At 37.4% G+C, this 72,089-nt stretch overlaps 1 protein-coding gene and 1 pseudogene across 2 annotated transcripts; both read left to right on the top strand.

Annotated features, from left to right (window-relative positions):
* Positions 1-1,530: 1,530 nt before the first annotated feature.
* On the top strand, positions 1,531-5,631 carry LOC109050529. 2 transcript variants are annotated; one of them, XM_019068081.2, is made up of 4 exons: positions 1,531-1,719; positions 1,849-2,049; positions 2,127-2,242; positions 4,662-5,631. In XM_019068081.2, the coding sequence occupies exons 3-4, from the start codon at positions 2,192-2,194 to the stop codon at positions 5,466-5,468; spliced, it is 858 nt and encodes a 285-aa protein (XP_018923626.2). In that variant the 5' UTR covers positions 1,531-1,719; positions 1,849-2,049; positions 2,127-2,191; the 3' UTR covers positions 5,469-5,631. The 2 variants fall into 2 exon arrangements, with proteins under 2 accessions (XP_018923626.2, XP_018923625.2); XM_019068080.2 differs by having other exon boundaries at positions 1,884-2,049.
* Positions 5,632-11,022: 5,391 nt separating this feature from the next.
* On the top strand, positions 11,023-39,855 carry LOC122148894 (annotated as a pseudogene).
* Positions 39,856-72,089: the final 32,234 nt, after the last annotated feature.

Consider the following 72,089-nt stretch of genomic DNA (forward strand, 5'->3'; position numbering starts at 1 on the left):
TGGCCAATGCATCTGATCACTCTACACAATAATCTAGAAACAATGTAAATGAACACCACAACAGCTTAAGCAGCAAACTTTGCAAAACACTAAATTTATTTTACTGCCCAAACTTTTGGCCATGAGTGTAAAACTCCAGCCTTAATGTAGTGGAGATACTTAGTATTGTTTCAAGTGCTCAGCAGGTCTAGTTTAAGACCGTTTTATATATATATATATATATATAATCTTTAAGCTCTTAAACAGTTTTTTTTGCACATTTTGCACATCCGCTTGAAATAAACTTCCTTTTTGGGTGCCAACATTGCTTTCCATGATTTTGATCCTTGTGACTGTTCAGGTCGTTATCACACATACTTTACATGATTTTACATAAATTTGAAGTAATAAATATTAGTCTGTAACTAGTGGGTTTAGTTGGATCCTTACCAGATTTTCTTACTGCCTATTTTCAGGTGTTTGGTAATTTTCCCTACAATTTTATTATATACCTCCAGCAGCTTCACCGGTGATTTTTTCCGCCAGTTGATATTAGCACTGTATAACAAACTTCCTTTCTTGAAGATGTAGGTTTTGCTCTTTTATTGCTCTTACCTGCCAGGGTTAAATGGTTCATCCAATCCTAATTTTTTTTTTTTTTTTGTTTTGATCCCTTGTATTGAAAGCTACAGCAGTGTAAAGTATTTTGTCTTTGAAGGCATTTGTTGTGGTTGCGTTGGTTCATTTTAATCTGGCTCAGGCTCAAGCAGTGCTGGCCATCCTGAGCCATGCATCACATGCTGTGGAGGAGGGTGCGGACAGAGAGTGAAAATGAGGATGGAAAATTATTTTTATTATTACAGTAATGAATATTACAGATTCTGCAAGGTAAACATTTGACCTCAACTGTAATTGTGTGTGTGTGTGTGTGTGTGTGTTTTTGTTAATTAAAATAGGCTAAGAAGTGTCTTTTTAAGACATATTATGACCAAGCATTTAAAGAAAGAAAAAAAAGTTAATGCATTTTATTCAAGTCTGATAAAATTCCATTAAGATTTGAAGTGAATAATTCTGAATTAAAAAATAATAATAATAATAATCTGACCAACCATTGTCCACTAAGGGCAGAAACAAATAATTTCAATTAATGTACTGTCATGCTCTATTTTTATACCTTAATAAAATAATTTAATGTTGGTATTTCAATGTCACAGAAAAATATCTGTGGCAATAACATCAGTCCGCAGTGTTCTATATTCTATGTTTTATTTTTACTTTCCACCGTAACAATATGCAAAAGACAACTGAGTGCGCTCCTGTGATCTGCTCTCCGATATTCAATGAATAATTCATAATTCAGTCATTCAGTACTTCATGTGAATGACCACAGAAAGAATTTCATGGTTTTTCACCTTTTCGCAAATACTCACTTAAGCAAGTCTGTCTGTTGGTCTGGTCTTCAGTACAAACAACGTTTCACAACAAAACGCACGCGAGAAGCGAAACAGGAAATGATGCAAGAGGACGCGTGAGACAGGAGTTCTCGCGCGAGACTGGAATTCTCAGTCAAAAACAATGAACCCCGAGGCGGTGGTCAGCAAGCAGCTTGCCTTTCAAGTTGTATGTGCACTGATCTGCAGCGAAAAACAGAAAAAGAGAAACAGACGAATATGGAAGAGAAATTGCGTGGGACGACGACGCGAGCAGCCCGGATCGTCTGTTCTGCAGCAGCAGCTGGAGGTAAAGAATACATTTCCGATGGACGCAAGTTATAGCATAGCTGCCCACGGGTGCCGCGGCTCGTCAAGGAAATGTTCCTGCTTTGTTTTTTGTTTCGAATAATTGAAAAGCCTGTGTGAATTTATTCAGGTAGAAACTACGTGTTTGTGCTTTCCATACAATAGATGACTGATGAGAATGGGTTCAAGGAGCTGCTGCGGATGACAGCAGAGGAATTTGAGTTCCTGCTGCGGATGGTCGGACCCCTCATAACCAAGCAGCACACAAAAATGAGACGGGCAATATCCCCAAGAGATCGCCTATCTGTGACCTTGCGGTTTTTGGCAACAGGTGGGTCTGCCAGGGCAACAGAAACATAGCTGTTGTCTGTTACTGTATATTGTGTAGTTACTTTGTTTCTTATGCAGGTGAAACATTCAGTTCCCTCAGTTCACAGCACGGGATTGGGGCCAGCACTATTTAACAGATCGTTATGGAGACTTGTGCCGCTCTGTACCAGCTCATGAAAAAAGACTACCTGAACGTAAGCTCTGATTAACATTATTTACGCAAGTAGTTTACATTTATTACTTGGTAATTTAGAAAAAAAATATTCAGTAAAATTAATTCCACCATAAACATCTGCTGCAAAACACGACAAAATAATTTTTGTAGTGACTGGGAAGGGACATGCTTGGTTCATTTAGTTTTGTTGACATTTGAACTTGTGGGGACATGATAATGAATCGTGACCCTGCGATGCGAAGCCATGGCTTCAAGATCATATGTTGAGGGAACAAATTTTAATGTGTAAACAATCATAGAACCTGGGATTATCAGAAATGGGGATTATTAATAAATAACATTTTACTTTTAATTAAGGATGACAGTGTGGCATTAAGATATGGCTATATTACATTGCACATGCACAGCATTCAAATGAGGTTTGAATATTTTTGTATTATAAATATATGGTAAAAGAATATGTTTAAACGTCAAATAATGCTATAATATTTAAATCCGCATAAATACTGTAAATGCTGGACAGTCATGCCAGTAAATCTTTGCCTGACTATTTCTGTAGGCTTACAATGACAATCTGTTTTATGTGTTATTAGTGACTCATTAAATCCTTCACTCAAATGATTTGTTAAAAATAGTAAATCTTTCACAGAATGAAACCATAGGCATGAATGAAACTACATGTTCACAAATGCTGATTACAGTAGTTTCTCAATAAATTACAACTAACTATATCTTTATATGAATCCTTGGTAAAATAGCCTATTAATGTTTAGTGTGAAGTGAAATATTAAAGCCTAAAATAAATGTTATATTACTGTAAAGAGAAGTTGTGATCATTTATTTCCACTCACTGTCATAGGCCTACAGAAATAGTCAAAATCAAAGCTTTTTGGCATGATTGTCAGACATTTACAGTATTTACAAAAACATACGTGCGTATTCAAATATGTAATGTAGAACATTAATTAGGTGAAAAGAAACATGAATTGAGGGGGGAAATATAAAGATATAACTAGTGTCTTAGTCTAGTCTTTGTGTGAAGCTGTCATTTTAGTTTTTATTAGTTTTAGTCATGTTCATACTCTTTTTAGTCTACTCTAGTTTTAGTCGACGAAAACTGACAACATTTTAGTCTAGTTTTAGTCACGTTCATACTCTTTTTAGTGTAGTCTAGTTTTAGTCAACGAAACGTCTCTTTTTGGTCAATGAAAAATGAAGAGACATTTTAGCATAGTTTTTATTTTTGTAAAACCACATTTAGTCTCGTTTTTATTCGTCAACGATATTGCATTATACATTTAATTGTAGTCATCGTCACATGACCAGCATTTACGTTGCGTCTCGTCTCGTTTTCGTCACATGATAAAGGTTCGTTGACGACGATATTTAGTCATAATTTTTGTTGACAAAAGCAACACTAGATATAACAAATATTAAACCATTTATTAAATATAAAAAAAAACATTATTTCTTAATTGGTACAGATGCTAAGCCCTGCCTACAAGCACTTGAGTCTTTGAAAACTGAACACCCTACAATTATTAGTACGCTAGAAAAAGTTCACTTTTTAAAGAAACAAGATTTCCGCATTGTTTTTTGTTGGATACCAGCCATATGGGATTGATCAGCAATGAAAAAGCAGATAAAGTGGCTAAGGAAGCTCTTCAGTTGGAAATAACAGAATGCAATATTCCAGGATCTGATGTAAAACCTATACTGAATCTGTACATTAATAATAAATGGCGAATGGAATGATAGCAAATATACTGAAAGACATTTTTTAAAAAGTCTCTTTTATCACTGATTAAACAAAGATTGTATATGATTTTTATCAGTACTATTGTTGTTTTTTGTATAATGAGCGTTTCTTAAGAAAATGTTATATTCTTGTAAATGATGTATTGAAATTATATTGTTAATGTTGCCATAAATACAGCCATTATTGTAATTGATGTATTGAAATTATATTGTTAATGTTGCCATAAATACAGCCATTAGCCACTGACATGGCGTTAATTGATTTATTAGAATTTTAAAGTATAAAAAAATCATATGCATTGTTTAACATATTAACAAATTCAAACTCTAAAATGCTGTCACAGAGACAAGGTATCTATAGATTGTGCACAATATAACACACATAATATTATGTCAATATTATGTCTTAACTGACTTTGTCATTCTTAATTCAAAATAAAATGGGTGTCATTACCTCAACAAAATAACAGGTACTGAGAAGTTTAATTTGATGTGGCCACAAAACACTGAACATGTCCCTTCCTGGTCACCGTATTTTAGATGAGGATCTGAATACGTCTTTCACTATATAAGTCATGAATTCATATTTACAGTAATTATTATTATTTTTTTTTTTAACCATGTGTGAGAAATACAAGATTTAGTGTACAAACTTAACTGTTTTCCTGTTCTGTTGCTAGACACCATCAACAGAGGCAGAATGGCGGGCAATAGCCAAGGACTTCGAATCGAAATGGCAGTTTCCACATTGCCTAGGTGCGCTTGGTGGGAAACAGATTCATATACAGCCTCCAGCAAAAAGTGGCTGCCTTGACCATAATAACAAGGGCAGATTCTCTGTGACAATAATGGCTGCAGTGGATGCAAATTACAAGTTCATTTATACCAGCGTGGGAACCCGAGATAAGGTCTCTGATGCTGGACTATTCACTCACTCTGACTTGTGTAAAGCAATGGATCAGGGTCTGCTGAACTTTCCTCCACCTGAACCATTGCCCAACAGTGACATAACAATGCCGTACATGTTTGTGGGTGATGAGGATTGTCCTTTAAGGCCTGATCTCATGAAGCCATATCCAAATGAGCAGATGGACCGCAGTCAGCGGGTACTGAACTATCGTCTTTCAAGGGCACAGAGAGTTGCAGAAAATGCATTCAGCATTCTAGCAAACAGGTTAAGGGTTCTCAGAAGGACTATATTCTTGGAGCCTGAAAAAGTGGTGAAGATTACTATGGCCTCTCTATGCATCTATAACTTCCTCCACGAGAGCAGGTCTGTGGCACATAAACCTCCAGCCTTTGCAGATGGTGACCAAAGCATAGTTGAGGAAACCTGCAGGAATTACGGGAATGGGTCTTTTCAGCCAGTGGAGCAAAGAAGGAAACACAATGCATCGGTTTCGGCAGAAATGCAACGAAACCTTCTGTGTGACTATTTTGTCTCGCCAGCAGGTTGTATTCCTTCACAAGAAGAGGAACACATTTAGCATTTTAGGACTGTTAGAGTATATTTTTTTTTGTAGTGGATAACACTATCAAATATCAAGAATGAAATGTATTTGTAAAGCTCTCTTCACAATACACATCGTTTCAAAGTTGCTTTACAGAAATGTGTGCGTGCATGATGCTCACATTTTTTACTGCATTAACTGCATTTTTGTTCTTTTTCCCTTTTACAGAAAAGTGTATTTACTAAAAAAAAAAGTTTTTATAAGGTACTTTTGGTACAGAATGTCTTGTATATACTATATCTTCAGACCATGCAAATTGCTAATATTTGCATGTAACTACAAAGACTATTTTTGTAACCTTAACACTGTAAAATAATTTAAAGAGTGCATAAATAATTGTGTCAAGTATTATATTAGTGTACAGATTCAATAAAAAGTGATACAACTTCACTGTTTTTTAACACTGTAAGGTCAACATTGTTCATGTGTTTTACATCTGTGAAATAAATACAACCCTGTTTACACAATCAAACCAACAGTGTAACCATTTCTCTACTAACAATCCATACAAGTATTAACAGTACATCTTTACCTGGCTTTCTTTAAGACCGCAGTGTTTGCAAAATGCTTTGAGGTGGAGAACCCTGAGGTGCGGTGTGGTGTGGGGGGGACTGTACTGGTGCTTCTGTGGAGGAGGATCTGTTTTTTTCAGCATCTTGAATATCATTAATAATGCTTGTGATGTTCATTTTCAGTCTGGTTATATTGTCTTTTAATAGCCTTAATTCAGATCTTACTAGATGCTTCAGGTGTTGGATCTGCCTCAACTTTCACTGCATTTTTTCTTCCAAATACACTAGGCAGCTCTACATCATATACTTGCAGTGGGTATAGAAAAAAATCACCTTCTTTAGAATAATCACATTTTGTTGCATTGCAGCCTGAAATTAAGATGGACACAGTTTTATCCAGCTGTATTTACTCAGTGCAACCTATAACATCCAAGTGAAAGATATAACACCAGCATGTCAGAAAACTTGCCCCCCTACATCACCCCCCTACTAAAAATAAATTGTAAACTCAATCAGGCGTAGCTAATTACCTCAATGGCACACAAAGCCATCTGACTTTCAACTGTGATCAGCTGTGGTCATTTTGATTAGCTTTCCTGGAGCATTTCAGGCCTTAGTAGTGCAACTGAAAAACAATTATCTATGGGTGGCAAGGCACTGTCAAAAAATCTAGGCCTTTGTTCACCCCCCGGAGCTGTGCGAGACATGAACATCCAGTTTTTTATGGAAGGATGCTTTTTATTTAAGTTCTTTTGGACTGAAGCAATGCAACACCCGCTGACTGTAATGATAGAGCTTGATGATAAAAAAATGATAGGACCATAAGCCTACATGGCATGTCCAGTATGTCCTATATAGGAAGTGGCATTAATACTTGCTTCTTGTTTTAAAACTTGCCCGTTGGCAAACTAAAATATTATTTGGAGAAGAACCATATAGCAAATACCAAAAAGGAGACTGAAGATCAGAAGGTCACAATCTCATCTAAAGTTTGTTTAATGTTTAAACTGTTTATTTATTTACAGATCATGTTCTGTTTATTTGGAATTACAAAAGATGTCCAACCCGATAAGAAAACAAATTTTGCAACTAATTTTGTTGCTTAAGCTTGATATTAAATTATATTTTCATATTAACTTGAGTATTAATTGAGTTTAAAAGACTAAGAAAATCATAAATTAGCATTGTATAGTGCTTCTCATACAATTTAATTAAATCCACAGGCGAACATAACTCTTTAATGAAATGCCTAAAGAGGCCCGAAAAAAGTCTGGAGGTCTTGAATATATTACTTATAAAACTTGCCGTCGCAAAGATGAACCACGTGCATGCAACTACTTAGTGCGTGAGATCATGACCGACCATCTCTGAAATGTTACTGTCATCTAGTGGTATCTTAATGCATAGTTACGTGTGGTATGCTTGAAGATGAATTTGTGCACAACACCAAAAACAGTGAAGAGAAAGTCTAAAAAACACAAAAAATCCACGAGACCATCAAACCATTTTGGTGTCACTTTAAAAAGTCATTAAAAAGGCCATGACTGTAAAAGAAGCCATGTGTGTCATTTTATCCACGATTGTAGACACAGTTCACAAAACCATTTTGTGCTTGACTTGCAACATCTTCCTTTGATTGCATGCATATACATAGACACTGTTTGCCCCTTGTCTTCCAGGCCAGCCCATACCACCCCTTCCGCCCCTTAGTTAACTGATGTTCTCTGTGAACATCGTTCTAAGCTTACAGCTGCTGAAAGGGTGTGGCGCAAATCCAAAAATACTACTGACCTTAATGTGTATCAGTCAATCTTCTCTTCCTTCTCTGCTAATGTCTCCACTGCTAAAAGGACATACTAAAAAACAAAAATAAGAATTCGTCTAACTCTCGAATGCTCTTAAAAACGTTCTACTTGCTCCTTTGTCCTCCTCCTCCCCCTCCTGCATCAACTCTAATAGCTGATGACTTTGCCACATTTTTTCATTAATAAAATTAAAAACATCAGTTCACAGTTTTCCACACCACAATCCGTCAAGCACATCTTACCAGCAAACATACACTCATTCACATCGTTCTCTTCACTCTCTGAGGCATAAGTCTCCAAACTCATCCTTTCTAATCATCCTACTACTTGTCCTTTTGATCCTATTCCATCTCATTTTCTTCAGACCATTTCTCCTGCAGTTGTACCTTCACTCACTCACATCATTAACATATCCCTTCACACTGGTGTTTTTCCCTCAGCATTTAGACAGACTCGTATAACCCCACTACTTAAGAAACCCACCCTCAACCCATATCTTTTAGAGAACTACAGACCAGTTTCCCTTCTTCCTTTCATTGCAAAAACACTTGAACAAGCTGTGTTTAACCAGTCTCTGCCTTTTTCACACAGAACAATCTCCTTGACGGCAACCAATCTGGCTTCAGAAGTGGACATTCAACCGAGACTGCCTTGCTCTAAGTTATTGAAGCCCTAAGACTGGCAAGAGCGGATTCCAAATCATCAGTACTTATCTTGCTTGATCTGTCTGCTGCTTTTGACACTTTTAACCACCAGATCCTCCTGTCAACCCTATTGCCAAAGGGCATCTCAGGAACTGCACTCCAGTGGTTTGAGTCTTACCTATCAGACAGGTCCTTCAAAGTATCTTGGAGAGGTGAGGTGTCCAAGTCACAATATCTAACTACTGGGGTGCCTCAGGGTTCAGTTCTTGGACCACTTCTCTTCTCTGTCTACATGGCATCGTTAGGTTCTGTCATTCAGAACCGTATGATGTAGGATGAATGTGAAGGTGTTGAATGCAATTTATCTTACAACGTTTTGTTTTTCCTAATGTATGTTCTCTCTTTAATATGAGGGAAAGAATCGAAATATGCTCCAGTGATCTTTATATCTAACTATATAGATTTATTAATTGTGTTTTGGTTATAAAATGTTTAATCGTTCAAGTTAATGTGTAAAATAGAGTGTTGAACGTCTCTGGGAAGCTCATTCTGTTGTCTCGTTTGGCGCGCTTGGTGGTCACGTGACGGGCACTGAGGGAAGATTAGAAAAGCACACTGTATGTGTTCTTCCATTATAGATACTCGCCTGTGAGGGGAAAAAATAGTAAATTGTGTTATTATTTACAATATATAATATTGTAAAGAAGACATTGGTTTAAAATATATACTTTTACACTATATATACATATTGAGTAAATCTAATTCTAAGTTATATTGTCTTTATAAATATTAGTATTGATGGTGTATAAAATGTCTATGGAGTATTTAGGTGTCAACAAAAGAGTAAATTGAAGACAAGAAAAATGGTAAAAGGATTTATTGTAATACAGTGACATTAAAGTGATGAAAAAGAAAGAAAGAGACACAACAGAATGTGAAGCAAAGCTTTAAAAACAATTGTATGTACCTGAAATTGATTTCTGAAATTGATTGTACACTGAATAAATATACCAACAGAGGAGCTGTGAAGGAGCAGACGTGACTCTCCCGGTCTTTTCATTTTATCCTGTTTTTACAGGTACAGTAATCTGTCTGATGGGTCTCCGGAGGCGGGGCCTGCAACACATGGCTTTTCATACCACTGCTATGCTGATGACACTCAACTCTACCTCTCATTCCATCCTGATGATCCGACGATAGCTGCTCGCATCTCATCTTTTCTAACAGACATTTCTTGCTGGATGAAGGACCGTCACCTTCAACTCAACCTGGCCAAGACAGAAATGCTTGTGGTTTCAGCAAACCCATCATTTTTCACATTTCACCATCCAATTTTCACATCAACCATAACTCCTTCAAAAACAACCAGAAACCTTGGAGTTATGATTGATGATCAGCTAACTTTCTCAGACCACATTGCTAAAACTGTCCGGTCTTGCAGATTTGCTTTATTCAACATCAAGATGATCAATCTCTTTCTTTCAGAACATGCTGCACAGCTCCTTGTTCAAGCTCTTGTTCTGTCCAGGCTAGACTATTGCAATGCTCTCTTGACAGGTCTTCCAGCCAGTTCTATCAAGATTAATTTTTAATGAGCCGAAAAGAATGCATGTCACACCTCTGTTTATCAGTTTGCACTGGCTACCAATAGCTGCTCGCATAAAATTCAAGGCATTGATGTTTGCCTACAAAACCACCACTGGCTCTGCTCCCATCTACCTAAATTCATTACTTCAGACTTACATGCCCTCTAGAAGCTTGCGTTCTGCAAGTGAACATCGCTTGAGTGTGCGATCCCGAAGAAGCACAAAGCCACTTTTATGGACTTTTAAATTAAATGTTCCCTCCTGGTGGAATGACCTGCCCAACTCTTCAAGAATCAGCTAAAAACACATCTCTTTCAACTTTATTTGACCCTCTAACTGTAGCACTCTCTATTCTAATTATATTCTAAATAAATAAATAAATAAAAAACTTGTCCCTTAGACTTGCACTCTATTCATTTGTTGCTTGTTTTCTTAATAATAAAACTAACTTTGTAATCGTTTTGTATTCTCGGCTAACAGTTATGTTTTCTTTTCATTTATTACACAATTAACAAAAGCAAAAAAGACCTCTAACACTAGCTTGCTCTATTCTTTTTCTATTCTATCTGTTTTCTTTTTATTTATTATATTATTTAAAAAGCACTTGCTATGTGTATTGCGTTACGCTAACTGAGACTTGTTATAGCACTTTGTATATCATTTGCTTTTTTTTAAAATTTGATTTCTTCCATTGTCCTCATTTATAAGTCTCTTTGAATAAAAGCGTCTGCTAAATGACTACATGTAATATACACGGTAACAACATTACAATATTACAAACAATAAAGTGTTACGAGTAGTAGTTTAGGCATACGTGACGTTTTGACTTGATTACTTTTTGATACATATTTTATTTAATATAATTATTACCTTCCCGAAATAAATTCTGAGATTCGGGGCGTGGATATTCTACGTGCATGTTGGGGAAGCTCATAAATATTCATATATGCTCCACCCATTTAAGTTACATCGAAAATCTCAGAAACCTCAGAACTCGGACCATCGGTGCGGACTACCGTTAAGTGCTGATGATGGAGTGTGAGGGCATCGCGGGCATTGAGCGTTTTAGCAGCCCGGGGAAGGGCAGAGGGACTGCGGGTGACCAGAGCCGTATGAAGTCGGCGAATTGCTCTTTTCGTGTCCGCTTATTCATACGTACTGTCCGTGAACGAGAGAGGATTTATCTGTGAACAGTGCTTTACAAGGTCTGAATGTATTTATTTATGCACTTATTTTTGTTGGTTTATCTTATTGGCTACTGTGTTACTTATATGCTTATGATCGCTATTTTCTAACAAATAACTTTCTAATGGATATATAATATATACAGCTAAATTTAAAAAATAAAGATGTGTACGTTCTCATTTGTTAGCATTAATGCATTTCTACAGCTTCATTAGAAAATGTTTTTTTTTTTTGATTTTGAAGTTTTTGTTGGATGTGTGTGTGTGGGGATTTAACAGCATGAGTAGAAGTGCAAACAAGCTCTGAGATTTACATATCTTTGAGAGAGAGAGAGAGAGAGAGAGAGCGTAAAGCCGAAAAAACAAGCCCTTCTCTACTTTTAGATTTATCTCTCTTTTCTGTCATGACCAGCAGATAAGCTCTAAAAGGGCACATCTAAAAATACAGCAGAATGTCCTGAAGCAGCTGCCCAAACTCTGGCCCTGTATGGTGACAGCACATTCATTGTGACAGCTGCTGAAGAGAGATTGCTGCTCTAATACCTTTCTCTATCACATTCTGTTCCAGTCTCTATTAGTTGTAAATGTAACGCGTTACTTTGAAAATATAGTTAATCAATGCATACTAAAAAAAAAAAAAAAAAAGCTTAAAAAAAATCTTTAAAAAAAAAAGCTTAAAAAAAAGCTTTTTTTATGCACTAAAAATCTTTTTATCTGCACTGTTTGTTCACTGGTTTGCACTCTATCTGCCATGTGCCTTGCGCTGCTTTTATTTAACCTTATTTTTATTTTTATTTTTTTATATTATGTCTTTTTTACATTCCCTTATTGTATAGTTTTATCTTATATTTTATATTTGATCTAGATTTTTAGGCTCTACTGTTAGTGTTATCTGTATGCACCGGGGGTCTGAGAGTCAAGTCTTTTTAGGTTGTGTGTGTGTATGTACTGTAAGTGTGGGTGGTTTTTTTATGTTGCAGACTTGACTTGACTTGACTTGACTTGATACTTACTGTTACATGGAAATAGTGCTTGTTCTTTCAAACACGAACACATTCATTATTTTATCATTAGGTGTTTTAATAAACATTGTTGTTGTTTTTGTTGTTTGTTTTTTCTCTGTCATGTACAGGAAAAAGGGTCTTGCAAAATGTGGAAAGTGCAAAAAAGCATTCTACTGCAATGTGAACTGTCAGGTAAAACACACATACACAATAATATGCATACTAACAGTGATAAAAAGGTCTAATAAGAAAATTGGAAAAAAAGACATACTGTACATGACTTAAGTAAAAGGGTATCTGACAGCTTTGGAAGCTTTTTTTTGACACGGGATACAATATATATATATATATATATATATATATATATATACATATATATACAGGTGCTGGTCATATAATTAGAATAACATCAAAAAGTTGATTTCACTAATTCCATTCAAAAAGTGTATATTATATTGTATATTATATTCATTCATTACACACAGACTGATATATTTCAAATGTTTATTTCTTTTAATTTTGATGATTATAACTGGACAACTAAGAAAAATCCCAAATTCAGTAAATTCAGGTCCAATAATTGTGACCAACGAGTATTGAGAAAAAACATTCATTTCATAATGATATTTCCCCTCTGTTTTATATTCTTACAGAAGAATTTTCACAGCCTTTTTTGATCATATTTACCAAGGGTGCCAATATTTTTGGCCACGACTGTATATTTTTAAATGCATTTTTTGATCATATTTACCAAGGGTGCCAATATTTTTGGCCACGACTGTATATGGTCTAATTCCAATTGCAAAAAAAATAGCATATTGTGAAAAAGTTCATTATTTTCCATAATGTAATGATAAAAATTCAACTTTCATATATTTTAGATTCATTGCACACCAACTGAAAATATTTCAGGTCTTTTATTGTTTTAATACTGATGATTTTGGCATACAGCTCATGAAAACCCAAAATTTCTATCTCAAAAAATTAGCATATTTTTATCCGACCAATAAAAGAAAAGTTGGTTTTAATACAAAAAAAGTCAACCTTCAAATAATTATGTCAGTTATGCACTCAATACTTGGTCGGGAATCCTTTTGCAGAAATGACTGCTTCAATGCGGCGTGGCATGGAGGCAATCAGCCTGTGGCACTGCTGAGGTGTTATGGAGGCCCAGGATGCTTCGATAGCGGCCTTAAGCTCATCCAGAGTGTTGGGTCTTGCGTCTCTCAACTTTCTCTTCACAATATCCCACAGATTCTCTATGGGGTTCAGGTCAGGAGAGTTGGCAGGCCAATTGAGCACAGTAATACCATTGTTCAGTAAACCATTTACCAGTGGTTTTGGCACTGTGAGCAGGTGCCAGGTCGTGCTGAAAAACGAAATCTTCATCTCCATAAAGCTTTTCAGCAGATGGAAGCATGAAGTGCTCCAAAATCTCCTGATAGCTAGCTGCATTGACCCTGCCCTTGATTAATAAAACACAGTGGACCAACACCAGCAGCTGACATGCACCCCAGACCATCACTCACTGTGGGTACTTGACACTGGACTTCAGGCATTTTGGCATTTCCTTCTCTTCAGTCTTCCTCCAGACTCTGGCACCTTGATTTCCGAATGACATGCAAAATTAGCTTTCATCCGATAAAAGTACTTTGGACCACTGAGCAACAGTCCAGTGCTGCTTCTCTGTAGCCCAGGTCAGGCGCTTCTGCCGCTGTTTCTGGTTCATAAGCACACGCCTGTGCACGGTGGCTCTGGATGGTTTCTACTCCAGACTCAGTCAACTGCTTCCGCAGGTCCCCCAAGGTCTGGAATCGGTCCTTCTCCACAATCTTCCTCAGGGTCCGGTCATCTCTTCTCGTTGTGCAGCTTTTTTTTGCCACACTTTTTCCTTCCCACAGACTTCCCACTGAGGTGCCTTGATACAGCACTCTGGGAACAGCCTATTCGTTCAGAAATTTCTTTCTGTGTCTTACCCTCTCGCTTGAGGGTGTCAAATGATGGCCTTCTGGACAGCAGTCCAGGTCGGCAGTCTTACCCATGATTGCAGTTTTGAGTAATGAACAAGGCTGGGAGTTTTTAAAAGCCTCAGGAATCTTTTGCAGGTGTGTAGAGTTAATTAGTTGATTCAGATGATTAGGTTAATAGCTCGTTTAGAGAACCTTTTAATGATATGCTAATTTTTCGAGAATTTTGGGTTTTCATGAGCTGCATGCCAAAATCATCAGTTTTAAAACAATAAAAGACCTGAAATATTTCAGTTGGTGTGCAATGAATCTAAAATATATGAAAGTTTAATTTTTATCATTATATTATGGAAAATAATGAACTTTTTCACAATATGCTAATTTTTTGAGAAGGACCTGTATATATATATATATGTACACATACACACACACACAGACATATATATATATATGTTTATATATATATATATATATATATATACATACATATATGTATACATATATATATATACACATATATACATATATACATACATATACATACATATATATATACATACACATATACATATACATATATATATATATATATACATATATATATATATATATATATACACACATATACATATATATATATAATATATATATATATATATATATTATATAATTTTGTTTGGAATTTAATTTGTTTGGACTTCTAGAAGTGGTGTTTATTTGATGTTTTTTTTGTGTCATGTTTATAATGACTCAAACCGTTTGAGGAAACCGATTGCCTTAAACCATTTAAGTTTTAAAACGTAACAGTTATGAGTACTCTGAACTTAATTCAGTTGAGTTCACTGAAAGAAGATATACATTGCAATTAAGTAATTAAGTGATTAATTGAGTGATAATTGAGCATTAGTGATGAACAGCTGCTGTTAACAAACAGAATTACTGAAGAAAAGAGAGAAAGGAACTACAACTGACTTCAGACACAGCCTCACTAAAACCTGACAAAGTTATGTTAACTCAAACCGTTTGAGGAAACCGATTGCCTTAAACCATTTAAGTTTTAAAACTAATAGTTGTGAGTACTCTGAACTTAATTCAGTTGAGTTCACTGAAAGAAGATATACATTGCAATTAAATAATTAAGTGATTAATTGAGTGATAATTGTGAATTAGTGATGAACAGCTGCTGTTAACAAACAGAATTACTGAAGAAAAAGAGAAACACAAGAACTACAACTGACTTCAGACACAGCCTTAGATAAAATAAACTGAAATAAAATACATTAAATCTCTCAAGATCTGATTAAACAACCCCACAAACAGCATCGCCAGCTCCACTTATTAATAACCAGACTCACTTTATTTCTGTCAGACGTCTACAGAAGATCTGATTGAGAATTAATTAAGGTTGAGATGTTGATTTATGTTTTCATTTAAAGTAACCATGTTAGAGATCAGTGTTTGCTTTAGTTGGGCTCTTAACCCTTGATTTCTGTCTTAGTTTTTTCTTTGGCTGTTGTAACTATTTGTTTTAATTTAAAGTAACAGTGTTAGTGTTATGAGGTGTTATACACACACTCACACTCTTAGAAGCTGCTTTTATCCAAAGCAACTTACAGTGCATTCAGGTTTGAATTTTTTTTGTAATTTGTAAGTAGATGTTGGTTGTTATACTGTATATTGGTGATGATAATCATTGATTATTGAACTGTTCGGAGTCTAATCTCTGATGAAATAGGTGTTGTGTAATTAGTTGGATTGATTACAGTAAAAGTGATTTTAAGAGCCAGTGGTTCTGTGATAATCAGTTAATATAAAGAACTTTTCAAACAGTTTGGTTTTCTGTGGTGTCACTTAGTCACACACAGACATCAATAATCAGCATCTGAACCTCAACAATGGTGACCATAATAAAAAAAAAAAAAAAAAAAACAATTCAGCAGAGCATGCTGGGAGCCATGCATGAGTTTTGTACTACAATAGTACCCAGCATGCATTGCAGCATGTTTTTTTTTTTCTTTTTTCGTAACCATTGTTGAGGTTCATATTCTGATTATTGATGTCTGTGTGTGACTAATTGACACCATAGAAAACCAAACTGTTTTGAAAGTCTTTTATATTAACTGATTATGAAAGAACCACTGACTTTTTGAATGGCTTTCATTGTAATCAACTGAACTAACTATAGAACACCTACTTAGTCAGATTTTGAACTCTGAACAGCTTCATAATTGATGATTATCATCACCAATATGCTGTATTAACAACCAATACCTGATCATATTTTCTCTGGGTTTTTTGAGTTATAATAAACATGTTAAAAAACACATGGTTACAAAAAACAGAAAGAAATAAATATTATATGAGAGAGATATAGGGTATCGAGAGCCCAACTAAAGCAAACACTGATCTCTAACATGGTTACTTCAAATGAAACAATAAATCAACATCTAAACCTTAGTTAATTCTCAGTAATCTTCTGTAGACGTCTGACAGAAATAAAGTCAGTCTGGTTATTAATAAGTGGAGCTGGTGATGCTGTTTGTTAACAGCAGCTGTTCATCACTAAAGCTCAATCAGCACTTAATTAATTACTTGATTACATAATTGCAAAGTTTTAAAACTTTCATGGTTTAAGTAAAGGCAATCTGTTTACTCAAATGGTTTGAGTTACTGTGACTTGTCAGGTTTTACAGTGTGGCAATCTGTTTACTCAAATGATATATATATATATATATATATATATATATATATATATATATATCTATATATATAAAAGTAACTGTAACATAATCCCACAATCCAGACCTATTTTCTCAAAAAAGACTTTATTTCTCACAGTTATGAGTTTACATCCTGCAGTTGGAGCCCTGATAAAAAGTAAAACAAATCTACTTAAATTATTAATTATCATATAATAAAGACTGTACTTCACTATTTTTTATTAATTTATATCATGTTTTAAAAATGTCTGTGAAACAATGGGCCAGAGCAAAAATTAGGCAATGCATGTACTGTGCTGATAATGAAATTCACATCACAGGTCTTTTGTTAAAACTATAGATCGAACTTCCACATTTTAGTATTCCTGCACAGCTGGACCAACAGAGGGATGGTGCCCAAAAATCAAAAGTTAATTATGAGTGTCAAAAGGTGGTCACAGTTCTTTCTATGTTTTCTCTAGTCATGTACAAAATGCAATTTCAGAATAGTTTTATTCAACATTCTACAGTGAAGAAAGCCAAGTTGTTAAAAGTCCATCATGTCAGCACTGAAGTACCCTTGTTCAAGTTCAGAAACAATCAGACGATTCAGCGACTCCTCATGCATGGCAGCAAGTCATTGATATGTTTTTCCCCCATATTTTTTTACATCTGCAAAGCACATTAGGATTTAAATTTAGCATCTCAACTCCCTCTGAATTTTATGTGTACAGTTGTCCACAACAATCACATCTCAACTTTTGTACCAAACTATCTGGTTGTCCCACACAAATCAATTTTATTAGTTTATCCATATTATTCATCAGGGCCTGGGGGACATATAGCTACATTTTTTCCATTAAAATATTTTCCAAAATTTTGACAATATTTTTAGATTTGCTCTTGATTTATTTATTTATTTATTAAATAAAATTAAGTGAAATACAATTTTGGAATGTAGTAAATAAAAATGTAAATTTAGATTTACATTTTTTTTTCTTGTTTTAGAAAGGGGTAGGGCAGGGGTATTTTACACTACAAGACTTTAAAACCTGTGTTTTACATGACTGAATGCACAGATCGATCCTGACTAGGGATGTAACGATTCACCCAATTCATGATGCAATACGATTCACAATGCTGATTTCATAATACACTTTTCTCATGTTTTTTTAAAACTTGATTTATTGGGGATTGAGCTAAAGTCTGCAGGACAGTGGTCCACAGTACTGGAGTTGCCCATTCCTGGTATACACTATAAAGCATTCTATTCCACAAAATCTACAGTTATCTGAAAATCAATAACCATTCTTTCATTTAAAAAAATCTTTTAATGATTTTCATAATCTGCAATCGCGCAAGACATAAAATAAGCATCTTATCTCTCTGTGTCTTTATACCTTATATACATTCATGATGTGTATAGTGTATATGCATTAATGAGTGTTTCATGTGTAATTTTTTTGTGTATTTGACAGAAAAAGAACTGGCCCATGCACAAGCTGGAGTGTCATGCTATGTGTGTGTATGGAGAGAACTGGTGCCCCTCAGAGACAGTGCGACTGGTGGCCAGAATCATCGCCAGGCTGGTCAGATACAAACACCATTTTATTACTCTCTATGTTGATGCGGAATCAATGAGTGTTTGACGTGTATTTACTGATGCAGAGACACCAGAGAGAGAGAAGCCCATCAGAAAAACTGCTCTTACTGAAGGATATGGAAGCCCGTAAGTACCAGAAATCATTCAACACATCTGACAGAGAGGGCATGCTGTGTTTTGTATTTTTAAATTTATTTTGTCAAATGGATTTCACATATCAAGTCTTTTTATCTAGAAGTGCCCTTTTGTGATGCTATGTGCAATGGTTTTATTTTATTATTATTATTTTTTTTATTGTATTTAAGCTCATAAAAAGTCATTTAAATGGTATAACACAAGTCCTAACTACCACTCTTTAGGTCTTAAATTTGGGGATGGTAAACAAGAATCATGATACGGGGTGATAGTTGCCTAATCTGATTATTAAGCTTTAAAAGGATTATTTAATTTAAATAAATGTATGCCCACAAGTTCAAAGTAAAAATGTGGCACTGTTGCGCATTCATACAATGCTTGTGGTTTCAAAGCAGTTTGCAATTAATATGTAATGGGGACTCTTTAGATCCAAGTGCAAGCTTTATTAATACAAAGGCAAGGCAAGGTCAAGATCCAACAAACAATGTTATCCAAGGCAAATTTGCAAAAGAGTAAACCAAAGGAACAGGGGCAATGGTCAAAATCCAAGTGAGCAGTCCAAAATACAAAATAAACAAAACAATGAAAGGCCAATGCAATGGTAAATGAAAATGCTTGGTAGAGTCTGCAACAGCAAAACATGACTTAGCCATGTGGCGTAATAGTAAATAGAAATAGTCCTCCTATAATGGAACCAGCTGTGCATGTAAATCAGTTCCTTATCATGGGTGTTATAGGAGATGTAGTCCATGAAACAATGGTACAAGTAACATGATGGAAGTGTCCTCTAGAGCAGTGTGGCTTCCCCCCTGTTCCTGCACCTTTTGTATGTCTCCCTTATCTAACACACCTGATTCCACTCATCAAGCTCATTAGGAGAGACTGCAAGAACTAAATTGGGTGTGTCTGATTAGGAGACATAGAAAAGTGCAGTGCAGGGCAGGGGGTCCTCCAGGACAGGTTTGGGAGCACTGCTCTACAGATCTCATGGGCACTCAGCTGGAGATCCTGACACAACGAGTACGCATTTAGACAAGCGCGTTTGCTTATGATCTACTGTTGAGACTAATTATTGCAATGTTTACTTTATTGTTTTCTCTAAGAGTGCATTTATATTCTACTTCATATTTTTTAAATGGTACCCTGTCAGCTCTAGTAGCTTTTCACATTATCATATCAGCAAATATACATTTTATATTAGTGGTGTCAAAATTAGCGCGTTAACGTAGGGGATTAATTTTTCCAGTTTAACGCGTTAAAAATATTTAACGCAATTAATGCAAGGGGCGGGGCTAGGGTTGGCTACCCCACTCAAAACTGCTGCTTCTGTCAGTTTGTCTCTTGACAAGAAGTGCATTTATTCAGTCGCAGAGGCGACTGAGAAACGGGAGACGTTTCAGATGTGTGCTCCACTTCACTTCAGATCAAGGGAATGCGAGGGAAACGGTAACTGTGCTCAGCAGTGCATGCTCTTCAATTGCACACACAAAGGTGCAGTCCGCGCGCTGTAGCCTGTATCCCTTTCATATCAAAGCGCAAATAAACTATGTGCAGGCATGTCGTGGTCAGTTAAAGGGGTTAGTTTTCACACACAAAAGTTTAAATAATCCCATAAATTACTCACCCTCATGTCCATCCTAGGGGTATATGACTTTCCTTCTTTCACACGAATATAGTCAGAGTCCTCTGAATCTTTCAAGTTGTTTATGCCACTCGTAAATCATAAAATTTACTGTCTTTATGTAACAGTAATCAATGTGGATTAATTACGATTTCTTAATAAGATGCCATGATGTTCAGGAAAAGATATTATAAAATCAACAGATATTTTAGTATTAAATGTGAACTTTGACGCTATTCCTAGGAAAAAGACTTTGCGGTGCTCTTCGAATCCTCCACTTATACAAGTAAGAACTGGCAAGATGGCACTAATGCAGCCAAAGGGGCTCATGCCTGACTAAATATTCGTAGTTTATTTCACGGTTGCCCCTTTAGTCCACCATGTTGTGGACATGCTGGTGGTGAAATCGAATTCATCGCTTGATTAACCTTTTCAGATAAGAACACTAATAAATTATTACTCAACTGTTACCTAAATTGGACATCATTTGTCAGATGACATGTGTTGAATCATTGTCACGACAAGGCAAAAGTAATTTTTCAAGGTCAGACCACAAGAATACAAACCTTACCACTAAATGTTAACCCTGTTAAATAAGTGATTCGTGGGTAAGTTCCAATTTTGGGGGCATGAAGACAGGATCTGAACAGTGCCGATGGTTCAGATGGGCCACACATGTGAATTTGTAAAAAAGGTTGACATCATGGATGTTTTGTATTGGTTTTCACTGGGAGTTTAGTGATCACCAACTAATGGCCTGGCATGTATAACATAGTATTGCTTTAGCATAGTGTTTTTGTTTGTTTGTTTTTGTGTTTTCTCAACTAAATCAATATTTTTGTGTAAATTTTACTCTAATTTTTTTTTCATTGGGCGGCTTCTACTCATTTTTGAATGGGTTGCTTGTAAACATCCCTAATTTGATTATTTTCCTAATTAAGTCTCTAATGTTGGTTAAATTTTAATTAATGCAGTATTGGAAATGAAAATTTTTAAAAATTTTCTTGAGTAAATACAAGTGAATAATTTTTTACAGTGTATGTGCCGAACAGGTTTTTTTTATTATTAATTTTTTTATTATTGTATTTAAGCTCCATAAAAAGTCATTTTAAATGTTTATCACACAAGTCCTAACTACCACTCTTTAGGTCTTAAATTTGGGGATGGTAAACAAGAATCAATGATACGGGGTGATAGTTGCCTAATCGATTATTAAGCTTTAAAAGGACTTATTTAATTAAATAAATGTAGGCCACAAGTTCAAAGTAAAAAATGTGAACTAGCACTGTGTGCGCATTCTTACAGTGCTTGTGGTTTCAAAGCAGTTTGCAATTAATATGTAATGGGGACCTCTTTAGATCCAAGTGCAAGCTTTATTAATACACAAGGCAAGGCAAGGTCAAGATCCAACCAAACAATGTTATCAAGGCAAATTTGCAAAAGAGCATAAAACCAAAGGAAACAGGCAATGGTCAAAATACCAAGTGAGGCAGTCCAAAAATACAAAAATAACCCAAAACAAATGAAAGGCAAATGCAATGGTAAATGAAAATGCTTGGTAGAGTCTTGCAACAGCAAAACATACTTAGCCATGTGCGTAATAGTAATAGAAATAGTCCTCCTAAATGGAACCAGCTGTGCATGTAATTAGTTCCTAGCATGGGTGTTATAGGAGATGTAGTCCATGAACAATGGTACACAGTAAATGATGGAGTGGTCCTCTAGAGCAGGAGCTTCAGTGCTTCCCCCCTGTCCTGCACCTTTTTGTATGTCTCCCTTATCTTAGAACACACCTGATTCCACTCATCAGCTCATTAGGAGAGACTGCAAGAACTAAATTGGGTGTGTCTGATTAGGGAGACATAGAAAATGTGCAGGGCAGGGGGTCCTCCAGGACAGGTTTGGGAAGCACTGCTCTACAGGATCTCATGGGCACTCAGCTGGAGATCCTGACACAACGAGTACGCATTTATGACAAGCGTTTGCTTATGATCTACTGTTGATTAATTATTGCAATGTTTACTTTATCTGTTTTTCAACAAAAAAAAAAGGAGTGCATTTTATCTACTTCATATTTTTTAAATGTACACCTGTCAGCTCTAGTAGCTTTTCACATTATCATATCAGCAAATATACATTTTATATTAGTGGTGTCAAAATTAGCGCGTTAACGTAGGGGATTAATTTTTCCAGTTTAACGCGTTAAAAATATTTAACGCAATTAATGCAAGGGCGGGGCTAGGGTTGGCTACCCCACTCAAAACTGCTGCTTCTGTCAGTTTTTCTCTTGACAAGAAGTGCATTTATTCAGTCGCAGAGCGACTGAGAACGGGAGACGTTTCAGATGTGTGCTCCACTTCACTTCAGATCAAGGGAGTGCTGAAACGGTACTGTGCTCGCAGTGCATGCTCTTCAATTGCACACACAAAGGTGCAGCCGCGCGCTGTAGCCTGTATCCTTTCATATCAAAGCGCGAAATAAACTATGTGCAGGCAATGTCGTGGTCAGTTAAAGGGTTAGTTCACACAAAAATTAAAATAATCCCATTAAATTACTCACCCCTCATGTCATCCTAGGGGTATATGACTTTCTTCTTTCACACGAATATAGTCAGAGTCTCTGATCTTTCAAGTTGTTTAATGCCACTCAGCGGGGTGATGCAGGTGCATCAGTCCAAAAGAAGTAAAATAAAAAGCACACCATCCTTAAAAAAAAGTGGCCTCACACATCTCCAGAGGGTGAACAAAGGCCTACTGCAGCAAATCGGTGCATTTTTGTAAGTAAAAAATATCCATATTCAACACTTAATAAATCAATTTTATAGAGAAATCACGTACTGGTATCATTGATAATGGCCTGTCAGTCATAAAAAGATTCCATTTAAAAAATATAAAAAAAAATATACTGTCTTTATGTTAACTTTAATATGAGGTGGGATTAATTTCGATTAAATTTCAGAAAGGTTTGGTGTGCGATTAGTAGCGTTTTTTTTTTTTTTTTTTATCAAATGACATACTTGAAATTGTCAAATCCAAAGAGATATTCTTTATAAAAGTGGTTAAGAGTCAACCACTCCTACCTAAAACGGCTCATTCTGATACACCCCCACGTCTACGTCACGATATGGCAAGATTTGCATAATGCCACCCAAATGTTCACGCAAAGAAATAAGGCGTAAGTTTTATTCTCGCTGTTGCCGCCAGCACCATGTTGTGGTGTTGTTGTGTTTCTGTTTTTAAATTGTGGATTCTTTGCTTTTTTGTTTGGCCTTCCAAAAGAGTACAATTAATCATTGGTTAAATTGTATTTACAACACTGTTCTGGAACAGTTCAGATGTGTTCAGATGTGTGAATTGCATTTTGCGGAGGACAAGGACTGTTTCCTGATCCTGGGAGAGTAGCCTACAATGCCGGTGTCTGTTTCTATAAAGTGGGGTATATTCCAACTTTGCACAAGACAGTCTGGTGCTTCTGACACATAGTCTGTAAGTACGGTTTACATATTTAAAAGGATTTGCCACTGGTGATTCAAACACGAGGGTTTTGAGCAGGTAGTAGAGTTAACTGTTAGAGCTTGCTGTTTGTCGTTTCTCAGATGACAACTGCAGACATGGTTTTTTGGTGTTTATGCAGCGCGATACAAAACGCAACATGTAAAAAGGCAGTATAAGTCATTATAATCAGTAATTATGTCCCCACTGGATTCAACAAATGCCTCACAAATGTTTGTAATGGGTTTTATTGGTTTTTGGTTTCATTCACGCCAGGACACGACATCACAGGAGAGAGGTGGGACTTCCCAAGTCACAAGCACGGTGTCTTCAAGTCATATCCCAAGTCCTCAAAGAGTTAATAAGTTAATAAGATAATTTAATGTGACTAATTAAATGATGATTTGCATTAGTGATGAATTCATCTGCTGTTAACTGTCAACATCATTGAAGAAAAGAGAAACACAAGAACTACATCTGAATTTAGGCACAGCCTTAGATGAAATAACACAAACACCACACACACGATGCCACCATAATTGTGGTAAAGGTTTGCCTTAGTTTGTTCTCTGTGACCCTTATAGTAATTCAAAGTAAATTGCTTTTAAGCAATTGCAACATTCACAACAAACATTTATCCATTATTGATTCAAAAACTTTCTGCCTATAACGCATGATGAATGAACATCATGAAGTGGCCTTTCTTCGATTTATTAACTGACATTCAGCTACTACTGAACTGTAGAAAAAAAAAAAAAAGTCCTACTAAATAAACACCACCGTAATGCTTTGATATTGAAGGAAAAAAAAGAACTGTATTAGCTCAGGCTTTTAGACACGACACACTTATCATATGATCCTCAACAGCGGTGATCCAATAATTTTTTCATACTGCAGTGCATGATGGGAGTTTTTTACACTGGTGTTACCCAGCATGCATTGCCAGCATGAAGCATTTTTGTGATCATCACCATTGTTGAGATTTCTATGCTGATTCTTGATGTGTGTGTGTCTAAATAGTAAATGACTTAAAATTGCAATTTGCATTCAATATTTGGTATGTACTCAAGACATCTCACAGTGATTATCTCATCATATAAATAGCTAATAGTTGCACACTGTACAGCACCAGTCTCTCTACTTCATAACACCATGTGCAGTCTTACAGCGAGGACGAGATCTAGTATTAAGAAGTCAAGAGTCAAGAGCCCACTAAAGCAAAACACAGATCTCCATGATGGTGGCATCATTTTAACCAATAAAACATCAACATCTGTTCCTCTGTAATTCTCAATAACAGCAGGTGTTCATTACAATTGCACAATTGTCATGAAATTAGTCACTTAATTTATCTCATTAACTTTAACTGTTTGAGGACTTGGGATATGACTTGAAAGACTTGCTTGTGACTTGAAAGTCCCACCTCTGCATCACAGTGTTAAGGGGTGTAACCCTTTGATCCATGCATGCATCAGTCAAAAAGAAGTTAAATAAAAAAGTGCCCATCCAATAAAAAAAAAAAAAGTGTCTCACACAGCTCCCGGGGGTGCAGAACAAACGCTCGCCTGTGTGGCGAATCAATGTGATTTTTGAAGGAAAAATAGCATTATTCAAAACGTAATTATCAATTTAACCTAGTTTTGCGCTCACTGTTGTACACGGAAACAGTTTCCGGCCGCGGATGACGTGTGAGTTCAGTTTTGCGTATGCACTGCTCAGAAGTGAGGAACGTGGGGAACGCAGCAGAGAAATTAAAAACAAAACACACGGTCAATAATTAGATAGTACAAAACGAGTTTTTGGGGGGGGGATTTTTTTTTTTTGTTTGTTTTTTTTGTGGTTTTTGGGGGCGGGGTGTATGTGAAGAAGGATTTTTGTGTCAGAGCATTTCGATATAAACCAAGAGGAGACTGTTTTTTCTTTGCTAAAGTAAGGAAACTTTGCTTCCTTTGATCCTGTAATAAAAACGTTGGTTTTCACAAGACTCAGCGGTGCATGCGCAATGCTGACCTCATACGTCATCAGCATGGAGATGCTTCCGTGTAAAACTGTTGGGTGTGCAAGCTACATTAAAGTGATTATTCCTTTTTGAATATGGATGATTTTTTCGTACAAATGCATCGATTCACCACAGGAGGGATTTGTTCACCCCGTAGCCATGTGAGACACTTTTTTATGGATGGGCGCTAATTTTTATTTAACTTCTTTTTGGACTGATGCATGCAACACCCGCTGAGTGCCATTAAACAGCTTGAAAGATCAAAGACCATTTTTAATATAACTCTCCGACTGGATTCGTCGTTCTGAAAGAAGAAAATCATATACACCTAGGGATGCCTCTTGGGTGAGAAAAAAAAAAAACTGCATAATTTTCATTTTTGGGTGAACTAACCCTTTACAAGTGCAAAATCTAGTGATGTGATTTGATTATCTTTTTTCAATTTTAAGGGCTCAGAGTTTTTAATTATTTCTTTTTGCTTTAAATTTGAGCCTGTTTCCTCTGCCTTACACAGTATTTAGAAAATAGTTTTCTTTTTCTTTTTATTTATTTATTTATTTATTTATTCAGTTTTCAATGTTGTGTGTTTTTTCTGCAGTTGGATTTGTGATTCATATTTTTTATAGTTTTTTTCCAATAATTCAAAAATTGGTTGAATTTTATTTTTGGATCAATTATTGTCAATTGCCTTTGGGTGTATTGTGCTTTTAAAAAAAAAAAAAAAAAAAACTATCTAATCTAATTCCCCAGTGGGGTTACATTTATTTTCTCTTGGTTTTAATATCATTACTTGGAAATACATCATAGTTGCAAATGTAATCTTTATGTTAACTTTAAGCATGTAAAGCTGTTACTGTATATAATGTTATTATGTCTTCCTTTTCTCGCAGACATGGAGGATATGGATAATGAGAAAAAAGAGATGACTGAAGCACATATAGCGGTCTCCATTCACTTCTATTCCAAACACTGGATTTCCCTGCTCATCATGCCGGCTGCTCACCAACTTTTATCACAGGTAAACACAGAAGTTTTTGACAGCTGACCCTTTGCAATGCCCCTCCTTGCTGCTTTACTGATCAATCCTCTCTTCACCCCAATAAATAAGAATGGCCACGCGAGTGACTTTGACCTACCCAAGCAAATGTCATCATGCAACAGCAAGCAGGGCATTTGCAGAGGCTATGGTTACAAATAATGATTTATTGATTTGGCACAGACCAGTCTTTTCGCTTCATTAGACCTCAGTATATTATCAGCGAGCGGTGTGATTGTAAATTAGCTTTTTTTCAGTTTTTAAACAGCTTTTAAAAGTTTGAAAACCTCAAGATTTAGGGGCGGACATGGAATAGTAATTCAGGTTTATGTTTGGTTAAATAATGTGGTGTATAGATGGGATTATTATTGATGTAAAGAGTAGGTTGTTGTGGTTTTAATGACCTCTTATAGAGTAAACGTATTGCGGTGTGAGTTTTTCCTACTTGGATTCTTCTGTTCAGATTCGTTTATTGTATTTATTTTTTCACTTTACTTTCTTTTTTCTTTGGTTTTTTTTTTACCCACTAAATGAGTTCTGACTATTGCTTCAACAACATCAAATGGTAATGGTTTGTTTTGACAATTCTTATCTTATTTATTTATTTATTTAACAATTTATTTATTTATCATCCGTTATTTTATTTGATTTTATTCTTATTTTTAAACGTTTAATTTTTTAATTAAAATACTTTTGAATATTACTCAAACACAGATTTGATGGCCTAATGAACGCTGTGCACGTGCCTAAAAATTGCGACCGGGCTCCTTGTTAATGTTGTGGCGAAGAGCACTTTAAGTAAGCATGAACAATATTATGCCGCAGGAAAAAAATAGACTCACTGCAAGGGTACGGATATGATGATAGTGGCCCACACACAACAACATATAATAAAAAATGGCGTTTTTGGAATATTTACACAGTCGATTAATACCCTATTCCCCCATAAAGTGTACAGTAATCTATATCCGTTACTGGCACGCTCTATGTACACTTCTATGAACACTTCATTGTATGTTGATAATTAGACTAAATTAATTAGTTTTTTAAACGCATTTGGCTAAATACATCTAAGCTGAGCAATGGTAACCCCATACAGGGGGTCTCCGACAAAAGGTCAGGTTAATCACCTTATCTGCTTCTCCAATTAAAGTAAACAGCTTGTGTCTTTAGACAGCAATGATACACGGATTGTGTTTGTGTCTACTTTACACAGGTCACGTGTTACACGGCTTTTTCTTACTGTGGAGGATGAGGAAACGTCTCGAGCTTCTTGGGGCTTCGCTATCTATCCTTTTTCCCAGCAGTAAGGTAAGCACAAGAAAAACGGACCTACACAATCTATATATAATTAAGACTGTTGTGTAATGAATAATCATATATTCTGCTTGCTTTTATACTTATCTAGGGACACATTAGATGGTACTCCAGTCTGATTCTTCCAGCCGTCCTCTGCTTGGACATGGTTTTGTGAGCAGTCGTGCGCCTGGATATGCTGCATAACACTAAGTGTCTGCTTATTTGCATTAGTGTACTGGCATGTCACATCACTCTTTAAATGGGATTGTGTTCATGATAAATGAGCTTTTGCTTGATTTTTATTAGCAACCTGATTTGCTACTTGCCGGGATCCCTGGCAGAGGGTGTTTTTTTTCAATCCTGCGCAAACACACATGCCAGCATCGTTTTCAAATACGCATGATAGGAACTTTATTGGTTGGAATCAGGTGTGCTACAGCCCCTCTCAGGAAACTGAGTTTGGACAACCAGTTGCCTCTTACACAACAAAACAACAGCAAAAACATTGATTAATATTTGCCATCCTGAATAATTCACTTTCGAACCTATGATTGCTCTGATGAATTAAGAATGGTTAAAAAGGGACAAAGAACCGCATTAATTCAACAATAGAATGCTTTTCTAACATATAAGCCTGTAAGTTACCCCACTTTTGTTATCAATTTAGCATGGGTCTGTTGCTGAATAAAAAACAGTAATTTAACATGACATTAAAAACATACGCTTCCTCGCTTAAAACAAAACTAAAATAAAAGCAAAAGTGGTACGGACCCGACAAACTTATTTGGAAGTGTAGTACGATATGTGTTACACAAAGATTTATATTTTGAATAATGCTGTTCTTTTTAAACTTTTTATCACGTCAATATGAAATCCTGAAAAAACGATCAAGCAGGGTTCCAACAAAACTATAAGCAGCAAAACTGATTTCCCATGATGATAAATTCAAATCGGTCATTAGTAGGTGGAATGATTTTGCGAAGGATCCACTGTGATAGTGAGACCCTGTAGGTGATGATGCGGGACATTAGGCCTTCTGCCAGCAACAGGAAAGTAAATTCTATTTTTTAAAGTATATTAAAACTAGAAAAATCAACTTGTTTACAAACAGCAATGCATAATATTTAATTCACTAATGCATGTATTTGTAAAAGGGGCACGATCATGTACACAAGTGTAAACATAAATGTTTCGAATTTTCAATGCATTGTATCGGCAATTTAGCCATGTGGTTTTTCAATCCGCCCTTGGAAGGTCCTCCCTGGCAGGTAAGTCAGTAAGCACCGGACATCAAACATAAAAGAACAAAATAAACAAAACATTACCATATGAGGAGTATTTCACAAGTCGTAATGTTTTGTTTATTTTGTTTTTTAAGCGTCTTTTAAAGAGATTCTGTTTAAAAAAACTATTCACAGAATCTTAGTGGTAATCCCAAACTTTGTGTGAACAGCACGTGTGTTTTTTAAACAAGAGCAGTCCATGTCATTATAATCACGAATTGAAATTATCAATTATTTTTGGTCTTGTCACGTGGAAGGTTCACTGCACTTGATTGATTTTTAAAACCAGCTACTCGTGTCTTTTTTTTTTTTTTTTTGTTAGAGAACTTATTAATTGATCTTGGAAAATGCGTTTGATAAAAACTATGACCAGTATATCGCATTGAAATCCAAGATATCTCATGAGACTTGAAGCTATTCGTCTAACAGCTATAAAGTCGTTGAATTAACCCCAGGAGCAGGGTTGAAGACCTATGGAATTAACAATATAATTTCCACTATTTTTACTTTTCTAAGAGAAAAGGTGCAGAATCATTGCTAGCGCCTGTGCATTGAAATATCTTGCAGTGATATTTTTCTCATCTGTTTCTACATTAGAAAATTCCTGTCGTTCATAGTGCTTTTGAGCCGTTGACAAAACCAAAAAAGTCTGTCAAACAAACATTTTCATCATTAGTTTTGTTAGACAAAATGAACAATGGACACGGAAAGACATAAACGAAAAACATACGCGGGGTTCTTCTCTTTTTTTTTTTATTTGTGCTTTTTTACATCGTTTACAGATTCCATTCATCGTTTCCTTTCCTCGCATCTTAGCTCCATCCCTTAGAATATAAGGGACGGATACACCATGTGTATGCTCTCTCATGACTCCCTCAGGAAGCTTCCTTGATTCTTGTACACCTCGCAGTGCAAATTAGAGAATTGAGATGCCCTTCAAGATGGCTAAGTTCGATTGCGTTTCTGGATCATGTGCATGCGAGGACAGAGTAGCGAGGAAGCTCGCTGGAACCGATGTCTGTTGTCTAGATACAGTTTTAGTATTGAGAAGCACCCCCAAGTATTCTGGCAAAGATGTATTGATTGTTTATATTATGGTATTGTTAAGGGCACTTGATTTTGTAGGTCTTACAGCTTAACATAGCAAAAAGAAAATGAAGGAAAGCAAGACATTGGCCAAGCAAATAGCCATGACAAACATAGGCAAAAAATGAGAAATTACAGAAAACTTGGTGTTTGAGCGAAAACTTGCAATGAGGTGGAATTTGAAAGGAATTGACTATACTTTATTGGCCATGTTTCAAGTTGCATGGGAAATTTGATTTGGATGTCAAAAAATCAAACAAAATCATGAATTCTACAAATGTTATTGCATTCTGTTGTCTGTAAAACACCAAGCATATTGGGAATCCATTTGCACGTGAGGTTTTATTTAAGGAATAATCCAAGCAAACTTACAAACTGACATTAACAAAAGGTAATACTTACAAAGTTACAACCACATGCCCCTTAACCCCAAAGTATACTTTGGTTTTTATATGTGCGCCAGTGTGGTAAACGTGTAACGCACAGTGATGTGACATAAGTAAACATAAAATCATCACCAGCATTTTCCATTACCTTTAAGCTCAGCTAATTACTTTGTCAACAAGGTTGTAATACTCTCCGGGTACACTGTTTCACATTCAGTAAAAAGAAACTGAGGAAGAGAGAAAAACAACAACAACTGGAGATGGAAAACCACCAGATACCTGTGATGACAAACACTTGTTTGAGGGAATTAAGAAACCTGTGCTTAGCACCTCTAGTTTAAGCAAATGTTTTTCTCTTGTTCCGTCCACATTCCCAACATAGTGCACACGCGCTGAGTTACTGATTACAAATTATTATCAACTTAAATTGGCACAAATAACCCTCCTTACACAAACAGTTTCAACCCAGCATTTCGGCTGAAAGCGTAATCCACCGTTTTGTGTACTTAGAGAAACATATCTTGGGATGTCCAAGTGGGGACATTTTGCTCCTTTACAGCCTTTTGTATTTACATTTCTATTTTTATCATTTACTAGCTCTCTAAACTCTCTGAGGTTCTTTTATAACCCTACTTTTATCCACTTTTCCCCTCCCACATTCCAGTATTGTTTTTTTGTTGCTCTTTTAGCATTGCCCTCTTGAACCACAGCTGCTGTCCCAACGTCATAGTCACATACAGAGGTATCCACGCTGAAGTACGGGCTGTGCAGAAAATCAGTCAAGGGCAAGAGGTCAGTATGCCACTGTTTCTCTTATAAGTGTTAAAGTAGTGCTAAATTACTGACAAAAATGTTCATTAACAAATTATTTCAGGGAACTCATGAAACAAGAGTTACAATAGTAACCATTACATTTCCTTTCTGTCAGTTACTTTTGACGTTGTGTCAAAGATCCCAACACTATGTGGTCTCTATAAATGCCAGAACTAGCTGAACTGCATTATAAATCTATGGGTTGCTCAAATGCTGACAAGCATGGCATGTCAACCAAACAAGTGCACTTCAACTCCTTGTAAACTTCAAATATAATATATATTATAGATATATATATATCATAGCTAGATATATATATATATATATATATATATTATCTATATATAATATATTATATCTATATATGAAATGAAACTGTTAATGAATGTTGTTTCTTCTGTTTAATAATGTTTTAAAAAAAGCTTATTTTTTTCAGCCTAGACCACCCTTCCGAAAAGAAGTAAACTTCAGGTTTATAGTAAGTAAAGTTCAAGTATATTTTAAAGTATACTTTATGTAATAAGTATACAAATATCAGTGTTCTAGTAGTATACTTTTACTATTTAAATACTCCTTGGGGACTAAATTGGCCCCACGTTCATATATATAAAAGTATACTTTTAAGTATACTTTAAGTATAAACAGTAGTAAACTTTGAGTACACAACTAGTTTACATATGTTTTTAGTTTGTAATACTAACTATACTACAAGTGAACCTTATAGGTATACTAATAGTTTACTAATTAAATACTTGCATTTTTAGTTCACTTTGAAGTATAATCCCAGTAAACTACTAGTTTAGTAGTTTATATTGCAAGTATACTCGTAAGTTTTTCTCAAGTGAACTTTACATAATACTTTAAGTATACTACTATGTCCCTATTTAGGTATTAATTTGTACATATTTTGTTATATGAATATTCTGAAACATAAAAAAACATCAAACGAAAGAACAGTGGTCTGCTTATAAACAAATACATTTGTTCTAGCTTCATGCATTCTTTTTTATAAACACTTCAAATGTGGGTAAGTTCGTGACATAAAAAATAAAGAAATAAAATAAACATTTTGAAAAAAAACCTAAAAAAAAAGCTATGAATTGGATTCAGAATGAGTAAATCAAACACCCCCAAAGCTCTTGAGCAAGGCACCAAACCCCACAAACTGACTCCCTGGGCACCGCAGCAATATGGCTGCCCAATGCTTTCAGGACCATGTGAGGGGGTCTGCGGGTCCAAACTCTAGGCACATTTGGTTAATAGAGTGGGCTTGTAGATCCCCCACTGTCTTTACCAGAGGTGTCTTCAATCTGACTGTAAAGGCTCTAACAGATCTCTCTGTATGACATGTAAGACCACTGAGAGACCCCAAGAGAGGGGATGAGGGTGCCGTCTCTGAGGATTTAATCTACACGCATACCCTCCAGAAAGTAATAAGATTGTGCTTCTCTACCGATCTACCATTTACAGTGTTGTGACTTTTCTGCTATCGCAGGGCTATCGCTACACTTTCAAAGTGGATGGAGCTCTGTGGGTCTTCCCAGAGCATCAAGCAATGAACAAGTGCCACTTCAGAGCACATAACCAACTAGTAGATCCTGCCTGAGTGGTTGTGATGGCCCCTTGAATTCCTCCTCGTTCCATGTAGGGACCAGCCATGAAGGTAGAGGTCTTCACGGGTCCAAAAAATTCGTGCCCGTCCAAAAAACCGAAAGAGACCCGTAATGTACTACACTGAACCGACCCGGACCCGTCTATTATTTCAAAAGCTGGACCCGGACCCGTGTAGAACCGAGAAATGCCTACCCGGACCCGACCCGGACCCATCTATTATTTGAAAGCTAGACCCGAACCCGCCGGGAAGACACAGACCCGATTGTCACATATTCCAGCTTAAATTGCTATGACAAGTCAATAAACCTGTTGCGAAAAAATACAACTTTTTGTCTTAACGTTACCTAATTTACAGAGCCGTAGTCTCTCTTCCTTGTACGTGACTGCCTGTGATGCATTACAATCCTCCGACAAGAAAGTTATCCATGTTATTCCCCTCGTTATTCCCCAAGTCCAAGCTTAATCCACTCATTATTTCAGCTTCAAAAATCCACTTGATGTCACGGTGACGGATGACAAATGCAGCTGTGCACATGTACATTCTGACTCGAGTTAACTCGCATTATAACTTCGACTGTTTGCCCTTTTGAACGATAATAACGACTGCTCGTTGTGTGCTGTTTGTTCTGTTGTTATTTATTTGCTATCATCTCTGTGCTCTCTGCTCTGCGTCGAGTCTGAATCTGACCACTAAAACTTTAAGATTAACGGTTCATTTATATTATTCTAAAAATGGGAGAAAACATGTAAAGCGCAGGTTTGGCGGGTCGAAGTCATTGCGTCCCTCACTGGTTGCCATAGAAAACATGACACGCGCTTTGAGACTGCACATGCGTGCTAGCCTGGATCAACCCTAAAATATGCTTTTTAACGCCCCTACAATTTGAGCATCATAGAAAACATTCATGTGACAGGTCACCTCAGATTTTGTTGCGGATTTGAAATATGTTAAATATGAGTATTCCAGTCTGCAAGCATTATTACTGTGCGTGCACTTGCATTAACTCTGAGTTTGCGCGCTCTGTTTCTAACGGCAGAGAGAGAGAGAGAGAGAGAGAGATCGCCTTTTTTTTCTGTCTCACGCTTTTCTTTCCTAATTTTACAAGTTGCAAGTTACAAAAAAACACAAGCAGTGTCTGATCACGGCGGGTGTTCTCCGAGTCGATGACTCCGATCACATGGGTATACACACAATGTTAAACAGACCCGGGACCGAAGTAAATAGATTCGGACCCGACCTGGACCCGGCTGATCATTAAAATATAGACCCGAACCCGTACGGGTCCCGGGTCGACGGGTCCCGGGTGCACTGTGAAGACCTCTACTGGGAGGTTCCAGAGGTCTGGGCCAAATGTACCCTGCCCCTGAGAAAGAAGATCCTTACTCATGTTGATTGCAGAGGGAGGGGCTTACAGCATCAGCATGTGCTCGGAGCACCAAGTCTGGTTGGACAAAAACCGTGCGAACCTGTATTGCATCTCCCTGAACGTTGCACGACCTGTGTTGTAATGAGGCTTACTGGGGAAAATTCAGACTTGCGTGGATCTCTGTTGGATCTGCTGTGTGCCAATGAACAAGTCAAAGAGTACCATGAAAGCCAGTCCGTGGGAAAGTCAGATGGTCGTCCATTGCCACCGCTTTCCTCAGGAAGACGCTGAAGTTTAGGCAACTCTTTGTTGCCTGTGAGAGATCATCTCCATAAACTTCAAGGATGCCCAGTTTCACTCCTCTTTGCATAAGTCCTTCCTTTAAATCAGTGACCTAAAAATTATATAAAATAAATGAAAAATGGTTGGCGCAAGTCAAGTCATCTTTATTTTATATAGCGCTTTAAACAAAAAAAAGATTGTGTCACAAAGCAATTTCTGAACAACATTAATTAGGAAAACAGTGTCAATAATGCAAAATGACAGTTAAAGGCAGTTCATCATTGGATTCAGTGATGTCATCACCATGCAAGCTATAGTCAGTTTAAATAGTATCTGTGCAATAATTTGCAATCAAAGTCAACGATATCGTTGTAAATGAAGGGTCCCCAACTAAGCAAGCCAGAGGCGACAGCGGCAAGGAACCAAAACTCCATCGGTGACAGAAGGGGAGAAGGGGGAAACCTACCTTGGGAGAAACCAGGCTCAGTTGGGGGGCCAGTTCTCCTTCTGACCAGACGAAACCAGCAGTTCAATTCCAGGCCTGCCCAGCAAAGTCAGATGTGCAGAAGAATCATCTGTTCCTGTGGTCTTGTCCCGGTGGTTGTCTGAGACAAGGTCTTTATAGGGGATCTGTCTCAAGGGCTCTAGTTTGTCCGGGTGTCTCCGCTGTCTTTCAGGTCTGTAGAGGTCATTTCTAGCTGCTGATACAACATCTGGGATGGATACAGACTGGATCCGGGTGACTGCAGTGAACCTCTGGACTTGGATACAGACTGGATCTGGTGGCTACGGTGACCCTCGGAATAAAAGAGAAACAGACTCATATGACGCGTAGATGCCCATTCTTCTAATGATGTAGCAAGTCCATCGGGTGTTATGGGGAAGTGTTTCGGGTTCGGTTTACCTAATAATGCAGCCTAAAAAACCTTTAAAGGATTTGGATATTAGGAAGCGTATTAGTGTGCTATGTGTAAGCCCAGGTTAAAGAGATGGGTTCTTCTAATCTAGATTTAAACTGCAAGAGTGTGTCGGCCTCCCGAACAATGTTAGGTAGGTTATTCCAGAGTTTGGGCGCTAAATAGGAGAAGGATCTGCCGCCCGCAGTTGACTTTGATATTATAGGTATTATCAAATTGCCAGGAGTTTTTTGAGAACGGAAGCGGACGTGGAGGACTATCCTTGTAACAAGAGCTCGTTCAAATAAGGAGGGGTGCTAAACCCATTCAGGGCCTTAAATCTATACGCTGTTTGATAGGGAACCAGTGCAATGTGTAAATATAAAAAAATCAAAGCTCAAATATCACTCTTTCAAACAAAGCATGGTGCATTATGTGTTAATCTGATATAAACAACTGATGAAAGGAGCCCACATGGAAATGATGTCAACACCCCTTTCATAAACTGAATGGTGATCAGTTAAATTTGAGATGAAACAAAAATTTGAAACAACCTACAAAAACCCAAAAATCGCCATAGAGCCATGTTGTGTCTGTGATGAGATGTCTGTTGTCTGAAGGAGGGAGAAAATAATTTAATAGTAACTTTTACTTCTGTATGATTACTTACAGATCATAATTATCTGAGTGTAACTGAAAACGTAGTCAGTCATGGCAACGAGGTGGTGCTCAGGGCAAAAATGTAAGGGGCAAACTTACTACTACATTTTGTTTTAAAAATGTAGGGACCAAAAAAAGTATATAGGTTGTTTAAAAGTATATAAATCATACTAGTCATCAAAATGGCCCCTTATAATTCCCATAATGCTTTTTAGCATGTTTTTATGTGCGAGGGGCAGTTCCTAAATGAGATTGTCTTAGCTCAAATTAAGTTGGCAGACAGTTTTTTTTTTCTTCTGCCCTTTTTTTTGGATGAACTTACTTGTGTGAAGGCGTTGTTCACAAAACCCATCTTTTTTACTTCATGAAAAAAAAGATTAAATAGAATATGTGTATTAAACTTAGTTGTACTGACTTTTTCATGGATTTTCACTGAAGCAAGTTTAAACATAGTCATTTACCCACTTGGTTTTCAAGTTGGGTTTTTTACAGTGTAATGTTGTCATATGATTCATGAGCTGACCATGCTTTTGGATTACCCAGCATGCCCAAAATCAATAGCAGGTAAAAACTGAAGCTGTCGTGAACCTGTCTTGAACATGAATGTCTCATACTTTGCTGTTATCCTTATTGTTTTCTTTAAGTTACTGACAGCTTTCTCTGTTACTTGCTCTGTGTGTGCGCAGATATATACCAGCTACATAGACCTGCTGTACCCTACAGAGGACAGGATCGAGAACTCAGAGATCATCTACTACTTCAGCTGTGACTTGTAAAGAGTGCACAACCAAATCCATGGTGTGTGGAAATGGATGGAATATACTTTGTTTGCATTTAGGAAAATTTGTCTCTTTGACCCATTTACACAGCAGCCAGATACACAATAAACACATACAGACATATATAAATAAAAAATATAAATAACATAAATAATAGCAATAGTAAAAAAAAATATAATATAAAATACATACTACAGTTCAAAAACATTTTTAAAAAGCAAGGACTCAATAAATTAATCAGAAGTGATAGTAACAGACATTTACATAATTACAAAAAAAATATATATATTTAAAATAAACAATGTTCTTTTTTTGCACTTTCTGTTTATTAAATAAATCCTGGGAAAAAAAAAAAAATGTATCATGGTTTTCACAAAAATATTAAGCAGCTCAACTGTTATTCAACATTAATAATACTATTTTGAGCAACAATTTATTCTATTTGAATGATTTCTGAAGGATCATGTGACACTGAAATGTAATGACTTTAATGGCTAATGAAAAATTCAGCTTTGTATTTGTAAAAACAGTATTACTGTTTTACAAAAATTTCCCTAAAAACTAGTGTTAATTTTGTTTCCTATTTTTTATTTAGTCTCTATTCCTGTGTCAAATGTAACTTAGTTTTTAGCCCATATTCATGAAAATTCTTAGTGCAAAGAGTTTCTCCTAGTGACAAAATTCTAAGACAATTCTTTCCTTTTACAATTAAACAAAAGATCCTAGTAAAGAAGAAAGTAATTGAGAAAGCATCTTAACCCTTAAAAGAGCTCTTAATGTCCAAAATTGTTAGGAGTACTGAAAAGGACTTTTAAGAGGCTTAAGAGTTTCTTTAGCAGTGAAGAAAATCAACAAAATGTGAAGAGGGATAAGAAATTACTTATGGGTTTTGTTTTTATAATATATTATTATAATATAATATAATATGTAGAGGATATAATTTGCTCATGTGGTTTTGTAGGATATGAAGAAGATGAACGTGCGGAAACTGAGTGATGAAATCAGTCAAAAGGAGATCAGGGATATGGTGTTTTACGCTCGGAAAGCCATGGAAGACTTCCGCAAGGCCAAACTTGAGAAAAATATCCTTTTTGACCCTTTTACTTCTTGAAGTGTGTAAAATTGATTGCATAATTGCCGTGCTGCTTAATTGCTTCATTCATAAATCTGTCATTACAATACTGAGGTATCCAAAATATTATTATTCAACCTGTCCTCCAATCAATACGCCTGTATAGGTCGTTTGTCCAAATCCCTGAAATACGACCCATCAAAGCGTATACTACAATTGCACCCCATCTGCAAAAGGACATTTTCATATTAAGGTTTTCTACTCTTTTTATTTCCATTGTAATTTGGGGTTTCATGTAGCTCAGTTGGCAGAGCATTGCGTTATATGATGATATGTAATCATGCGATCATGGGTTCGATCCCAGAGAATGTTCATAAAATGTATATGCTCTATAAATCATAGTTTTGCATGATTTCTGTGAGGGGTAGGTTTAGGGGTGGGGTTAGGTGTGGTCATTCGAACGAATAAGCCACCTAGTAAAATATGTACAAATTACTGTGAGATCTGTGTAAAAAAACCACACATTGCATTTAAATAAACACGTAGTTTGATTGGTAATGACGTTATATGTAATTCATGACGACAGATGCAACACGATACTGTAATTTTTTTACGCCCGCTAGAGGGCATTTAACTTTAAAACGTAAATATCCACCTTTTTCCTCATCACGGAGGTAAAGTCTATGGGTGAGACTTCTGTTTCATTAGCCTCTATAGGTAAATAAACTAGGAGAATAACAACGTGCAGTAAACGGTAAAAACTGTTTGCAGTACAAACCAGTGTGTTCTTAATTAAGATAACAGATCAAAATAATATGATAGGACACATCAATTGTCAATATCAAGCAGTAAAACAAACTGTTTTGTACAGCTAAAAATAGCTGGAAGCAAATGAGACCGGAAGCGAGACCCATAGAATTTACAAATGGCATGGCAGCACCCATTTTTACATCAGGAAAATGGTGGATAGGTCGTAATAAGGTGCTTGCACGTTTGACCTATATGGTCATTTTTTGTTGGAGGACAGGCTCTGTTATACATTGTATAATTCATTTTTTTTTTTTTTTTGCTAAGTCAAGTATCACTATTACTACTGCGTATGGGGGTTAAGATTTAGGAGTGAACCTGTCAGTTTTTTAAAACCTCAGTGTCTCAAATTATGCGGCTTTTTGAAGAGAAGTGTTGCTTTAATTTGTTCAAAGCCACATCTAGAGACCAAAATATTAAATGAATATAGCCACTTAGATCAGCTTTGCAACACACTAGCAACCACCCAGGAACACCTTAGCCCACCACTGAAGTTGTTTAGTCAAAGGTCATTAAATAATTTGAAGCTTAAGCCAAACATTTATTGAACTTGACTCGTCACGTCCCGCTGAGCTGCTAGAGGATGTGTGAGCTCAGCATTGATAAGATGAGCACCGTGTTTGATGACGCTAACATCTACATCCTTCACATGATTGTGTACCAGGCATGGGCCATCTGTCTTTTCATGAGGAATTATGATGGAGCAGTTAGATTATGGAGAAAAAAATCATGAAGCCATACACGTAAGAACATGCATTCATGTATATACTATAATATTGTGTGATATCTGTGCATATACCAACATATTAATGCCTGCTTTTTATCTGTAGTGTCCTTTACCCAGCATATCTTTAAATATTGCATCAATGTATCTAAAGATGGGCCAGACTCTACATGGCTCTGGACAGGAAGTCCACTGGCATAAGTGCACTTCAAAAGGTACCAAACTCCCCCAAAACTGACTGGCCCTTATGTCATTCAATTCAAGTTTATTTGTAGAGTGCGTTTTACGATACAAATAGTTGCGAAGCAACTTTACAGAAAATTATGTTTCTACAATATTTAGTAGTAGCGTATCAGTGGTGACTGTCAGTTTTGTGTGTTATTTCTAACTGTCATTCCCAACCTGTATGACTCTCTTGTGGAAGACTTGAATTGTAGAGCACAAATCACGTTGGTCCCTTTTTAAAACCTTTTGGATTGGATTCATTGTGTGGAAGTTTTTTTGTATTCCATGGGGAGAAAGTGTAGACAGACTTAAATTGTTGTTGCAAGGTGATGTGTCAATGGTTGTACCCAGTGTCAACACGGGTGTTATGGGTTTGCAATTACATGAACATAAATGTGAGAGTAAGTGATTTATACTATGGCTTTTGAAATATAAACAACAGAAACTATAAATATCTATTGATAATATCCAGGTTTTCATCCAAAGTTGCAAAACTGGAATGTTGCAGATAAGGAACAGACATTTGCAAATAAGCACCGTTTGCATCCAACAAGTCAAAGAGAGCAAAATCATTACTTCCTGATTAACTGGCACTAAATATCACTAAGAAAATTAAGAGAAGCCATTAATTATCATATGTAATAAATTATATACACCTCGGAGCAAGCAGACGAAACACAATAAATGCGGACATTGCTTTTGGAGGTGGATGCCTGCTGTTTGAGAACACAGTCGTGTAAGTCTGGGAGGCAATTATACAGAAATACTTGATGACAGATTTGCTCTACAGTATGTTTTAGTGGGAGGACCAAAAAGGTCAAAGTTTGGCAAGTTAGAATGGTCCTGCTGGTAGATATCGTAACATCGGGATGCTCAAATATTCTCAAAGCACAAGACATAAGTAGCATTGAAATGTAAAATATTTCATTACCTATTTAACATAGTTTAAATCTGCTTTAAACTATTAAAGTCTATAAAAATAGTAGTTTTACCAGAGTCAATCAATTGATTTTATGTACCTAATTTTATTCAAGCCCTGACCCAAGATTAGTTATAGACACACATTTCAGTGTTTCATGGTTTAGTGGTTCATTGTCGGATTAACTCTCTTTCTGTCAAATGACCACCACTTTTTGGTTGTCGATTAAGCATAAAAACTATAAGTACAAATTTTTAAAACCTAACTTAGATTTTAAATTTACAGCTCAAATGTGCTAATTCTCTTCCAGGTTTTAGGACTACAGACAAAAGTAAAATGTTTATATATATATATATATATATATATATATATATATATATATATATATATATATATATATATAATACAATTATTATTTACTATTCTGTAGATGCCAGAAGTGAGTGATAATTCTGTTTGTGTTACAGGCGTTGGCCATCATGGAGGTTGTTCATGGAAAGGACCATACATATGTAACAGAGCTCAAACAGGAAATAAGAGGAGAATAATGTAAATAGTGTGTGCTGATCAGACTTGAATTTCACTTTATGGAGAGCCTTTCATCAGTAATATGCTTAAGAGGGTGATAAAGTATTTCTGTGTGAAATGCAAGTGTAACAAGTTTGAACAAATGGAAAACAAAATAAGTAATTCATATAATTTAAGCAGCTGGGCAATTAGAACAGTAAGAGCAGATAAACAGAAAAATATAAGCAATGATACCATAATCGTAGAAACTGAGCATACATCAATACACACAACAGAAATCACAGAGAAATGAATAGAGGGACAGGCACAAGGAGAATTCCAGCAGGAAGCAAAAGAAAAGAGAGTTCTTTCAGGACCACTATCGTCAAAATGATTGACACTTAGCATAGAGTTTGGGTGAGGTGAACTGAAGTGAAGTGTGGCTAAGTATGGTGTCCCATACTCGGAATTTGTGCTCTGCATTTAACCCATCCGAGATGCCCTGTTCTGGGCAAAAACTTTCTGCCCATCCATGCAGCCTGTCGTGAATGAACAGGGAGAGCATCAATAAACCCCCACCCCCCATTATTCAAGATAAAAAGAAGTCTGATTCAACGAGAAATATCAGGAAGCCAAGTCTGAAAGTGGTGAAAGGTTGAGTTGGGGATGAAGGGGGTAATTTGCTCCTGAGCAAAAAAGCTGCTAAATAATACTGAATAGACCGTATATAGGAATGCCATGATAGGGTCGTCGTATTCCTATAGGTAGATAGCTGAGAATCAGCCAATGCGAGCTTGACTCAGGTGACCTGCCAGAACTAATACTATACGCTTCATGTCTTAAACAGCTATGCTTCAACTCAGCACCACACACATACTGTAGTCTGGAAAACCAGAAGAGAAATAGAATGATACACAGCAAAAAATCCAGAGTGAAATTAACTCTGCTGGGAGTACATGTGAGACCACACTCAAGAGTGTGAAAGTGTTAAAATATGAGTGTTAAATTAACACTGAATCAGAGTTAAAGTTAATGAGATAATTAAGTGATTAATTGAGTGATGATTGACCATTATTGACGAGACCTGATGTTAACGAGCAGAATCAACAAAGACGAAAATCACTATTTTAATGTCACCATTATAGTGGCCAATGTTTGCTTTAGTTGTGCTCTTGACCCTAAATATTTTAAAGTCAGATAAACTTTTCATTGTTGATTATTGCGGCTGAATGATTCTTCAGCATAGGATTACCAGCATTTGGAATACAATCTGTGGAATTTCTTAAAATTTGTTTGTTCAAAAATTTTTTAAAAGAGTCTTTCATTTAGACATGCAAACATCAAGAATCAACCTGTGAACCTCAACGACGGTGACAATCAAAAAAGCATGTTGCAGGGAAACATGTGTTGCAGTGTATTCTGGGTGCCACCTATCAAAATTCATCCATGGGTCCCATGATGCACTGTGACATGAATAAATTATTACCTGAATTGTCTTAGTAACTTCCTTTATGTTTTAGGCTTTAAATAAGTTTCGTGATTCAGGTCAAATAATTATTATGTAAAAACATAACTAATATCACATAATCATGTTTTTAATTTTGCTCGTCTTTCTATTAAAACTGAGTTATAACAGCCAAACCAAATCTAATTTTAAAAACTTAAGGGTCAAGAGCCCAACTAAAGCAAACACTGACCACTATAATGGTGACATAAACATTTTCAATTTTTGTCTTTGTTGATTCTGCTTGTTAACATCAGGTCTCGTCAATAATGGTCAATCATCACTCAGTTAATCACTTAATTATCTCATTAACTTTAACTCTGCTTCAGTGTTAATTTTAACACTCCTATTTTAACACTTTCACACTCTTGAGTGTGGTCTCACATGTACTCCCAGCAGAGTGATTTCACTCTGGATTTTGCTGTGTACAAAGAGTGAAAATGACTATAGGAAATTTATTTAACCAATCAAATTTTGAGGACTTGAACTATTTTCTGTATAAATAGTCTATCCATTAATTTCATTTTTTTTCTACAAATGCCAGTTGTTTGAGAATATTAAATACATACTGAATCAATTCTGTTTTATATTGGTGGATGTTTGGTTTACTATTTGCCTGTTTCTGTTTGTGAATATGATATTTCCCAAAAGTAATAAACAGATGAATTATCTTTCTTCTCTCTCTCGCTCTCTTTGTTTTTGACTGACAAAACAGCTATTTACTGGTCTACCAAAAAAAAAAAAAAAAAAAATCCCACTAAATAAATGTAATCTTAATGCTTCAATATTGAAACAACAAAAGAAAATTCTATAATATCAGGCTTTTAAACACGAAAACACTTGTGGTGACAATTTTTCATACTGCAGTGCATGATGGGAGTTTTTACAATGGTGTTACCCAGCATGCAATACTGCATGAAGCATTTTGTTGATTGTCACCATTTTTGAGATTCATATGCTGTTTCTTGATGTCTGTGTGTGTGTCTAAGAGTCACTGGACTTCACATTTTTATATGCATTGTTTAGATTTAAAATTCATTTTGTAGCACCTATTAAAGCAATACTTTTTTTGCATTTTGTAGCTTTTTGGGATTGATTATGCAGAATCTATGCATATAAATGAAAAGGTTATTTTGATTGTAATCAAGCCAGCTCATGATGATTATCTGATCTGTCTGCTTCACAACATCTCATGCATTGCTACAGAGAGAGATCTAACACAGGAAGTCAAGGGTCAAGAGCCCAACTAAAGCAAACTCTGATCTCCATGATGTTGGCATCATTTTAACCAATAAAACGTCAACATCTGATCCTCTGTAATTCTCAATAACAGCAGGTGTTCATTTACTCATGCAAAATCATCATTTAATTAGTCACTTAATTATCTAATTAATTTTAACTCTTTGAGGACCTGGGATATGACTTGAAGACTTGCTTGTGACTTGAAAGTCCCACCTCTGCACTGTAAAACCCGACAAGTAACTTAACTCAAACCGTTTGAGTAAACAGATATCCTTAAAAACCTGACAAGTTAGGTTTACTCAAACCGTTTGAGGAAACCGATTGCCTTAAACCATTTAAGTTTTAAAACTAACACACTGTAAAAACCCGACAAGTAACGTACCTCAAAACCTTTTGTATAAACAAATATCTTAAAAACATGACAAGTTAGGTTTACTCAAACCGTTTGAGGAAACCGATTGCCTTAAACCATTTAAGTTTTTAAAACTTAACAGTTATGAGTACTCTGAACTTAATTCAGTTGAGTTCACTGAAACAAGATATACATTGCAATTAAGTAATTAAGTGATTAATTGAGTGATAATTGTGAATTAGTGATGAACAGCTGCTGTTAACAAAAAGAATTACTGAAAAAAAGAGAGAAAGGAACTAACAACTGACTTCAGACACAGCCTCACTAAAACCTGACAAGTTATGTTAACTCAAACCGTTTGAGGAAACCGATTGCCTTGAACCATTTAAGTTTTTAAAACTAATAGTTGTGAGTACTCTGAACTTAATTCAGTTGAGTTCACTGAAAGAAGATATACATTGCAATTAAATAATTAAGTGATTATTTGAGTGATAATTGTGATGAACAGCTGCTGTTAACAAACAGAATTACTGAAGAAGAAAAGAGAAACACAAGAACTACAACTGACTTCAGACACAGCCTTAGATAAAAATAAATTGAAATAAAATACATTAAATCTCTCAAGATCTAATTAAACAACCCCACAAACAGCATCACCAGCTCCACTTATTAATAACCAGACTGAATTTATTTCTGTCAGACGTCTACAGAAGATCTGATTGAGAATTAACTAAGGTTTAGATGTTGATTTATTGTTTCATTTGAAGTAACCATGTTAGAGATCAGTGTTTGCTTTAGTTGGGCTCTTGACCCTTGATTTCTGTCTTAGTTTTTTCTTTGGCTGTTGTAACCATTTGTTGTAACTCAAAAGCCCAAAGAAATTATCATCAGGTGTTATACACACACTCACACTCTTAGAAGCTGCTTTTATCCAAAGCACCTTACAGTGCATTCAGGTTAGCATTTTTTTTTTAATCTAACCTGTACCTAGATGTTGGTTGTTATACTGTATATTGGTGATGATAATCATTGATTATTGAACTGTTTGGAGTAGGTGTTGTGTAATTAGTTGGATTGATTACAGTAAAAGTGATTCTAAAAGCGAGTGGTTCTGTGATAATCAGTTAATATAAAGAACTTTCCAAACAGTTTGGTTTTCTATGGTGTCACTTGGTCACACACAGACATCAAAAATCAGCATATGAACCTCAACAATGGTGACCATAAAAAACCATAAAAAAAAAAACAACAACAATGCAGCAGAGCATGCTGGGAGCCATGGATGAGTTGGAGAGATGGACTACAAATAGTACCCCCAGCATGCATTTCAGCATGTTTTTTTTTTTTTTTTTTTTTTTCGTTACCCATTGTTGAGGTTCATATTCTGATTATTGATGTCTGTGTGTGACTAATTGCCGCCATAGAAGACCAAACTGTTTGGAAAGTCCTTTATATTAACTGATTATGAAAGAACCACTGCCTTTTTGAATTGCTTTCATTGTAATCAACTGAACTAACTATAGAACATTTATTTAGTAAGATTTTGAACTCATAACAGCTCCATAATTGATGATTATCATCACCAATATGCTGTATAACAACCAACACCTGATCATATTTTCTCTGGTTTTTTTTGAGTTATAACAAACATGTTTCAAAAACACATGGTTACAACGTCCAAAAAAAATTATCTAAAACAGAAATCAAGGGTCAAGAGCCCAACTAAAGCAAACACTGATCTCTAACATGGTTACTTCAAATGAAAACATAAATCAACATCTAAACCTTTGTTAATTCTCAATCAGATCTTCTGTAGACGTCTGGCAGAAATTAAAACTCAGTCTGGTTACTAATAAGTGGAGCTGGTGATTCTGTTTGGTTAACAGCAGCTGTTCATCACTAAAGCTCAATCAGCACTTAATTAATCACTTGATTACATAATTGCAAAGTTTTAAAACTTACATGGTTTAAGTAAAGACAATCTGTTTACTCAAACGGTTTGAGTTACTGTGACTTGTCAGGTTTTACAGTGACTTACATGGTTTGTTTTAGTACTTTTTTTTTTCTTTTCTTCAGTGATTCTGTTGGTTAACAGCAGCTGTTCATCACTAATGTTCAATCAGCACTTAATTAATCACTTAATTATCTCATAAACTTTAACACTGCTTCAGTGTTATTTTAAGTTTTTTGATTAGGACAATATGCACTCTAAGCAGAGTTGATTTAACTCTGGAGAGTTTGCTGTGCAGTATACCATGTGTGAGGATACTCTCAATGGAGCAGCGGTACAAAGACAACAAGAGCCGTTATGACAGGTTAACCTTCCTTAGCATTCTTAAAAAATATAACTGCTTCTGTGTCTTCACCAGATTGTTCTTATGTATCATACATGAATTTCAACAGGGGGGATCAGCACAGGACAGGGCACACAGGGAGAATAAATAGGAGAGCAAACTGTGTATGCTGTGTCAGCCGTGACACAAGGATACGTTTTCTACGTGTATTTACGCTTTGATTTAAAAGAAAACAGCACATCTAGCGCAGCTGACACAGAAGAATGTATGCTGCTTGCGTCCAGTGGATATTCGCCAAAATGGCACTATGGTGATGCAGAGAGACACAGAGACAAATTGTTGAAGAAAGTTATTTTTGATTTCTTCGTGTACAAAAAGTATTCTCATTGCTTCATAACATTGCGGTTGAACCACTGATGGCAGATGGACTATTCTGACAATGTCTTTCATACTTTCCTGGACCTTGACAGCGTAATTTAATTGGCAATCAATGGGACAGTCACAAGCCCCCTGGTTTTCATCCAAAATATCTTAAATTGTGTTCCAAAGACGAACACAAAGCTTTTACAAGTTTGGAATGACATGGGGGTAAGTGATTAATGACAAAATTTTTCATTCTGGGGTAGAGTATCCCCTTTAATCCATTACCCAAGCCATAATATCAATAAATAAAGCTTTAAACATGACTACATATGAGCTTAGATTTCTGGGTCTTTTATACCTATATTTATTATCAACTCTATAAACCAACTTCACAACTTTCACTTGCACTGATATGGTAAGATGTTTTTTTTTTAAGTTGTCCTTTTTATGGACAGCTGTTTTCATCTCGCTGTGTAAATGTGTTTAAATTCTTCATATTTCTCAATGTTTTAATCTTTGGCAGTGAATCTCATTTTTAAGGCATGTGTTTGGCTATTCGTTACAAATGTCACACTTTCATGTACACACACTTCATAAAACTCCGGATCAAAGCCTGAGTTGACAAAACTGATGATCAGTGTCATGGTACCAGCAAAGCTGGATTGGATTGGTTTGGTTTTGTCAATTCGAAACTAATCCTGTAACCCGAGTTTGTTCATGGTACAAGCCCCCGGTGCTGCCTTGATCATTTCAAATAAAAACAATTAATGTGCTGTCGGACCATGCAAGCACATGAAAAGTAAGAAATGTTCTAGCACTAGGCAGACCTGCCTTCAATTCCAGAACACTGATATGCTCCAAGGCCTCCATGCTAGACTGTTGCTCCACCTGTGGAGAGGTCAGAGGTGAAGTGAATTTAGAAAGGAACACTTAGAGTTGTGCCCAAGCTCACAAGTCACATAACTCATAACTAACAAAGCAGCATGTAGGAACATTGCCTCATAGTGCATCATCACACAAAAGCCAAAAAATTGCAGTTACTGACTATTCAATCTCAGGCCTCACTCCAGTTGAACTGGCCATTAAAGCTATAGGTACATAATAGTCTTTGGTCTTCTTTTAGGCAACATGAAACCTGGTTGCACTGGAAAATCTCGTGAATTCCTTACATGGTGCATCATAAACCAAATTTGTATCAGAATCTTGCCTGAAAACACATAACTTGTCATGGCCCAAACAAGCCCACTGGCATGTGTAGAACTGAAAACTGTGTCATCCAGAGAGCATACGACTCATCCCCAGGACTGCAGCTTAAGCCAACTAGAGCAGACAGGCTGGAACAAAACATCTTAAAGAAAAGGTGGTATGGGAGGTACAATCAGTTATTTGTATGTCATGGAAATATGAATTGTATGCACTCCAGGGGCATCTGAAATTATGATGCGTGGAGGCTGAAAATCAGACTCATCCACTGGTGTGTTCTCTGTTGGCATGGCCTATACTGGGGGTTATAAAGACATTAGAATAAATTTTATCTCTGCTATTTCTGATAAGAGGATAGCAACATTTATCAATAGTAAATGCTCAGAAATGTCAGTCTGAAAGAAGAGGTTTTCTTTGTCTGTGGAGCGCCAGTCACTGATGATGTATAATGCCTTTGAACTCACCACAGGGCTGAACCATGTTGATAAGGCTAACAGATGAGTTAACGATCAGAGATTCGGCCAGGCTCTGACATCACCCAGTCACCATGCTTACCCTTTAGACACCCGACCCGATTTACTAACCAGCCACACCTGCAGCCTATCCAAGGCTCCTGCTTAAGTAAACACCTTGGTTGCATCCGGAAAAACTGAAAAATGCTGCCTTCGGAGGATGCATTCCAAGGTAGGAAGGGTGTCAAGGCACGTCCGAATTAAATATTAGCTTTCAATTCCTGTCTCCTGAGATGCCTTCATACTGGCCGATTTTTGAAGGCAGCATAGATGTATCCTTCACTGCCTTTGATATCCCACAATCCTGTGCATTCAATTCTGTGACAGTTAAGCCAAAAAATAAAGATGACATCTGAAAGTTGTGGTCGGTGGTCAGGTTTGTGTGTACATGTACGTTTTTGATTAACGTTTTCCACTTTTGATGTAATTTCTAGCGAGAGAAATTAATATTGCAGTAATGAAATATCCTACTTAGTTATCAACAAACCTCTCTATATTTTGCTGTAGATCCATTAAACCATACTCTGCCTCAGAAGCCCGTCCAAAATCAGTTTCATGAGGTGCCTTTGTGCAAAAAACATTGCCTACAAAGTCATTGCCTGATACGGCATTGAGGCAGCAAGTCAGCTGCCTAAGTTTTCAGATGCAGCCAAAGTCTCATCTCATTGTGCAAATTGGATGCGCTGTTTTATTTCAAATCAAATCAAAGCTAAATACACGTAGATACAGTGCATCTTGTGGCGCAGCAGATGACAGCATCGGTGATATGGAGAGACACAGAGGAGACTGTTAACAAAGAAATTATTGAATTATCTTCGCTTATAAAAAGTGTTCCCGTTGCTTCATATAACCCCGGTCCGTGTGTACTTTTGCGTCCATTCATTTTTCATTTGAACCATGATGGAAAAAATGAAAAATGAATGGTTATTGTATTTTTTAAATGCTATGCTAAAAAAACTAAATTGAAATTAGAACCATACGACGGAAAAAACGAAAAAAGAACGGTTATTGTATTTTATTATGTGTTGATGTTAATTATTTTTTTCACTTTTAACAAAATTTTGAAAAATGCACAAATTAATATAGAAAAATTTAGATTTTAACAAGTTTTCTTTGGCCAAATTTAGTGATGCTTCTCCTACACGTTCAGTTGAGAACTAGAACCGTCTTTGGAACAATGCAGAGACTTAACACAAATATTATTTAAAAAAAAATAGACATTGCAGAATCCTGGGAAATCTATCATCATGAAATTATATATTAGGATATAATTTTGTCATAACTTTGTGTGCTATATGGGTACGTTATTGGATAGGACCATGCATGGTCGCTCAAAACATGTATAGGCTACCTTGTGTAGGCTATACATGCCTTATACATTTTGACATATTTTGCCCTGTTCACTGATAGTGGCATTTGCATAATGCCACGTTTAGGCTATATAGGGCTCTAGACTGATTCTTCCCACTGGTCGCTCTTTTGCGACTTTCTCAGTTGGTCGCACAAGCACATCATGCATGCTGATGAACTTTTTATCATAGTTTATAGTTATATGGTAATGAGTTGTTCAACATTTCAAGCCGTTCTTTTTCATCAGTATTATTTGTGATTTAAATTTTGTGAATGAAATTCCTCTTTTGCTGTGTTATAAGCCAGACTTTGGAGCTTTCACTTCGAATTTGCGATATCGGTGTCACATTTTAAGATAATTGTCTGTTTTGCTCATATACACTTTCACTTTTTAACACTAAAACAAAAGATTGATTCATTGTTATATTCTATTTATAAAGCACAACAACAATAAAACAGTGGGCTATAATGACAAACTAGATAACGTTTATTAACCCTCAAATGGTCCTCGTTTCCTGTTTATTAATCTGGGCTTTGGGGTCTGTGTGACCCCAAAATTTAAAGCATAATTGTAGAAAATATATACATTTTCAATAATACAAATAATAGATAATTTTTTGTTTGTTTTTGTTTACTCCCATCTATGCATTAATGCTGTGTTTTGGGAGATTTAAAGTACTTTTGTACCCATTTACCACAAAAATCTGCAACTACACCATTAGCTTGCATTTGAAATATCATTTTTTTTTATGAAAAAAATCACTTAAATGATTATATAAATTTAATTTAAATTGTTTCTGGATATTGATCTAGGTGTTAGGTGTAGAATTGTTCCACCTGGAGGTTAGTGAAAAATAAAAAGAAAAAAATCACTTTAAGAAACCCCTGCAGCCTACAGAAAAATTCATAAATTATAAATGTGTTGCGTATACCGAACTGCGTAATGCATGCAAATACGCTTGTATCATATAGTTTCATATCACCTGAATATTGCTCATGTTAATCTGGAGAACTGTTTAACAAAAGTGTTTATATGAATAGGGCATAACTGAATACAGATAAGTTGTTTTGAGTTGAGACTAATATTTTCTGGGGGGGGGGGTCTCTTTTAATAGTCGACTTGAAAAAAATTATTAGGTGCAGTTCATTTTAAACCTCTCATCATTTTTTACAGTCAAGGGTTTTAGGCATATCTTTGTCAAGGCAATGAATCTGTAAAAAAGTGGCTTATCAATACACGGTCCTTCCCTTCGGGCTGTCCCTGGCCACCTGCACTTTTACGAAGTGCGTAGATGCGGCTCTTTTCCACTCTGAGACAGATGGGAACCCGCATTCTCAACTACCTTGACAACTGACTTGTTCGTACACAGTCGGAGGCAGAATGAGTATCACACAGGACCCTCCACCTCAGCCACTTAGAGCACCTGGGACTCAGGGTAAATTTTGCCAAGAGCACGCTGTCCCCCAGCCAGCGAATATTGTTCCTGGGAACAATTTTTTACTTAGCCCAAATGAGAGCTGTAGTCGTGCTGGGACGGGCTCTGGACATACGGGAAGCTAGCAACCTCCTTTCAAGATTGGTACCACTCACCCTCTCAAAACTTTTCAGAGGATGCTGCGCCTCATGGCTGCGGCATCACAAGCACTACAGTTGGGTCTGCTTCGTATGTGCCCCCTTCAGCGCTGACTGAAACCATCGGTTCCATCCCATGCGTGACGTCACGGACGCCTGCAGATCAGGGTGAATCAGGCCTGTATAACAGCCATGGCCCCATGGAAGAGTTCTCGCTGGATGGAACAGGGGCTTAACCATGGGAGAATGGTTTGACAGAAGGACAAGGTTGTCATGCGAACAGATGCCCTCCAACAGAGAAAGGCTTCCACATCAAACTGCCTGGAAATGCTAGCAGTGTGTCGAGCCTGTCAGTTCTTCCTGCCAGTCCTAAAAGGGCATCATGTGCTGATCCGGTCGGACAACATGTCAGTGGTGTCCTAATAAATTGCCAAGGAGGCCTCTCCTTGAAGCAATCTCTTCATTCTGGTAGAGCGCCTCCTGGAATGGGCTCAGCTCAACCTGCACTCACTGAGAGCGGCGCATATACTGGGCCAATTGAATCAAGGAACGGACATGTTATCAAGGAGCAATGTCCCCTCAGAGGAGTGGACGCTCCATCTGCAGACGATTCTGAGGGTCTTGGAGATCTTCGGCGAGGCCAAGATAGACCTCTTAGCCTCAGAAGACTCTCACTGCCCAATTTGTTACTCAAAGACCAAGGACGTGTTGGCCCACGATTGGCCCAACTCCTTCTATATGCATTTTCCCCGATCGCCCTGATCCCACAGGTAATCAGGTTGAATCAAGGAACAAAAACGCAAGGTTCTCCTGGTGGCCCCTCTCTTGATGAACCAGCTGCGGCTATCAGAGCTGACTCAGCTGTTGGTAGCGGCCCCTTGGCCCATTCCATTGAGACGGGTTCTCCTCTCTCAACGAAAGGGACAATATGTATGCTCCCAGAGCGAGTCTTAAACACAATTTCGGAGGCTGGAGCCCCGTCTATGAGATTCCTCTACACCCTTAAAGGGATACTCCACCCCAAAATTACAATTTTGTAATTAATCACTTGCGCCCATGTCGTTTCAAACCCGTAAACGCTTTGTTCATCTTTGGAACACAACTTAAGATATTTTGGATGAAAACCGGGAGGCCTGTCCCATAGCCTGTCAAGTAAGTTACACTGTCAAGTCCAGAAAAGTATGAAAGACATGTTATGAAGTGACAACAATATTTTTTGTAAGTGAAGAAAACAAAAATAATGACTTTATTCAATAATTCCTTTGTCAACTCATAGAGTCTCCTCTGTGTCTCTCCATATCACTGTATGCTGCGTATGCACTTCTGTATCAGCCGCGCCACACAGTGTTACTTGAGACAGACACAGGCCTCCCTGTTTGCATCCAAAATTATCTTAAATTGTGTTCCGAAGACGAACGAATCCTTTACGAGTTCGGAATCATGACATGGTGGTAAGTGATTAATGACAAAATTTTCATTTTGGGGTGGAGTAAAAAGTGGACTATTTTTCAGCTTGCTGTCTAATACGCGGCAAAAGACCCTCCTACTTGCGATCTGTCAGAGGGTTGTCATTCCTGCAAGAGCTGCTGGATAAGGGGACACTCCCCATCCACTCTCAAAGTCTATGTGGCGGCTATAGCGGCCTGTCGTGTTCTATGTCAGGCCAATCTGTGGGCAGAAACAGCGCAGTTTTCTGCTTCTTAAGGGGTGCCAGGAGGCTGAATCTGCCTCGTCTCCTAACCATTCCTTCATGTGATCTGCCCACTGTGCATTTATTTTTGAGCTGCTATAGTCTACACAGCAAAATCCCCAGTGTTAATGTTAATTTAACACTCTGAGTGTGGACTCATATAAACACCGAAGTAGTGTTAAAAGTAACACTGAAGCAGTGGTTGAAGTTAATGAGATAATTAGGTGACTAAATGAGTGATGATTGACCATTATTGAAGACACCTGATGTTAACAAGCAGAATCACTAAACGAGAAAAACACAATTTGTGTGTCACCATTATTGTGGTCAGTGTTTGCTTTAGTTGGGATCTTGACCCTTGACTTTTTAACATTAAATTTTATTTGGCTGATATAACTGAGTTATAACAGACAGATAAGCTGAGAGTAAAAGTCATCAGGTTGTGATGATTATCTTTTTTTAATGTAATCATTATGGTGACCTGAATCACTGAACTCTCTCAGACAACTTTTGATGCCACAGTGAAAAAAGTCTGTATCTGCTATACATTTTGTAAGGGGTCCCTTGCAAACTGTTCTGATTTCTTTTTCAAGATATATTATTTTAGGCACACACAGACGTCAAAGAATCAGTGTATGAATCTCAACAATGGTGACAAAACAGCATATTCAGATAAACAGATAAACTCTGAACATCACAAAACTAAATACTAAAAAAGTCACATATAAAAACGGCAAAAATGATGAGTTTTTTATTGGCTATAACATGCTTTTTTGATGGTCACCATTGTTGTGATGCTCCTCACGCTGATTCTTGATGTCTGTGTGTCTAAATAAAAACTTATTTATTTATTATGTGGCTGTAACTTTTAAAAACATCTGTATGATTAGGGCAAAAATGCAAGGTCTTGTATTTTTCATATAACTTATGTAATAAATAAAGACAATCCAACTCAAGTATTCAGACCCAAAACACAACCGACAACACATGATCACATTTCCTCTGGTTTGTTTGTCTGTTAATAACTCAGTTACCACAGCCACACAAAACCTAAAGTTAACCACTGTAAGGATCAAGATCCCAACTAAAGCTAATACTGACCACTATAATGGTGACACACAAATTGTGATTGTATTCTTTGGTGATTCTGCTTGTTAACATCAGGTGTCTTCTATAATGGTGAATCATAAATTGTTTAAACACCTAATTATCTCATTAACTTCAACACTGCTTTCAGTGTTACTTTTAACACTACTTCGCTGTTTATATGAGTCCACACTCAGAGTGTTAAATTAACACTGGGGATTTTGCTGTGTAGGAAAAATTTTGGACTCAGGTGCAGGGGACATTGAGACAACCAATGAGAACATGACACATTAAACAAGGAACCGATAGCAAGATAACCATGAGGGCAAGGGAATCACATGTCTAGTACAGGAACCATGACAAGGCTAAATAAAAAGACATGACAACCATGAACAAGTAACAAATCCCATACAGTACCTAGTTGGGAAAGTCACGGTTCTTAAGTAAATAGTTTAAGTCCCAGTCAACAGATCAGTATTATGTTTGTAAACATTTCTGTGTGGTAATCCAAGGGTGCTCGAAAAGAAAGTTCACAAGTTTTAATAAAAAATGGGGAAACTAAGCACCACACTACATGTTACCATAAACGAGATCGAACATAGAACAAAGAAGGGCTTAAATACTCAGACAATTGATCAAATGGAACTGAAACGTGCTTACTAATTAGAAACCATAGCAACTATTAACTAATATCTATCTATCTATCTATCTATAGAATCATCTTTACATTTACATTTAGTCCCATTTATCAGATGCTTTTATCCAAACGCGGACTTACAAATGAGGACAATGGAAGCACTCAAAATCAACAAAAGAGCAATGATATAAAATTGCTATAACAAAGTCTCAGTTATAATGCAGTACACGTATCAAGGGCGTTTAAATAATATAATAAATAAAAAAGAAAACAGATAGAATAGAAAAAGAATAGAGCAAGCTAGTGTTAGAGGTCATTTCATTTAGTCATTTAGCATATGTTTTTATCCAAAGTGATGTATAGAGGCACTTGCTTTAAGTGACTTTAGCACATCTGCAGCACAGAATATCACTAGTTTCTCACACTGCACTAGTGTGATCTGGGTCCACTCTTCTTCCAGTCTCTTCCCTAGTTCCGTAACTGTAGTGGGTTCCTTAGCCATAACTTTGTAGCCAATAATTTTCCAGAGATTTTATCCTTTTTGCAGTGTGACGGGGCATTGTCTTGCTTGAAAATTGAGGCTGATTGGGAGATGCTTGAACGGAAGGAACTGCATGTTGCTGAAGGAGGTTTGATACAACATTTGCATTCACCCTGCCATGTAGCTGTATAAGAGGCCCAACTCCTGCTGCAGAAAACATCACCCAAACCATGACACTTCCTCCTCCACCTTTCACTGACTTCTTTATGCATTTGGGCTTCAGTCTTTCCTCTGTTTGACGCCAAGCCAAATGTTTCCCATCAGACCCAAATAAATTAAACTTGCTCTGACAGCATGCACACAACATGCTCCTCAGCAAAGGTGAGTCTTGCCTTTTGATTCTTTCTGCTAATGAGAGGCTTGGTCACTGCAGTGTGCGCTTTCAGTCCGACTTCTCTTAAACGTGCTGAGACAGATCCTTACACAGTTTAGCATTGAACTGGCGAGCATTTTCAGCTGCAGTGTTGAACCGATTCCCAATTGAGAGTCTCCACATTATCCAGCCTTCAGATTAAATTGTTGTCTTACGTGGACACAACTGGCCTTTTGGGGGACATGAATTAATTTGATTCATTGTAAAGCTGCAATATTCGAGAAATTACAGATTTGGAACTTTTTGTTTAATGGCTGAAAGGGTCACTGCATGAAAAGTTTCTCATTACACCCATCAGTAATTTCTTGAATATTGCAGCTTTACATATGACACTAGAGCGGCCTTAGAACTTAGAGCGGACCACCATTTTGCAATCTTAGTAAAAAATTAGAGGGAATGTTGCAAGTTAAAGTTTTGTCATATAATTAAGGAAATTAGCACCAGGTGCCAGTTATTTTTTAAATATCTAAACTATAAAGTGTTTTATACTGTACTTCAGAATACAATTAAATTATAAATTATGCTTTAAAAAAAAAAACTGCCCTTCTACTCCTGTTATGATAACTTCAAATAAGACTAAGCAGTGACCTTGAAATTTAGGATATATAATATTTAAATTAATAGTTCTATTTCTCCATAGCTTTTTATTTATTTCTTTTTTTATATTATCATTTTCTTTGCTTCATGAATTTGTAACAGTAGTTATTTCCCTCCTTAAAGCTGTTAAGTACACAGTCTTTTACCTTTGTCTTTTTTGTCCAATTGTAAAAATGCTTAACAAAAAAAAAAGGGTTGTATTGTTATTTGTGCTTCTCCTTGTAGTTTGTTGTTTTGTAGCTTTCATGGTTTAATAACACTTTTAACAAATACTTTTTTTATGTATTTATTTATTTTTTCATATGGAAAAATTGTGTAAAACCTTAAGTGTTTCTGCAGCTCAAACAAGTGTTCCTTAGTAGAAGTATCACCGCCAAGGTCATAGGTTTGAGTCTAGAAAATACATGAACTGTCATGTTGCTTTGAGTACAAGTGCAAAATGCATAAAAGTAAAGTTTAAGTTTTTTTTTTTGATTGATCGAATACTTTATTGAACAACAACAATCAACACGAAGTGTTCAAAAAGGATAAAAACACACAAAAAGCCCATAGGCTTATTTTCCATTGTGGTCCTTAAGATGGAAGATGAATAACAGTACATGTACTAACAACATTGAGGACAATGAAGAAAGGGAGCATAAAAAATACAAATAAATAAACAAAAAAACACTAATAAAAAACACAATTAAAAAACAAAAAAAAAAACTAAGACTAAATTCCCAAAAGACAAGCAGACACACAAGACAATACAGTATTCCTACTTCAAGGATTTCTATTTCCTTACTTTTTTCTTTTTTTCTCTCCTTATAAGTTTAATAACCAATTTCTTATTGAAGATTTAAAATGATAATAGGAAGAGCTCAACAGTTTAAGGTTTAAAGGTAAACTATTCCACAAGACAGCTGCAGAGTATAGGAAAGAGTACTTTCCCACACAGCTCTTACAGCAGCAGGGCCTGTAATCTATGGAACTCCCCCTAGGGGTGCAGACAACCTGTAATTGTGCGTATCACTAATTTTTTTGAAAAGTAATCACATAAATACTTTGGTGCCAGATTATTTCTTATCTTATAAACTAAGCACAGTTTAAGTTGAGAAACCCTCTCCTCCACTCTGAGCCACCCAAGACTTGAGAAATGGTTAGGAAGAAGATGAGTTCTAGGATGTAATTTAAGGATCACTCTGATTAGTTATATTTTGACAGATCTGTAGCTTTGTCTTTAAGACCTTTAGTAGTGCCCTGTGTACCAAGATGTACAGGCATAGTCAAGATGACATGAACAAGCGCATCAGCCAGGATTTTTAATGATTACTATCTAAGAGGATGGATATTCTTGCCAGGAACTTAGTCATTTGGCTTACCTTTGAGATAATTTTTCGAGCCATAAGCTCCCCTGATAGTGTTTGTTATATAATATACAGCCCAAGTAAGTAACTGCTTCCTTGGCTGTAATTTCAACAATACCTACGACTACCCTAAATCCCAAGGTGGATAGACAACTTGTTGTCTGTTAGCCAAACACTGAGGTTAAGGAGTTCTGAACTAAGCAGCCTTTCCACCTCTGATTTGTCTTTATGAGAGACTAGAATAGCTGAGGTCATCTGCAAATAAAAACAAATTACAGTTTATGGCTGGCGACATATCATTGACATATATAGAAATAATAGGAGGACCCAAAATACTCCCCTGGGGAACTCCACAAGTTAATTTAAGTGGTGAGGACAAGGACCCTTCCACATCTACCCACCTGTTCTCTGCGCCACCAGGATCTTATGACCTCACCACTGAAGAGATGCAGGGAGAAATCCTAGGGCTTTTAGTTTTGTTCAAAAGGACATCATACTGAACTGTATCAAAGGCCTTTTGAAGGTCTATTAACACCATGCCACAATAATTCCCCCTTTCTACCTCTTTCCTAATAAAGTCTGTAAGAAAAAGCAGACAGGTATCAGTGGAATGGGCCTTTCTAAAACCTGATTGGAAGTCAAATAAAAGGTTCATGTTCTGCTAAATAACTGTCTATTTGCTCATAAATGATCCTTTCCACAATTTTTGATATTGAAAAAAACTACAAGATAGATACAGGGCGAAAAATTTCCAGGATCAGATTTGGGCCCTTTTTATATTAAAGGTATCACTCTTGCCACCTTTAAATTTACTGGGGAAATGATTTTCTCAATAGATAAATTAATATAGATAAGTTATGACAGGAGTGATTATTTCAGCAGCATCCTTAAGAAATCTGGCATGGGGTGTTGTCAAACCCAGTAGCCTTGGAAAGATTTAGGCCTTTGAGTTTTTTTAGTACCAGCTCCTCTGTTACTGTTTGAAATAAAAAGTGTTTGGCTGAACTCCCTTTCTTCATAAAACTTATGCACCCTCTGGGATCACTAAAAACAACCTGAACGCAGATGGAAGCTTCTGCAACCAGATTACTGTGCAATATTTTTGTGAACGAAACTATGCAAAAGTATCTGCCACCACTTTTTTTATCATACCATGTGGACCCCATTAATATCTAGGCCGATTTTACACTTGTTGTTTGCTTAGGGATCTCTTTTATACCCAAAGGCCTAAAAGTGGTGACCCAAATTTCTGGGATCCTTTTTATGCTCCTCAATTTTTAGACATAAAAAAAAATCCGTGTTCGCCCTCATCCACCATTCACTGAAAACTTATTTTCTAAGAACTTTATATGCATTAAAAGAGAAACAGGCAGTTGGTTCTTTTACCACTCAATTAAGAGTTTTATCCCTGCAAGTAAATGGTGTCCAAACATATCATTTTTGTAGCAATAGGCTGAGGATCTTTTGTGTTCATCCTAGTCTCTTTTAATGGGGCTATTCATGTCAAGTATTTTTCAAGAAACATAGATTGTGGAAACAATTCCCATTCTGTATCAACAGCAGACATGTTGGTAGATTTTAAACCCGTTTGATATTTATGTAAGTGTCCTTGAACAATATTTAAAAGCGTTATACCCTTGTAAACTTCTGCCTTGTCAACGTATTTGTGGAGCATTTATCTGATTCATCCCTTTAATGTCACCTGGTACAGTATGGTGTAAAAATATGGTCAATAAATTCCATAAACACACATGACACACACTTGTGCTAGATTATTTACTTGTGTCAGAGACAAAATGGCATGTGAGTCAATAGCAGTTGATGGCTTATACTCAGCTGTATTGCTGGTTGGAAACCACTAATTAGAGGTAGGACCAGAACTCTATTTTCAGAAAATACACGCAAAAGCCATTGTTGATTAGGGGATTCCATTCTGTATTCGAAAACATTCAAGAGTTCTGATCTGCCAATTAACATGACTGTCCGTTTAAAAAATCATGATCAGGCCTGCAGTTTAACGAGATTCCATAGGTTGTGGATTTGAAGTCGAGGTTTGGGTGATTGGGAGGTTCTATAAACAAAACACCCAACACAAAAATGTACATGTAAAATGGTCAGTTGTAATTATAGCCGTTAGGCACAGTTTAAATGTCCATGTAACAGTTAATACGATCACCACTGAGTTTAATATTACAGTTTTAGTTCTGTGCAATTTGTAAAAGACTTGAAATAAAGAGCACATTACAAATTCTGTTTATCAGTAAATTATGCTGGATTACTGATTTGATGTATTTATAATTTTATATCATGTATTTTTGTTTGTTTGTTTGTGTTTGGCTTTCTTCCTGTTTTGTTTATTATGGCCTGCTCGACCTCCTTGATCCTAAAATAGACGTGAAAATAAAGAGCACATACAAATTCTGTTGATCAGTAAATTAGGCTGGATTACTGATTTGAATTGTTTATAAATTTTATATCATGGTTTTTTTGTTGTTGACTAATTAAATGATGATTGTGCATTGGTGATGAACACCTGCTGTTATTGAGAAATTACAGAGGATCAGATGTTGATGTTTTGTTGGTTAAGAGTGGTACCACCATCCTTGGAGATCGGTGTTTGCTTGATTTGGGCTCTTGACCCTTGACTCCAGTGTTTACATATCTCCCCTGTAACAATACATGAAGTGTTGTAAAAGCAGGACGATCAATACTGTACAGTGACAGATATTAAGCTGTTTTTTACTATGCTGAGATAATAATCAAAAGTTGGTGTGTGATGACAATCAAAGTGACTTTCTGTATCTATAAAGTCTAAAGTTTTTGCATAATCAACCCCGTGAAAGTGCTACTCTAATAGTTACTGAGAATGTAGATTATAAATATGCAATGCATAATTAGTTTTTTTTAGTCCAGAACTAGTTAGAACACACACACAGACATCAAGAACCAGCATATGAATCTCTCAACAATGGTGGCAATCAACAAAATAATTTCATGCTGCAATGCCATGCTGGAGTAACACCATAATCAAAAACTCCCATCATACGCAGCAGTCTTGAAAAATTGTATCACCACTGTTGAGGATCATATGATGTAATCCATGTCTAAAAGCCTGATCTAAAAAGAAATTTCTTTTTTCAATATTAAAAACATTATGGTGGCATGTTTTAATAGGACTTTTCAGGGTTCAGCTATAGCTGAGTGTTAGCCAATAAACAAAAGAGATGCCATTTCATGATGTTTTCATTCATCGTGCGTTTTTAGACCAGAAAGTGTAAAGCTCATCTGCTTTTCAAGCTTTGATTTGGCAATGCATAAACACTTGCTATAAAACAACATTGCAATTGCTTAAAAAGCAAATTACTTTGAGTTAATAAGTAATTCAAACACTGATCTCCATGATGAGGGTGGCATGATTTTAGCCAATAAAACATCAACAGCCTAGATCCTCTGCTAACTCTCAGAAACAGCAGGTGTTCATCACTAATGCACAAATCATCATACAATTAGTCACTTCGGTATACATAATGCTTTAACTTTCTTTGAGGACTTGGGATGTAACTTGAGACACGTGTGACTTGAAAGTCCCACCTCTGCCCTATTAGTGGGTTCAACTTAGTAATTTCAATTAGGTAATGTCTTTGAATTAGGGTATCAAGTTAAGATGATATAAAATAATGTCTTGTTTTAGCAATTGTAAAAACAGACAGGGGTAGAGGACAAAAACTTATTTTTTATCATTAAAACCAATGTTAGAAAGCCAATACAAGCTATACATAAACACTTCAATCATGCAATCATCTCAAACTTGCAATCAATACTTTTTTGGTACCAAACTTCAGTTGGGTGTGGGTTATATGATGAGGCTAAGATAAATAGAAGGGTTGTTGTGTGGAGGCTTACACATATGAAGGGGTAACACTGCTGGGACACTTACCAATAAGCGAACTTGTTCCAAGACTTGGCACCCCACTCAATTTAAAATGGCAGTTCATTTCAAGCACCTGGAATTTGTGATTCATTGAAGTAACTTATGAACCTAAATTGGAAGATTGAAAAGCTCAAACAATTGAGTTGAAATTTCAAAACACATTTTTTTATGTCTGATTTAATGACATATATAAGTTATCATAACTTTTTGATCAGATCATTTTTTACAGTGTACAGACCGCTTGTCTCCTCTCTCTTTCTCCCGCTGCAGCCTTGCTTGAAATCATCACCACCCAACTCATGGCGTAGTTATCAGAAAGTCTTCTACAGCCATCTGCACCCCTGGCCTGGGGACCAACTTGATTAAAAAAAGAAAGTGAAAGTTGTGACATTTGCCACTATGGTACCCATACTAAATTGTGCTCTGCATGTAACCCATGCCAAGTGCACACACACAGCAGGAGAGTGACACCGCCCGGAAGCAGTGGGCAGCTATATATCCAGCGCCAGGGAGCAACTGTAACAGCCACCATAATATGAAAAAGAGTGGGTTTTTAGTGCAAGATACCATGGTGATCCAGTTGTTGGTATCCTTCACATGGTAGAGCCCGTGCAGGGGAGCGTGATCCGAATAGAGAGTGAATCCCATCCAGGAGATTTTGGTAAAAAAAAAATTAAGTGGGGGGGGGGAGGGTGAGAACGGCCCATCTAATTGCCAAACGCTTCTTTTTCTATGGATGCTGTACATCGTCTCCTCTCTTCGAGAGTTTTACGACTAATGTACAGCACTGGGCGCTCCTCACTCCTCTATCTCCTGAGACAGGAAACTGCTCCAAGCCCCCTGTCCAACATGTCAGTTTACAACAAAAAGTGGAGAGAAAACGTCAGGGGAGTGCAAACAACCGGCCCACCACACAGAACAAGCCGTTATCTGGGTGAAGCCTGCTGGCACTGCTCCATCCACTGTAAACGGATCTCGGTGCTGGATCCTTTTTAGTGAGGTCAAGTCCCAGCATATTGGAGAGGTCTGAATAATTAGGTCCGCAATAACCTTCTATAATATTCCCGCCAACCTCATGAACTTGCTCTCACCTCCTTTTTGTGGTTCTTGGGCCATGGACAGCGTTGCAACTGCTGCCGTCTTATCATTTTGGGGTCGTGCCTGTCCATGACCCACAAATTGGAAAAGTACCCCAGAATTACTCTGACGTCACACGCAGCCAACCCAACACACTGTTTTGGGTTTTGGGCCGTTAAATCCGTCCACACTCAGATCGATCCTCATGACCACCCACAGATGCTGCATATGACCTGCCAATCATTCTACTATAAATGATTATGTCATCGCAAATTCAGAGGTATAACTCGCAAGCATGAGCAGCCAGAAGTATTCTGGTCCACGAGATGCTGTTTTCCTCTTTTGGATAGTGGGTGTGGAGCTAGGGATCTGGGCCAGTATCCTTTCGTACTCATCACCAGTGTTTTGAGTAAAATCAAGCAGTATCCGAGCCCAATCAAGCAATGTCACCAAACGCACGGTATTAGATATGCATCAAATTTCGACATAGGCATTCACCTTAGCGATAATCCACACAGAATCGAACAGAGCCTGTTCCTTTTAGGTACCAAACACTATCCAGGGTTGCCCTATCACTGTTGTATTCCTCTATTACTCCCATATCTAGCATCACTCGTCTAAATATCAGGTCTGAACTACCTTTTTTTGTGTTCAGAAGACTTATGCTTCGGCTCAATGACAACGCACCACCAATGCCTGGCTCAGAGCTCTCATATGGCGTGCTGAAAGAGGTTAGTTTCGGCCAGGCAGGGTGGCGAGAAACACATCCGCAAATGCTGCTTGTAATTTTGGCCCACATCAGTGATCTGGGAGGGCGAGAGGTGATCTCCCCAGGGCCAATGAGGGCAAACAGTTGTTTTTTAGTAGCTCACTACTGGCCGAGATCTTCTTTTTTTCCTACTCACTGCTGTTCGACAGCATCACTTGATATTCCCCCTCACTCCATTTTTTAAGGAGATTGAGGTGGTAAATCTGATGTGCCCCAGCTCCGTGTTCTGTTCACATACTACCATCAAAATCTCTCTTAGGGATTAGCGACGTCCAGCACCCAGCAGGGCTGACCACCATAACCGAAGCTTGAAGTTGGGAAACCCCAGTGGAGGCTTGAGGACCGGCTCGCGTACAGTTGAACGACAGGGGTTCCAGCCATACTGTCTTGAATTTTTGGCATCAATTCGTGAACAATATTATTGGATTCATGGGTTTTTAATGTGCGATTAAATCGTTATACCGAGGCCATACCGTTTGTGTCATGAAAGACGCTGGTGCAAAATCAAATTAATGCCTAATAATTCATAAAGTTTGCTGAGAGTTAACATAAACGCTGTGCCTTGGTTGTGAGAATCTCTTTCGGGATTCACACCCAGAATTAATTAAACAAACAATGTGTCTTGCTACACTTTTTGTGGAAATGCAGGCGGAGCGCCACTGCCCTCAGGGTAAATCGGTTTTGCATAATCCAACACCAGCGCAACTAATGCAAAGCGATGCCCCTGTGCAGATCGTTTCTAATGGCCTTATAAGGTCCCTGCCAATATCTTTAGAAGGGGACCGTGCATAAGAGGGGAGGGGCATAACGGTGCTTTTGGGGAGTGGGCCGGTGGATTCCACCAACAAACTGATGTCAGGACACGACGTCACCACATGCGTACGTGTCTCATAAATGCCTGGTCCAGAAAAATTGTTTGTCCACTAGACAATTAAGTGTTGCTAGGCCTGTCCAAATGTTGGCCGAACCATCGGATTACAGTGAGCTGCCTGGAAAGGCTATTTCACCCGGGCGGCTTTTCGGTACTCTAATAACTGGGTTGTATCTTGTTTTTTATACTGAGTTGTCCTTGGTCGTCACTCCAATACAAAACTGTAATTTTAAAATAGCAAAATAAGGATAGGAGAAGAGGTTTGAATGGCTGTAGAAGCTGTCCCGTACGATCGAACAGACCTGTTCAAACCGCATTTTTGAGCGTCTTCATTCCTAGGGCTGGTTTCCAGGGCAAAATCATCAACGCCTCTGTAAGTAATTCTCCTCTCAAGAGTTGGATCTGTTCCCCTGTCCCAGCTCCTGACTTTGGTTCCCTGGCTCCAGCTTCTCTCTACCTGGTGCGACTGCCCCGCCTTCCTGCGCCTGCTCTCCATTCTTCCAAGAGACATCTGCACAGTAAATACCCCCAATAATAGACTAAAACCAACCTGGGCCAATTTTGTTCCCAAAATTAGCGGATGTCTGAAGGTGCGTGCCTAACTCGCAGCCCTTCTATATTATGTTTTTGTCCCGCGAAATGGAATAGACACAGATTAGTGCTAGATAATTCACATCACATTCCCGTGTACGCACCATACCCTAACCATATGGCTTTTTTATCCAATGGCCTCTTTTGTCATCAGGCTTTGATGAAATTGAGGTGTTGGTTTACAATCCTGAATCCACGCAAAGCCTGATACGTATCCCCCCCTTATACTCACAGGTATTTGGTACATGCCAGCTTGATTGTGGGTCAGCCTGCAGGTCTCCTGTCCAGTTTGCGTGTGCTGACCCAGCAGCTTGCCCATCATGTTTGTTTGTTTTAGTTTCGTTTTAATTGAGTGTTTATTGTGAACGTTACTGTTTATGCGTGAATGTTAAGTTCAGTGATCCAGAGATGTGGCTTCTAAAGACTTTTGATCAACTGTTCGCAAATATCTTATTGTGATAACGCTACTAGCGGGGAACTCTCCACCTGTTATGGTTCGAGTATGGAGTATTGGGGGAAATTATCTATAGTCGTGGAGTTTTTTGATCTCCCTACGAACTGCTCTGCCGAGTATTATACCATAGATATTCCGGTGGAAGTTGTGGCAGGGATTGCATGCACGTAGCAACTCGGGAAAAGAGGGAGAAGAGGAGGCCTGCATCGGAGACTAAAAAACCTCAGGCTCGACAACCGCCGTAAGCTACACCCCACTCCCCACAATCCTGTTGTCAAACGTGCCAGTCACTAAGACACAAGACAGCAACGGAGCTGGAAGCTTGGATCAAGTGCAAACCCGGTATAAATAAGAGACCACTTGTCTCTCTCGCTTTCCTCCGGAAACATTGCTAAGGGAGTTAGACCGGCGGGACGAGGACCCTGATTAGTGAGTGGGTTTTTGGTAGCCCAATTTCGCCTGGACCGAGACCCGATGACAACTGGGAAAAGTCGCGGAGTGTAGGAGTGTGCCTCTACGTAAATAAAAGGTACTGTGTAACACTGTGGTAGTGAGAGAAAAGAAATATGCACTTCAGATATTGAATTGTTGACCGAGTTGTCCTCTGCGGGGGCGGGCTTCGACATGCTGCCGCCGGTTCTATTTACCCGGGTTCTGGAGAGTTCCAACAACTGGGTTTTATAACGCTCGGTGGGTATATTCATCCTCGAGCCAAAGGTGCTGTCAATTTGCAGCGCAAGTGCTCGCTGATGTCACTCACTGAGACTGCGACTCTATTTGCCCAGAGGCCCCCAAGTTTTTTATGAGGAGATTTTAACACACTTTACTTGGTAGACAAGACCATTAAGATCTATATGCGAACAGTATATAACTTTGTTCTAACCTAGGCAACGCAGATGAGGAAGACACCCACTTTAGACTCTATGTTATGGTTCAGTAAATGGAGCCTATTAGATCTATGGCTATGCCAGCCCACTGTGGTGCCAGGGTGCCTACCCACAACAGTATTTATTCTTTGATGCCTGTGGTATAGCCGCGTTCAGACGTCTCTTTGAGCGTTGGAGGAAAAAAACATAAAAACTAAACTTTGGACAGGAAGACAGGCATTTCACTCTCATAACATGGGGGTCTGGAATGTACTGATTGGACTTGTGTTTTATGACACTTGTAATGATATTACTGAACTTACGGAAACAATGTCCTGCCTAGTGTCAAATATTGTGTTGATAATGTATTATTCCATCTAAAAAGAGTGGTCATTTTATCCTAATAACAAGCCTTGGGTAAACGAAGGAATTGAAAAGTGTTTATCAACAGGAAAAAAAAGACATTCTATTTAGGGGACCTGGTAGAGAAAAAAGCTGTCTTCAAGAGAAGTCAAAAATGAAATCAAGGAAAGGGCCCAAAAAGCCAAGTACGAGGAATAAAAATTGAAAATCAGTATAATGGTGGGGATTTAAAGGCAGCCTGTCAAGTGCATTAAAACCATGGGCAGCTAAATTAAAGTCAGCCTGTGTGTGTAGAACAGGGCAACTAATGAAAAATAAAATTGAGTGGTATAGATGAACAGCGATTTGCCAGATCTTTTTAGATACATTTTTTCTGCAGGTTTCGAAAGGTCCTTCTCAGATAAGCTTAGGTCCCACATTGAGAGAGACCGTGGAAGCCTCAAGAGGGTAAAAAGTACAACAGGAAAAAGTCACAACAACTATTTAAAAGTAACAAAAATAGTTTAGGCTCTCCGGTCCTGGCCCGCAATCTGTTGGGCGTACACCTCCATTCTTGTGGCCGAGCAGCTTAGTGAGGCTTTTACGTTATCTTTCAAAAATGTGCTGATAGTGGGATATACTGATTTATGGAACACAACAGTACTACCCATCCCAAAAACAAAATTCCTAAAGACCTCAATGATTTAGAACCAACTTGCATAACTTCCCGGTCATGAAATGTTTTGAAAAGATCTTGAAGGACACAATCATCCCCTAACTGTAGACAAAATTAGATCCTCTACAGTTTGCATATCAAGCGGGCAAGGGGTGTAGAGAGGATGCCAAACTTTTTATTCTTGACAAGGTGTATAAACATCTTGAGAAACCTGCATCACATGCAAGATTTTTATTTGCTGACTTTAGTTCAGCTTTAATAAAATGCAGCCTCACATTCTGCTTGAACGATTAGCTTCATATTTTAAGTTACCTGAGCAGATCCTATACTTATCTTAAACTTTTTAACAAATAGAAGGCAGCAGGTCTATGTAAATGGAAATATGTCATCTGTTGTCGTATCAAACACAGGCTCTCCTCAGGGCTGTGTGCTCTCCCCCCTTCTTTTCATATTATACACTGACAACTGCAGGTCATCTTGGGAGAACAGCTACTTAGTGAAGTTTTCAGATGACACAGCTCTGTTGTCCCTTTTACAGGCAACCAACCTGATCATAGCAATGCCCTTGAGGAGTTTGCTAGATGGTTGCGGACGACAGTCTCCCTTGACTTAAATGTGTCAAAGACCAAAAGAATTAATAATAGATTTTAGGAAGGTTAGTGACGAACCAAAAACTGAGTGTAATACACAACGAAGGTGGTCAAGTGGTTCAAAAATACAAGTATTTGGGCACAGTATTTGACTCACAATTGAATTTCAGAGAGAACACTGATAGCATTATTAAGCGAGCAAACCAAAGAATATACCTACTGAGGAAGCTGAACTCCTTTGGGGTCTGTAAAATAATTTTATGTACATTCTATCAGGCATTCATTGAGAGGATCTATTAACTTTTTCTTTCTTGGGTTGGTTTAATGGTTTAGCTGTGAAAGACAAAAAGAGTTTGAGCGACATTGTTAAAGTATGTTCAAAAATTACTGGCACCCGATTAAATGATCTCTGTTCTCTCTGGAAAAAAAAAATGGTCCAAAAAGCAGATAGAATACTGTGCCAACCAGATCATGTGCTCAGGTATGGATTTGTTCTCATGCAGTCAGGTCGGCGGTATTATGTGCCATACGGAAAACGAATCGTTATGCAAACTCATTCCTTCCCTCTGCTATAAGATTCTTGAATGAGAACTCATAACTACATAAATGGCTCTTGTATTCCACTGCTTTTGTTCTGTCACTGGCAGGTGAATGTGTGTGTTGTGCTGTATGTGTGTGTCAGGGGGTGTATCGTTTGTATACATTTTTTAACTTTATAATTCTTATATTTATTGTGTGCTAATACTTCTAATTTAACCCTTATTGGATGGGTTTGCTGTATAACTGAATTGCCCCCTTGGGGACTAATAAAGATATCTGAATCTGAATCTGAATCATCCGGGACCTAGATCAGTGTCCCCACCCTCCACCTCCACTCACCAGACACCGATCAATAAAAATGACCTGGTCCCCGCAATGCCAACAGGCCGGCCCAGGCCTCTCCGCCATCCCCAGGAACTGTGGCAGGAATCACACAGTTTAGGTTACTGCTCTTGCAGGGGACAGCTGGAACCGGATCGTGATTTAAAATTACGATCCTGCGCGCAAAATTCCCTTTTTATAAATCTCAGTCAGGACTTCCAGTTAGCGAGTGGGATGGAGTAGCGGTGTTTTTCCAAGCTCCGACCACACAATCCTCTATTTTGGTAGTATTATTCAAGTCAGTTTAATCTTAACCTCGGCTATAACTGCGCTTTTAAATAGCAGTTGGACAGTCCTAGCCAGCAACTATGTCTAAAGCCGCCAAAGAATCAAAGAAAGAACTTGCGTCACCAGACTCTGCTATCGACAATGCTACTTTGGCTAACATGCTAGCGGAACTTGCGCGCAGGCTTGTTAACGAAGCCTGACTCACTGTCCGCCAGATTTGAAAACAAACTCCGTGGTCATTGACGCGAAATTAGACGGTGTGCAGACCACGATCGCTAATCATGAACAACGTATTTCCGACCTGGAATCTGGGGCTGAATCAAATGCAGTCACTGGAATCTCAGCTTTCCAACTTGGCCGATGACAACGCTTAAACTGAAAGCCAAAATTACTGACCTGGAGGGGATAAGCAGACGGGTGCAATGTGCGTCTCATCGGGATACCCGAATCTGTGGAGGGAACGCGACCAACAGTATTCTTCTCTCTAATCTCCTGATGGACATACTGGGCCAAGATGTGCTGACTTCTCCACGGAGCTTGATAGGGCTCATCGTCGCGGCGCTGAGACCCAAACCGCGGAAAGGGGGTAAACCTAGAGCCGTGATCATTTGTTTCCATAAATTTCAGACCAAGGACATGGTAAATTCTTCGCTGCCGCAAGAAGCGTAGATGACCTAAAATATCGATGGCAAGTCAGTGTACTTATAACGATGATTACTGTCCTGAGGTGATGTACCAACGAGCTGAGTACAAAGAAGTCATGCGTCAATGCTGTTTAATGCTCAAACTCAAGCCGTCACTGCTATATCCAAGCGCGTCTGTTTATTAAGACTGATGATGGGGAGAGAAGCGGCGCTCTTCTCAGTGAAGGAAGCTCAACAGTTTTTGGCATCATACCAGAAATCCGGATCATCGATCGCAAGTGGTGACTGATCCCTACAAGAGGCATCTTGCTACTCATGGTACTCTTGACTCTGGGTTTTTCTCTTTTCTTCTTCTTCTTTGTACTCACATGCACGGATATGACTGGTATGCCCAGTTAAACTATGTTCTCAGTTGGTCTGATGGGTTTTACAGGTGGCATTTTTTATTTTCTGTGTGATTGTTTTGTTGATATATATATACTTACATGCATATATTTAATTTCATTCTGGAAGCCTACATCTCAAAGTAACCCCTGTTTTGAAATAGAGGCCTTGATATGGGTCTGTATGTAACAGTCAACACATGGACAATGAGTATGTGGATTATCCCGTGAGTGCAGGCCAGTCTGAGTTGCAGTAAAGTCTTCTTTTGTTTTGGACTGTATCAATAACTCAGCTGTCCATGCTGGGCGCACGAAATGGTATAAGGAGAGGGGAGGAGGAGGGGAAGGGGAAAAATCTGAGTCATTATTTAGAGGTGTTTTGTGAAAGAAATATTAGTTAATAATAACTTTGTTCATGATGACTGTGTGGTGGAGTGTGAGGTTTAAAGGGGAAGGAGCTCGGAAGAATGTTGATAAGTAGATTACATGTTTTGGGGGAGGGGGAGGGCGAGCTTGGGAGGGGTGGGTGGGTGTGTGGAGGGTGGGGGCAGTACCCTTTTTATTTTTTTTTTTTTTTTTTTGTTTTTGGGTCAAGCACATCATATTCTACACTATAATTTTAATCTACTTTTTGTCTCAATGGAAGTAGACAAACAATGAATAACATTAAGCTTCATATCATTGAATGTCAAAGGGGCAAACCAACCTACTAAAATACAAATAAAGATTGTATCTTCCCACCTCCAAGATTTGAAAGGAAATTTGTATTTATGCAGGAGAACCTACTTACCTACAGGTCAGATTAGGCGCTTAAAAGGAGTAGGTTCAAGTGAGGTATATCACTCTAAATTTGGAGTGCAAGAGAGCCAGGGGTGCTGCCATTTTGAATCCAAAATAATATTCCATTTGAAGCAGATGATGTTATTACAGAACTTAAATGGCAGGTTTTGTTATTGTATCAGGGACACTCCTGTCCAACACTAAAGAAGTTGTCCTGGCCAGCATCCTACCGCACCAAATTGGGATGAACGAGCAATTTGGTTTTCAAAAATCTTTCCTTCTATTTTCCTAATATTGAAACACATCATATTATCGCATTGGGGGGAGACTTTAATTTTTGTGCAAGATTGCCGTTTGGGACAGATCGTCTCTTAGACCGCATTCCCTTACTAAATCCGCCAAGCTACTAACGTCCTTTGCAGAAGAGCTAGGTATGTCTGATCCATGGAGGCTCAAATTCCCTGGAAAAAAATCATTTTCTTTCTTTTCACATGTCCACCGCACCTACTCGTTGAATAGATTTTTTTTCTTATAGACTAACTACTTGTTTGTGGGAATGTTTCTAGCATGCGATTACCATAGCATTTGTGATCTCAGACAATGCTCCAACGTCTCTAGACATAAACTTCCAAACCCAAAAAACCAAACCAACCCCACCTCCCCACCCAAACCAAACAATTCGCCGAACCGTTTTTTTTTTTAAAACCATGTGAGATTTAACTCAAATTTGCTTGCCGACTTGACTCTCTGGTGGAATCTTTAAGATCAAGCATTGAACTATTTCTTGAAATAAATGACAAACCAGA

This window comes from Cyprinus carpio, chromosome A20, assembly GCF_018340385.1.
Source record: "Cyprinus carpio isolate SPL01 chromosome A20, ASM1834038v1, whole genome shotgun sequence".
NCBI classification, from domain to species: Eukaryota; Metazoa; Chordata; class Actinopteri; order Cypriniformes; family Cyprinidae; genus Cyprinus; species Cyprinus carpio.

Coding starts and splice junctions, on each gene's coding strand:
- LOC109050529 (XM_019068081.2), top strand. CDS start 2,192: ATGGAGACTTGTGCCGCTCTGTACCAGCTCATGAAAAAAGACTACCTG. Junction 2,243..4,661: donor TGAAAAAAGACTACCTGAAC/GTAAGCTCTGAT, acceptor TTCTGTTGCTAG/ACACCATCAACAGAGGCAGA.